Raw genomic sequence first — 72,089 nt, forward strand, 5'->3', positions numbered from 1 at the left:
AAGACCTGGCTCGAAACGCGCAGGTGGACGAGAGACTCTAGTAGACCATCTCACTCCTTCACCATTGCTATCCCCTCCCTCTGGAGCATTGCTAGTGGAAGGTACATCACTAGCCCGCTGAGTTGATTTCACTATATCTAAGGCAACATCCTCAAAAGTGACTCTTCAAATCTCTATTTCCTTGATAGTTTGTTTATGCATCTTCAACTCATTGAAGTTCACATCTGAACTACGGATGACTCGACGAGATTCAAGGTGCCAGAGACGATATCCCATCTCTCCATCTGCACCATATCCAATGAAAATACATTTGTGTTACTTTGGCTCTAACTTCTGTCGAAGTTGTTTAGGCACGTGAGCATAAGCTTCACAACCAAAAACATGTAGATGGTCATAGTGGGGCTTATGTTTAGACCATAACTCTTCTAGAATCTCATAATTCAATGGCGTACTAGGCGAATGATTTATAATGCATACTGCAGTCAAGACAGCTTCTACCCAAAAGCCTTGTGCGAGATTTGCCCTAGAAAGCATGGTTGTGACTCTTTCTTGAATCGTACGAGTTCATGCGCTCAGCAACTCCATTCTGAGCTGGTGTGTATGGTGCAGTAAACTGCCTTTTAATCCCCCTGCACAGAAATTGTCAAACGCCTTGGAGACATACTCTCCACCGTTGTCAGTCCGCAACCTCTTGAGTTTCTTGCTAGACTGATTCTCAACGAGTGCTAAAAATTTCTGGAACACGGGAAGAACTTGATCCTTATGTTTCAAAGAATATGCCCACACCTTTCGAGTAGAGTCATCTATGAATGTCACAAAATAGATGGCCCCCCTTAGAGATTTGGTTGACATAAGACCACAAATATCACTATTCACTAAATCTAGTTCAGCTCGCTTTTGACCCAATGGTAAGTGCACGGACCTAGTCTGTTTGCCATAGATACAATGCTCACAAACATGAAAGTCAACATAAGACAAGACAGGTAAGTAGCCAAAATGAGTCAAAGTTCTCATTCCTTTTTGGCTAATATGACCTAGCCGGCAATGCCACAACTCAGTAGAGACGGCGGCTCGTCTATAGATATGTAATCATGACCAACATATGACACATGCATGGAATACAAGGTACCATGCTTCTGACCTCTAAGTACAAGAAGATTACCTTTGCGTACTATCCACGAACCATTGCCAAATGTGGTGTTGTAGCCCAAATCATCAAGCTGACCAATAGAAATCAAGCTTTTAGTCAACTTGGGCACATGTTTGACATTACATAAAGTAAAGTGTGTGCCATTCCTTAGATGCAATTTGACGTTTTCAACACCCTCAATGTCTAGTTCATAAGCATCACCAAGTCTCACTTTGCCACAAGAGTGAGAATAAGTAGAGAACCACTCTCTATGTGGTGTCACATGGAAACTCGCACCAGAATCTACTATCCAATTCTGTGCATACTGCGCATCTTCTGTAACAAGAGCCTCGACAGGTAGATCTGTTGTGAAGACCAATACGTCAGAGGTAAGTGGCATAACAACCCCTAGAAGAGTCTCTACAATAGGAGCATTTGAGAACTCTAGCACATTGATCTCCTCTAACTTTGCTTTGCCCTTGTTTGAATCATCAGACTTAGAAGTTTCACCGGATTGTTTATCCTTCTTGCTTTGCTGCCATTTCCTGCAATACTTGTTCACATGCCCTTTTTTATGGCAGTGATAGCACTCGACATTACGCATAGAACCCCGAGACTTACTTCGTGAGCCCCCACGTTCCTTGCTTTTGGCACGACTTTGAGTGCGACCCCTCTGTCTATCACTAGCAACATACGCATCACCATCCTTCTTGCCTTCGAGAGATTTCCTACAAATCTCCTCAGTAAACAGACTCCCAAGGACGTCATTGTACACTAGACCGGTACCAGGTGCTGAATTGCTAATCACAGTACAGAACATATCCCAAGATGAGGGTAAACTGCATAGCAAGAATATACATTTGATTTCCTCATCGAAGACCAAACCCTGAGTGGTCAACTGAGTCAAAATGATATTGAACTCATTAATGTGAGTAGAAATAGTGCCCTCTTCCTTCATACGAAGGTCAAACAGCTTCTTCATCAAGAAAACCTTATTAGTGGCACTTTTGTTCTCAGAACTGGAACACAACTTATCCCATACATCTCTAGCAGTTCTTTCTCCAACTATAGTAAAGTACACAGATTTGTCCTTAGCATCAAGTTTCTCCCACTCAACATCTGTATACTCACCCTCTGGGCGCTCCATGATAGGATCCAGCTTGCCTCTTTGTATAAGAACATCTTGAATATGCTCTTTCTAGATAGCAAAATTTGTCCCATCAAATTTCCAGATATTGTAAATATCATTTTCACCGCTAGATGACATGGTTGCAAGCTAAAGATAATATGGCGATAAACACTGGTAATTCTGGAAAAAAATTGGCAGAGTTTCCCCAGAAAAACTGACAAGACCTCAATCCAAAACTATCACAAGAGATCAGTAACGCATAAAAAAGTAATGCTCTCAGAGCATAAGACAGGCGCATCAACCACTAACTGTACTAATTGTGCATTAAAAGTCAAAAAACTGACCCAAGACTGCCAACACGGCGTCAAATGCACCTAGCCCTCTCTATACATGTCCTATGGTGAGGCCACAAAAAAGGGGTACTCCAACAACCTGTATCACCGAAAGGATCTCAACATTCGAGTCCCCCAGCTCAAGAAAACCTCACGCTATCGACCCTCACAAAAGGTTATGCAAACAAGAAACCAGCCCAGTCTCAGAAAGGGCCTCCGAACCGAGTCTCAGAAACGGTCGGGACTACCAGAAACAAGTCAAATCGGCTCCACAAAAGATATATATGGTAGTTTCCGCAACTCAACGTACATCCACTATCAACAATACTGCAAGGTGCAATATACGCGCTCAAACAGACGCCAGACAAAATGTGCAAGCAGTAAACAAATCCCTGCGGGGAGTAAAACCGCTCTCAAAAGAGCTCAAGCACTATCAAAAGTGCCAAAACAATGCATATGTGCATCAAATACTCCCACTGAAATCTGTGTTGATGTTAAACACTGCAACCTGTAAGAAACCTGGATGTCCTGTATGTATGCAAGAACCTGTGAGGAGATGGATGCCTGAAAAACCCGAGACAATGTCGATGCCGAAAAGTGCTTCTAATCAGCCCATAAACACCATCTCAATAGCACATAATAGCCATAAAGCGGCTATATACCATCCCAAAATAGTCTCTGAACAACCTGCACCTATGTCCTGTAAATGTACATGTAGCTGCAGCAAAAGTGGAGTTGAAAAATACAACTCCTGAAGCGTAGCTCGGATAAATCTTTCGAATGCACGAACAGCTTTGAAAGGGGAGTAAAACCCTAGGATGCCTGGTGGAAACGCTCTCGGAACGCTGAATTTTGCGATGCCAAAATCGGAAACCTATTTACACTTTTGAAAGTTCACGCACACGCGGACTCGAAGACGGCAAGCACAAACCCTGCTCTGATACCAATTGAAAGTGCCTTGAGAAGCGTGTGCGAGTGCAAGTGCGAGAGCACAGAGAGAGAGAGAGAGAGAGAGAGAGAGAGAGAGAGAGAGAGAGAGAGAGAGAGAGAGAGAGAGAGAGAGAGAGAGAGAGAGAGAGAGAGAGAGAGAGAGAGAGAGAGAGAGACCTGCTTTGGGTGGAGCGCACAACAACATTATCCTGTTGTTGCAGCTCCTTATTCTGTTGTATTAAAGAATAAGTATATACATGGTTAAGTGAGTAGATGGGTTAGTAGTAAGTGGGATGTCTGGCAAGTTGGCCTGAATCCCAACAGATGCTAAGGCCAAATCTACCCTCCGTTTGCATTTGGCCGAATCTGTACTTTACTATAGTTGGAGAAAGTACTGATGGAGATGTATGGGATAAGTTGTGTTCCAGTTATGAGAACAAAAGTGCCACTAATAAGGTTTTCTTGATGAAGAAGCTGTTTGACCTTTGTATGAAGGAAGAGGGCACTATTTCTACTCACATTAATGAGTTCAATATCATTTTCACTCAGTTGACCACTCAGGGTTTGGTCTTCGATGAGGAAATCAAATGTATCTTCTTGCTATGCAGTTTACCCTCGTCTTGGGATACGTTCTATACTGTGATTAGCAACTCAGCACCTAGTACTGGTCTTGTGTACAATGACGTCCTTGGGAGTCTGTTTACCGAGGAGATTTGTAGGAAATCTCTCGAAGGCAAGAAGGATGGTGATGCGTATGTTGCTAGTGATAGACAGAGAGGTCGCACTCAAAGTCGTGCCAAAAGCAAGGAACGTGGGGGCTCATGCAATAAGTCTCGGGGATCTATGCATATGTCAAGTGCTATCATTGCCATAAAAAAGGGCATGTGAAGAAGGATTGCAGGAAATGGCAGCAAAGCAAGAAGGATAAACAATTCGGTGACACTTCTAAGTTTGATGATTCAAACAAGGGCAAAGCAAAGTTAGAGGAGATCAATGTGCTAGAGTCTTCAAATGCTCCAATTGTAGAGACTCTTCCAGCGGTTGTTATGCCACTTACCTCTGACGTATTGGTCTTCACAGCAAATCTACCTATCGAGGCTCTTGTTACAGAAGATGTGGAGTATGCACAAAATTGGATAGTAGATTCTGGTGCAAGTTTCCATGTGACGCCACATAGAGAATGGTTATGATCTACTTATTCTCACTCTTGTGGCAAAGTGAGACTTGGTGACGCTTATGAACTAGACACTGAGGGTGTCAGAAATTTCAAATTGCATCTAAGGAATGGCACGCCCTTTACTTTATGTAATGTCAGACATGTGCCCAAGTTGACTAAAAGCTTGTTTTTTGTTGGTCAGCTTGATGATTTGGGCTACAACACCACATTTGGCAATGGTTAGTGGATAGTACGCAAAGGTAATCTTGTTGTACTCAAAGGTCAGAAGCATGGTACCTTGTATTCCATGCACGTGTCAGATGTTGGTCATGACTACATATCTATAGGCGAGCTGTCATCTACTAAGTTGTGGCATTGCCGACTAGGTCATATTAGCCAAAAAGGAATGCATTTTGGCAACTTACTTGTCTTGTCTTATGTTGACTTTCCTGTTTGTGAACACTGTATCTATGGCAAATAGACTAGGTCCGTCCACTTACCATTTGGTCAAAAGCGAGTTGAACCTCTAGATTTAGTACATAGTGATGTTTGTGGTCCTATAACCAAATCTCTAGGGGGGGCAGCTATTTTGTGACATTCATAGATGACTCTAGTCGAAAGGTGTGGGCATATCCTTTGAAACATAAGGATCAAGTTCTTCCTGTGTTCCATAAATTCTTGGCAATCGTTGAGAATAGTCTGGCAAGAAACTCAAAAGGTTGCGGACTGACAACGGTGGAGAGTATGTCTCCAAGGAGTTTGACTATTTCTGTGCTAAAAAGGGGGATTAAAAGGCAGTTTACTGCACCATACACACCAGCTCAGAATGGAGTTGTTGAGCGCATGAATCGTACGATTCAGGAAAGAGTCACAGCCATGATTTCTATGGCAAATCTCACACAAGGCTTTTGGGTAGAAGCCGTCTTGACCGCAATGCACATTATACGTCGTTCGTCTAGTACGCCATTGAATTATGAGATTCCAGAAGAGTTATGGTATAAACGTAAGCCCCACTATGACCATCTAAGTGTTTTTGGTTGTGAAGCTTATGCTCACGTGCCTAAACAACTTAGACAGAAGTTAGAGCCAAAGTCACACAAATGTTTTTTCATTGGATATGGTGCAAATGGAGAGATGGGATATCGTCTCTGGCACTCGAAATCTCGTCGAGTCATCCGTAGCTCAGATTGATCTTCAATGAGTCAAAGATGCATATACAACCTATTAAGGAAATAGAGGGTCGAAGAGTCACTTTTGAGGATGTTGCCTCAGAGACAGTGAAATCAACTCAGTGGGCTAGTGATGTACCTTCCACTAGCAATGCTCCAGAGGGAGTGGATAACAATGAAAGATTTGGGAGATGCTACACACTTTCTTGACATGCGAATCAAAGAAATCACAAACGTCGTATTCTTGAGTTATCTCAGGAAACATACATTCAGAAAGTTTTGCAGCGTTTCAATATGCAGGGGGGGAAGCATTGAGTACCCCATTGCAGGCATTCTTGAAACTCAACAAAAGGAAGATGCACCCAAATCTGATGCTGAACGAGTAGAAATGGCTAAGGTACCATATTCTTCGGCAGTGGTTAGTCTCATGTATGATATGGTGGCCACAAGACCAGACATTGCTTTTGCAGTGGGAGTGGTGAGCCGATATATCGCGAATCCTAGCAGCAAGCGTTGGGAAGCAGTGAAGCACATTCTTAGGTACCTCAAAGGTACGGTCGGTAGGTGTTTACGCTTCGGGAATAGTGATGCATCCATCATGGGTTATGCGGATGCAGACTATGCATGTTGTGTCAACAATAGGAGATTGACATCTGGCTATGTCTTCATATTTGTTGGAGCAGCAGTATCTTGGAGGTCATGTCTTCAAGATTTTACATCGTCTTCCACTACAGAAGCAGAGTACGTTGCACTGTCGGATGCAAGTGAAGAGGTTGTATGGTTATCTCTCTTGTTCAAAAATATTGGCATTGATGAGACTCCAGTGATATATTGTGACAGTCAGAGTGCTCTTGCATTGGCAAGGAATCTCGTGTTTCACTCCAAATCGAAACACATTGAAGTCGGGTATCATCTTGTGAGAGATTTCTTGGCCAAAAAAACTCATTGATTTGGTCAAGGTACCCACTGACGACAACCCAGCAGATGCTTTGACTAAAGGCTTAGCTTTGGAGCGGTTTACACATTGCAGTGAGTTGATGGGTATAGATTGAGCCACTAGATTGCTTCACGGTTGGACATACTAGGTCACTTGGGCTGCGTTGGTCTTCAAGTGGGAGTTTGTTGGGATTCAAGCCAACTGGCCAGACATCCCACTTACTACTAACCCATCGACTAACCTTACCATATATACACTTATTCTTTTGTACAAAATAGAATAAGGAGCTACAACAGGATAACATTGTTGTGTGCTCCACCCAACAGCAGGTCTCTCTCTCTTTGCTCTCGTACTTGCACTCGCACACGCTTCCCATGGCACCTTCATTGCTACGAGCATTCTTGCGACCTTGTGACCGATCGCAAGTATGACTATAACCTCGTTGCTTGGGATGACCATCACTAGCCATATATACACTTATTCTTTTGTACGAAATAGAATAAGGAGCTACAACAGGATAACGTTGTTGTGCGCTCCACCCAACAGCAGGTCTCTCTCTCTTTGCTCTCGTACTTGCACTCACACATGCTTCCCATGGCACCTTCATTGCTACGAGCATTCTTGCGACCTTGTGACCAATCGCAAGTATGACTGCAACCTCGTTGCTTGGGATGACCATCACTAGCCATATACACATCACCATGCCCACTAATGTCAAGAGACTAATGTCTAATCCCTTTTCTGAGCAAAACACTAGTAACATCACTAAAAAGGAGCTTTCCATTAGGGACAAAGTTATTAATGGCCGTGTTAAATGATGCAGGCAAAGAACATAGCAAGAAAATAGCTTTCATTTCACGATCAAAGTTGACTCTCTTAGATGTAAGCTACATAAACAAGCTTTTGAAATCATTTAAGTGTGAAGTGGCGCTACCGTCCTCTTCAGTATTGTAATGCATGAGCTTTTTCATAAGAAATACCTTATTTGAGGTACTCTTACCATCCCAAGCTAAGCATAAGGACTCCCATAATTCCTTTGTAGTAGTCTTGTCCATAATTGTAAAGAAAATAGACTCACCAATGTGCAAGCAAATGGTCGCCATAGAATGAGCATCAAGCTCCTCCCACTGATCATCAGTGTAAACACGCTTTTAATTCTCTTTCAATGGCTCTACAAGGCCCTTATTGACCAAGACATCAAGCATATGTTTCTTCCTTATCTTGAACTTTGTATCATCAAACTTTTTGATATAATACTCTTCTTTCTCAGAAGATCCAACCATAACTGACAAGAGCAAACAACCGTAACTGACAAGAGCAAATGCAAGAGAGTGAGACTAAGGATTTGTGGCAAAATTTTTACGTAAATTTTGATAGATTTTTCTTTGAACAGAGATTCAATTCTCAACCAAAACTCAGCAAAAACAATGCATAAACCATAAAAGAGTGTTGACAGGGCATCAACTGGCATATACTATTCAAAAATTACTATCAAAAGACTACCAACTTGGTGTCAAATCACCTATACCCTGCTCAAAAAACACTTGTGAATGCATAAAATCTGCTAGTAAGGGCAAGATATAACTCCACCTATACATGCCTCCCATTACCGATAAGCTCTCTCCCTATCTCACTCTCTAAAATGCTAGAGAGCGTGTTTCTGAGAATCTTGAGTCAATGTCGTTGTCACCGTTGATGTCGATGTCGGGTGTCACTCCTCTCTCAAAGAGGCACCTCACCCGAGCATGTCATTGATGTAACCATCAGTGGGAAATGGTGTCAATGTCGAAAGAGATCCGATGTGCTCTCTCTCTCTCTCTCTCTCTCTCTCTCTCTCTCTCTCTCTCTCTCTCTCTCTCTCTCTCTCTCTCTCTCTCTCTCTCTCTCTCTCTCTCTCTCTCTCTCTCTCTCTCTCTCTCTCTCTCTCTCTCTCTCTCTCTCTCTCTCGCAATATACCAAAGTCGCCGATGCCAGAAGATGACAAAAATTGGCGAGAAATCTGGATGCCAAAGGAGGTGTTTTGCATGTGTGTGTGCACGCACACCAAAAATTTCCATTAAGTAAGGCCAAAAGTGTGTGAAAGTGCATTCAAAGATCTATCAAGGTTGATGTCGATGCCGAAGTAAATCTAGATGCCAGTGATTGCAAAGACACAGAATAGGAGGTGTATGCGTGTATTCAAAAACACACCCTTGCAAAGCTAAGATGCTACCCTACTTTTAATGCACTCCCTCTTCTTATGAGTGTGTGTGTGTGTGTGTGAGTGTTGCATGCCCTCTCTCTTCTCCTTGCTCACTTGAGTTGGCAAATATTTCAACAATGCTACCTCTCATTTTCTACCTTGTGTTACATCTCAGTTGCACTACTTGATATGATCTCAAAATAGCAATTTTTTTCTATGGTACCTTCTGCACTTGCGCTACTTTGAGTTTGCAGCATAATTTTCCCGAAATTGGCATCCTTGGATTATGTGCTCCTCTTCCTTGAGCTCTCTAAACTCCAACCAATGCACTGCTCATTGTGCATGTCTTGCAGAGCTCCCAATCTCTTGCTTTGTCTAAAGTCTTCAACGTTAGCTTTGCTAGAAGCTCCTGCACAAGAGGTCAATGAAGCTGCTCCCTCCTACCGAAGCTCTGAAAGCACTTGTGAAGCACAGTGCCTTGTGATAGTGTGCATGTGGGGAAGGTGGAGAAGAACGAGAGCGCAGATTTGGGTGGAGCACATTGTGAGGATAATACCCTCACGTTCCTTATTGATTTATATAAGAGAAAATAATAAGAGGGTTAGAGGTGGGCTAGTAATGGGCATCCAGCCAGTTGACTGAACCCCAACATTTATAGCCTTGGTTAATGAGCCAACTAGGAGGGGAAGAGACATTGTTGGAGACCAAAGGGGAGTTGGATCCCTTTGATCAGCCCTTGGTGCATCTTTTCTTTGGTTAGGCAATATAAACCATCCACTACAAGAGCAAAGAATAAAGGGGCTAGGGGACATCTTGTTCAATAGAATTGCCAAATTGGAATGCTTATTATGACAATTCCCATTGATGCAAACCTTAGCTCTAGCATTTCCAAATAGGACTTTCATGAATATAACAAGGTTAGGACTGAAGCCTAAACAAATGAAGAGGTATGAGAATGAATTCCCACTCTAATGTGTCATAGGCTTTATCGAAGTCAATTTTGAAGCATATAGAATCCAATTTTGTTTCACAAGCATGATCTATGGCCCCCATATAGAGCAATGACAACTTCTAAAACTCTTATGCCCTTTATGACTCCTTTTTGCTCAATGTTCAACCACTTGGAGAGGATATGGGAGATAAATAGGGCAAATCCTTTGGAAAATCACTTATATGTAGTGGCGAGCATAGTGAGAGGCCTGTGATTAGAGAGGCAAACCTGCATTTTTATGACTATAATTGCCAATTCTTATGGGAGATGTATGCTCATGGCACACATGGAAGAGAAGTGTAAATAGTTCTATGAAAAGAAACTAAATACTTCCCATCGTAATCACTTGAAAGCCTTGCTAACACATTTAGATCATAATAGAATGTGAACATGAATCACATCTAGGTACAAAAAATAAAAAAATTTCATTAAACATACCACAGCCTTACTGTATGCATAAACAACCATCCATAAATCTTGTTCAGTAGTACTTGTAACTTTGACAAGTCTTATGAAGTATCCGACAATTTCTATCCATTGAAAATGTTCCTGATACAGCATGCTTAAAATGGTCGAACAAACAAATTTGACCAACATCAAGGGGCTCTGTCACAACACATAATTGGAAAAACAAGTGCCAATGTTAGTTCTAGAGATTCATATTCTCCACATGTAGAATATGTCTCATACAACGCTGTCAAAAAAATGAAATCCATCAGGTACAAGAGGTACTTATGTGTGGAGGTACTTATGTGTGGAGGTAACTGAAAAACACTCAGTGAGACAGGAGCGAGAGGGACCCTCATAAACCTTGCTCACATTGTCAAACCAAACTCCATGAGTGTACACTACTATCCCAAAATTCTTTGCTCCTACATGACCTTGTCATGTGTCTGAAGAGTGAATCGGATGCAAGCATTCTAGCATATGCATCCCACGTGGAAAACTCAATCAAAGCATATTTAGAAATGAAAACCAAATCATATGCTTACTAGGTGGTGGAAAATATCTTACACTTACCTGAAGGTCAAGTGCACTTTTCAAACTTGAAAGGTACATAACCAAAAGTCCAGCCTCAAAAGGCCCAGTATTCATTTGACATGTTAAACACCAAATTCGAGATTAGTGAAAAATAAACCAATATGTAACTGATGACCATGGGTGTTGCCTTGGTCTGAACCCCTTGGTTAGATTCTGTAGTGAAGGTAGCCAAGACCAGCATAGGCCACCATGTTACCAATAATTATTGTAAACAACTTGCTAAAGTGAATGTAGTCCTACCCTTGGCAGTTGAAAACTTCTTTCCGTGAAAATACAGGTGTGAAGAGGTCAATCAATGGACCATCAACACTTCGGGAGTGATGTTTTCATTAGCTCGGCCATACCCCTGAAAACACCACTCTTATAGAGACAATCAATGCTATAAACTAAACAACATATCCTCTCAAGGTGGAATCTTATTCACCACTTGATCTTGAAACAATCATACCTTCCCAGTAAAAGAAGAGAAGATTTCCAACACCAAAAAGAACGAAGTCATACTATATTTTCTTTGGTTGTTTTAAAACAAGAGAGTACTTGCCTGGAGACTCTCTTTGCAGAATCAGGATATCCCATGAAGTACTTGTTTGGTAGTGAGTCCATGCCTGCTTGCTACTAACAAAAAACATCATCTATAGTGCATGCACCTTGTGCATATAACCAATGATATACAATGCTCGTTGTTGCAATCATATGCAACTAACACAAGAAAATAGGCCAGCCTCAACTATTATTGGGTAGAGGGTTACAACTATGGGTACCTCAACTATTATTGAGTAGAGGGTTACAACTATGGGTAACCCCTACAATAACTTTAATAGGAGAAGCATCAAGAAAAAACATTGGAAACAACAAGGTCGTACCTCGTCTAGGACAGAGTAGCTGGTGTTAGAGTGGAAGCATAGATGATGGGGTGGAATGAATTCCAGCTAACTGGCACACCATGCATGCCAATTTGAAAAATAAATTGATAAGCTATGGGCTACAATGACACCCTCAACAGTTTGAGCCGATACCAAAAATGCCTTGCACAATCTGTACTAGCATGGATACATCATAATTCAATGTTGCCATATGTAAAATGTGAGCTTATATCCGCTTATTGCCAATGGCCCAATCCTATCTACCATGGTCCTTGATCCCAAGTCAATGGTAGTACCTTGGCATGGGGTAGTAGCCTTGCTTCTGATGATGACCTTCAAAGCACTTTGCTTTGCAAAGCGGAAGATCTTTTCCAAAATAAACATTAAAGCACTAAAAGACAAGAATGACTTGAAATTATTAAAGCTTGTTGCCCATCTGTTGCAAGTTGTCTTGAAACCCACAAGTATTAGCTCACTTGATAGTGAATTTCACTATGACTTCACTGTCTTTCTTTGAATCTAGCCCATAGCCATGGATTCTGAGAAACTTAGAGTTATCGTATGTACCCTATAAACCCTCTTTGGCTTGGTTCATGCCAACACCCAATGAAGGACCAACAAGACACATTGTAAAGTCCCCCCAAGTTTGTATGGTGATAGCATATTCCAAACTTGGATGCTTTTATGCAATACGCCTAAAGTTGAAGCCTTGCTTTGCATAAGTACATCAAAATGATTAAAACTTGATGGAGCTTTAGTGCTCATAGCTAACATTTGCTTCACGCCATGGCAAAGGAAAATCAACCTTGTCGATCATTTATAAATAATCGACCTTGTCAAATTGTAGGTCTTATTGAGAATCATAAAAGTGCTTGTAATTGATGTACTCACAAAGCGTACCTTAAATTGTCAATGGTGCCTCATAGTAGCAAGTATCCTCAGTTGACTCCTTTGAGTTGTGACAAAGAATTGGCCATGATAAGCATGTTTCCCTCCTTTGTTAATCATAGACATGAGAAAGAGAGATATGTCTTACCAACAGGAAGCCGGCCATGCCGAGCAGTCGACATGTTTTTTCAAATCTATGCATGAGTTGGATGGGAGTTGAATCTCGTACCCTTGCCATTTCTAGACACGGACCTTCCCTTTGCTTCAAATATTAATGTTTGGAGACCTTTTGGAGACCTCTTGCACTATAAAATCATATATAAAGCTTAAAGACCCATGGAAAACATGAAATTTCAAACCTTATGGTCATACTCAATCTATGTGCTCTGTCTGATGCCATGCATGGGGAGAAGTCGGCGGGCTTCTTTTGCAAGGAAATTTAGGCAGAGGACCGTGTCCTTGTCTAGATTCTTTTCCAAGATTGCTTTGTTGAGATTTTTGGCAAAAGTCTCCTTGCTGGATGGACCCTACACGTGTATACCTTCAACTACTTTCTCTGTTGAAGTTGCCAAAAATATGCAACCTCAATTCCATGAAATGGTCTCAACAAATGGACTTAGACCACTTCAACCTTGTAATTGTTGCATAGGAGAACCTTTGGGATTTCCTATTGAAATTCCATATGTTCTTTCCTATGACACCTTCAAGGTTAACCCTGCTTAGGAGTTGCTTGCCTCTTGTATGCCTTGATTGCTTCCAAAGTAGCTTTCTTACCACATTATGATTCTTTGATATTGCCCAATGTTGAGAGAAGATCACTCACAAAAATTGGCTATCATGTTTTGTCAATTTCTTTAAGGATATCGCTTTCTTCTTGAGAGTTCCTTACGAATACGGTCCTTGCTTAACCGTTTTTGGAGTGGAGTCTCATAGCCCTTGGCGCTTAGCCGCCGCATAAACTCAATTGTCCAACAAGATTTGAGAGGGTGAACATCTTGCTTTATATGCAAATTGTCATGCATGATTCTTTGCTTTCTTGATTTTGCATCCTCATGAACATGATGCTGAGACCTAGCATCATCGAAATCACCATCTTTGAAGCCACCAAGTCGCTTCGACTCACATGGGGCAAGTAGGAGTGGGATGGGATCGAGCCCTTATTGTGGCCTTTTGACCATCCTTAGGCACCCTACCCTAGCTCACAAGAAGTGTGAAAAATAAAACCAACTATGGTGAACTGCAATTGCAGGCAGTGTGATAGATCACAAATTTGCTTGCACCATGAGGTGCAAACTCTAGATGAAGATGCCAAAGAAGCAAAAATTCCTCCTTGCACAACAGGGCGATACATTTTGGTGTGATTTTTTGCATGTATGTGTAGGTCGGCCCGCTCCTTCCCTCCTCGCAAGAGGGATTGCCCATGCAAGAAAAATTTACAATATGCCTTTACCCTCCATGCAAGTGGCTTATCCCGTGTGGCTCACCACTTCGTCACTCTGCACCTCCACTATGCCATAGGTGATTTGCACGTGCATGCACCTTTCCTCACAAAATTGGTTGGCTTTGATACCATTGTAAGAGACTAAGGACTAGCACATCCACTTTTGCACCCAACCATGCCATATATAGTCCCTTTGACCTGCTAAATGTAGGCCCCTTGTATCGCATGTGCATCATGGCCCTTGGCCTGCTCAGTCCTACCTTATGCTTGACATAATGCTACACCACCCAATTCTCTGGCATGATTGCATGGGACTTGGAGATATTGATTAGTGAGCAATAGAGATCTTCCCCATTCAACTTGACCTCCGAAAGAGCTATTGTTGGGGTTTCGGGCCAACTAGGCCGGAGACCCACTAATGCATCACTAACATAATTTACTTATTGGTTTAATAGAACAATAAGGATTGGGTGAGTATTCTTCTCATCCCTTGTGTCCTCCCTATTGACTATCTACCTCCAACAATCATCATACAACATCAACATCACAAGTAGTGTTAGCATTGGAGTTTCAATCGAGATCTCCATTTTAATTGAGGTGTAGATTTTGGCAACAAATTTACAGGTGGAGTTTATTTTCTAGGGACAACTGCTTTGCATACACATGTGTATTGTGCTCTCTATACGTGTTGAGAGTGGTTCATATTTCCATTTATACTTGTTGGCACTGAGGTATACACTTGTGGGTTCTCATTGAGAGATCATAGATCTTGATTTCCTTTGAATTGTTAGCCACTTTGGGCAGAGGGATTACATGCTCACTAGATAGGGGTGCAACGTTTTCACGGGTATTTTTGGGAGTATTTTCACTGCAAGATGTTATGCATTAATATATCCATTTTTTTCTTGAGCACTTAGATTGCCATTGAGCTCTTTTTAAGAGAAAATTTCCCCGTAAGGATTTAGTCTACTACTTGCATCAGTTTTTGGTGCATGTTTGTGCGTGGTTCCTTTTGAGTTGCGGATATTGCCCATTGTATACTATGTGGAGCCATGTCTTGGCATTTTTTGGCAATTCCTTGATCATTTCTGAGACTCGAACTAGAAGAGCCCTTTTTGATACTCGAACTGAAAGAGCCCTTTCTAAGACTATGGCTAGTGTCTTGTGTCCGCTTAACCTTTTGGAGGGTCTTGCATGAGGTTTTATTGAGCTGGGGTATTCTCAAATGTTGAGATATTTTTTGTGATATAGGTTGCTGGAGTTTCCTATTTTGGTGTCATCGCCATAGGCCATGTATAGAGGGGTATAGGTGCTTCGACGCCATGTTGGTAGTCACTTGTCACTGAAATTTACACTTTATGTTTATATTCTTGCTCTTGATATATGCACAGGAGACTCTACTAAAATTTTTGCAAATATTCTGCCATAAATTCAAAGTTTGATTCTCCTATATTTGCAGCTATGGCTCTTCTCCCGAGAAAGATAAATACTATATCAAGAAGTTTGATGGCACAAATTTCACGACTCAAAAACAGCACTTGTTAGACGTCTTTGTTGATAAGGTCCTTGCAGCGCCGTTGAAAGAGTGCAAAGAGAATGCAATACGCTAATTATTAGTGGGAGGAGCTTGATGCTTGTGCTAGAAAGACTATTCACTTACATGATAATGAATCCATATTCTTCACTATTATGGACAAGACCAATGCGAAGGACTTATGGATTCTTTTTGCTCAACATGGGATGGAAAAAGTTCTTCGAACAAGTGTTTCTTATGAAGAAATACATGGGTTTAATCATGAAAGAGGGTAGCAGTGTCAGTTCACATTTGAATCAATTCAATAACTTGTGTACACAAAGGGAATCAATTTTGATGATGAGATGAAATCCACCTTCTTCTTATGCTCTTTGCCATCATCATGGGATACATTTAACACATTCATAAGTAACTCCATACCTAGTGAGAAACTTGCATTCAGTGATGTTACTAACGCTTGCCTCACCAAAGAGATACAATGTCAATCTCTTGATTCTAGTGGGCATGGAGATGTGTACATGGTTAATGGTGCAAAGCGGTTGCAGTCGCAATTGTAGTCGTTCTAAAGAACGCCAGAATGGTCATAGCAAGAGTGGTGGATGTGACATGCATAATGTGGAATGATACCATTGCCACAAGAAGGGACACTTAAATAAATATTTTTGCATTTTGATGCATGAGAAAGGGAAATCCATTGTGAAGTCTAATCCTCCAAAGAGCAATGTGAAGATTGAGGAGCTCACCATAGTTGAGTCTCCACCCCCCGAGGTTGTTCCCGACATTCTGCAGGGTTTACATGTGTTGATTGTCATTGTTGATTTGAATCCAGATGCAATGTTGGCTCTAGATGAGTGTTATTCATAAAACTAGATCATTGACTCATGTGTCAGTTTTCATGTTACTGCATATAGGGAGTGTTTCTCCAGTTATGCTCCCACAATGGTTGCTCAAGCTTGGTGATTCCTATCAGCTTGTGGTTTGTGGCATTCGAGATTTGAAATTATGTATGCATAATGACACTCAGTTTATGCTTTGAGGTATCAGATATGTGCCAAAGTTTGGTGTCAGTCGGTCAATTTGATGACTTGGGCTAAACTACTAGCTTTGAAAATGGATCTTGGATGATTTTCAAAAGAAACTTGGTTATCTTGAAAGGAAAAAAGTTTGGCTCATTGTATTCTTTGTATGTCTCTTTAGCGAAAGAGAATTCCATGTTTTTGGGCTATCTTCTTTTTGTGGCATAGTCAACTCGGTCATATGAGTCAAAAAGGAATGAAACAACTTCAACATTTGGGGTACTTACCTGTGTTAAATTATTTTGATTTTAGTTTGTGTGAGCATTGTAAATATGGCAAGCAAAGTAGGTTTACTTCTTTCCATTGAATAAGTTAGGGAACCCTCTAAACTTGGTACATATTGATCAATGGGGGCCTATGCCTCATAAGTCTTTAGGGAGGCACTATATTTCCTAACGTTCATAGATGAATCTACTAGGAAGGTGTGGGTCTAGCTCTTGAGGAAAGACAAAGTCTTTACTACTTTCGAGAAATGTTGGTTGAGAAACATTCATAGATGAATCTACTAGGAAGGTGTGGGTCTATCTCTAGAGGAAAGACAAAGTCTTTACTACTTTCGAGAAAAATTGGTTGAGAACCAATTAAGGCAAGATGCTTCAGGCTTTGCGCACTGACAATGGGGGAGAATATACCTCCACAGAGTTCAAGGATTTAGCAAACAGGGCATAAGGTGGCAATACACTGCACCAAACACACCTACTCAGAATGGTGTATCAGAGCATACAAATAAAACTATACACAAGAGAGTCACAATAATGCTATCTATGGCAAACTTATCCATATAGTTTTGGGGAGAGATTATCCTTACAACGGTTACATTATCAACAAATCGCCTTGTATGCCATTGAATGAATAGATTTGAGAAGAGATATGGATTGGCAAGAAGCCAAAATATGATAGACTTTGTGTATTTGGGTGTGAGGCATTCTCACATGTACGTAAAGATCTACGTATCAAGCTAGACCCTAAATCACAAAAATGCATCTTCATTGGTTATGGTGTCGATGGAGCAATGGGATATTGTCTCTCACATCTAGAATCTCGACGAGTAATTTGGAGCTAGCAGGTTATCTTTAATGAATCAAAGATGCTGAGGAAACCTGTCAAAGCAGTGGAATATCAAAAAGTTAGATTCAAAGATGTAGCCTCAATCAAGATAAGACCGACAACTCGGGGTGACATTCCTATCATTAGTATAGAGCGGATTCCAGTAGTCAGGCAATGAGGAGATCTAGAGAGTCTCTTGTGCACCTCAACATTTTCAACTAGGGTCAGCCTATCTATTACTCATGGACTACGAAGACCCAACCTACTACCAAGAGGCTATTCTGATGGAAGATGGCGTGAAGTGGGAGCAGGCTATGCATTTTGATTGTGGCCAATGAGACTTAGGAACTAGCAGAATTGCTAGAGGGTAAACAAGACTTGCCTTGCAAATGGGTGTATAAAAAGAAATACACGGCATAAGATTATGTGCCTAAGTAAAAGGCTAGATTGGTTGCTAAAGGGATTCAAGTAGAAGAAAGGCATGGATTTTGATGAGATTTTTTCTCCAATAGTCAAGATGAACATTACATCTTGTGCTTGGACTAGTAGCATTGAGGAATGGAACTTGTCCCAATGGATGTGAATATGGCATTTCTCCACAGGGACCTAGAAGAGGATGATATGCTCTTTGCCAGGAAGTCTAAGGTCAAGATTGCCATCTTGAAGAAATCACTTAGCATGCGGTTTGCTATGAAGGATTTGGGAGATGCATCACTTTCTTGGTATGCGTATCAAGAGAGATAGAAAGTGTGGAATATTGTAATTATCTCAAGAGACATATATCCACAAAGTCTTGCAACATTTTAATGTACAGGAAAGGAGGCTTCATTGAGTAGTCCAATGCAGAAATATGCAAATGTTAGTAAGAGTGATGATTCCAAATCCGATGTTGAAAAGGTGAAAATGGCAAAGGTGCCATACTCTTCAACAGTGGGTAGTCTTAATGTATGCCATGGTACCCACTAGACTAGACATAGTGTTTGTAGTGGGAGTGGTTGATTGATTTATGGCAAATCATGGAAAAACACACTAAAAAACAAGAGATATCTATAAAGCCCATGGAATTTCCGTGTTAAATCCTCCTCCCTACCTCCCAATATATAGGCCCTTCGCTTGGTAGGATTCCCTACCCATATAGCACTCGGCCCTTGGCCCGGGCCGTGGCCCCCCAGGCCCTCGGCATGACATTACTCCCCCCTTAGAGAAGTGTTTTTGTCCTTGAAAACAAAAGTGGTGATAGCATCATAAAGAACACTAAAGTTTTTGGCAGTGGCATCCTTCATGGATCCAACTATCCTTTTGATCGGAGCATGGTTTAGTAGGAGGTTCAATGAAATCAAGAAAAGCATCTTGATTTTTAGCATTGTTGTCCCTTTATCGTCTTGCGTAACCGGCCCATAACCAATATAGCGTATAGACTCCATTTAGCACTCACTTGAATATGCTAAACAAGTTATCACGACTAAGACGTACTCAATACCTCTTTTCACTTTCCATGAAAGTAGCTACCTGACATAACTCATCAGCAAAGTGTAAGTCCTTGACTTGTTATCAATCGTCATCAGTAAACAACCCCACTATAACTAGTTTTCAAGGTTGAGAACCGGACTTAAACATGAAGAGTCTAAACCTAATCGCAAAGATGATTTACCTTATGTAAATCAAACTCCAACTAGAGCGATACATGCTTTTTAATTGGATTACTTGGTGCTAACATAAGCGCTTCGCATATCTGTTAGCACAAGAGTACACTTGTACTATCTATCCCTTTTGGATAAATGTTAGTATTGGGTGTATTTTCCAGCTGTTTACAGACAGTCTTCCAAAATGACTAGTAAACAGGGATCATCATGCCTTACACCATGGTTGAGGAATCAACAACGTTATAAACAACCATCTTGGTTAACTTGAAAGAACCAGAAGCACCCATATCGAGTCATGAACTCTATTGGTGATTGTTAGATCTATGTCATGAATGTGCATGCCGCTCTAGATCAGCCTTTGCTAAGCACTTGGGCCCATACCACCTAGTGTGCATGTCTTTAGCAAAAATAGATCCAAACCGGCATATCCATGATCACACTTGCCAATACTTATGGTGAATATGGTGCTCATAGCACACATGAAAGAGGAGTGTAAATAGTTCTGAAAAGAAACAACATATTTTTTACTACAATCATTTGCAAGCCTTGTTGAAACGTTTGAACCATAATAGAATGTGAAACATAAGTCACTTCTAGATACAAACAATGAAACATTTTCATTAACAACACATAGCCTTGCTATATGCATAAACAACCATCAACTAATGTTGTTTAGTAGCACTTGTAATTTTAACAAGTTATCCTAAGTACCCGACAATTCTTGACCATTGAAATTGTTCATGATACGACATGTTGAAAATGGTTTATAAACGGATTTGAACAGAACCTAGGGTCTTTTTCGCGACACATAATCGAAATAGCGGGTGCCAGTGTCAATCCCAGAGACTCATATTCTCCACATGTGGAATATGTCTCAACAAAGGATGTCTAAGAAAAGAACATCCTTCAAGTATAGATGTACTTGTGTGTGGAGGTAACTGAAAACACTGTGCGATGTGAGTGAGAGGGACCCTCATTAACCTTGCTCCACACTGGCTAAACCAAACTCCTTGAGTTCCTAGAACATGTTGTATGCCATGTGACAACATGTGCCAAAGAAAACCCTATGTATAGGTCCATAACTGCATAATCCAAAAATGTATTTGAGACACTGCAACCCAAAATTATGTGCTCTTACATGACATTGTCATGTCTCTGAAGAGTAAAAGGTATGAAAGCATTAAGCTTATTTGTCCGACTTGAAAAAAGTCAAGCAAATCATATTCAAAAAGGGAAATAAACGGAATCATATGCATACATGGAGGTTGAACATAATGTTCACTTACTGTAGTCAGGTGCACTTTGCAAACCTGAAAGATACCACTGGAAAATGCCTTACCATAAAACCATCCTGAAAGAGGTAATATATTGGCGACCTTTTAAACACTAAATAAAGATTAGTGCAAAATAAGCAGTAGAAATTGGTAACCATGGGTGTTGCCTTTGCAATCCAAACCCCTTGGTTAGCTTCTGCAATGTCAAACTGCTTGGTGAGACTTTGCATGAAAACTGCTCAACCTAGCAGCCAACGGTGATGAACACAGTCTTCTGTGATCAAAAGTGTTTGGAATCAATTGAGCGTCCCTGACTTTATTATAAACGGCTTGGACTTTATCCGCCTCCTCCTGCAAAACAGTTATTTTTGTTTCTGGATTCAGCGGCAGAAAGTTGATCTTTTCCACTACCCCTTGGTAGATTTGCGGACTTCTTTCCTTGAAAGTACACCTGTGTTGAGCTCAAATCGTGGCTCTCAACACTTATGGAGTGATTGTGTATTAGTTGGGTCATACCCCTGAAAATACCACCCCTAGAGACATAATCAATGATGCAATGAAGCAATAGATCTTTTGCAATTGGAATCTTATTCACAACTAAGTCATGAGAGAATCTTCTTCTTCCATGAACAGAGGCAAAAGATGTGAAATACTTCCAAAGAAAATAGTCATACTAGATTTTCTCAGGCGTCTACACAAGAGATTATCTGCATGGAGGCTCTCTTAATCTATTCATGTCTTTCGATGAATTAGTTGCTTGAAAGCTAGGCCATGCCTACTTGCTACCCATAGAAACCGTTATTGGGATTGGTTACACCTTGTGCATAGAGCCAATGATGTAAAGTGCTCACCATTGTATACATATACAATGATTGGAAGCCCATCTACCAATCTCAAATCTTCTTGGACAGAGTAGCTGATGCTATTGTGTAAACGTACACAATGATGAAGTGGTTGTATTGCCATCTTATTCACATGCCATGCATGCATATCAAAAAATGGATTGATAAAGCCCTTCAATGACAGTCTCAACCTTGTGAGCTATTGCTATACGTGCCTTACATGATTATATGGGCATGGATACATCATAGTGCACCGTTGCCAACTCAAACTGTGAGCATATATCCACTTAATGCCAAATATGTCTGCCATTATCCTTGATCTAAAGTCAATTGATAGTACCTTGGCACATAATAGAAGCCTTGCTTTGCATGAAGTCTAGAAAAGCACTTTGCGTTGCATTGTAGAGAAATATTTTTGGAATGGAAGGTTAAATTGCAAAAAAAACAAGCATAATGTGAAATTTACTAATCTTGTTGCCCCTATGAGACGAGTGGTTGTCGCTGGAATCTGGTTCATAGCCATGTATGCCGAGAAATTTAGAGATATTGAATGTACCCTACATGCCATCGTGGCTTGGGTTATACCGACCTCCAAGAGAAAATCAAATAGACATGGTGCCAAGTTTCCCGAAGTTCATATGCTAATAGCATATTCCAAAATTTGGAAACTTCCATGCAAGATGCCGTGAAGTGAAGCCTTGCTTCACATAAATTCATCAAAAAGATGAGACAGAACGCAACATGAGTGCTTCCTTATGGATGACAACCCAGCATATGCTCTTACAAAGATCTTAGCCTCAAAGCGGTTTGTACATTGCATGTAGATGATGGGTGTGGGGTGAAGCCACAATCATTCTTCACAATTGTATAGGTTTGTGCATACATAGGCCACGTGGGCCACATTGGCTTTCAAGTGGGATATTGTTGGGGTTTCATACCAACTAGGCCATACACCCACTAACTCATCACTAACATAATTCACTTATTGGTTTGATAGAACAATAAGGAGTGGATGAGTATTCTTCTCATCCTACGCTCCAATACATGCTCTGCGTGTCTTCTCCTTCTTTCACTCACCGCACGCACACTCTGCACACACTCATAGTTATGACTTCTATAGGGCGATCAAAGATATATTTACTAACCAGGGAAGCCTTGTTAGGGTTAGAGTGCCCTTTTACATTCCATGATGTAAACTTCATTTGATTAGGGGGTACCTTTCTTAGAAGAGTGTTTATTTGGAGTAGTGGGAAGACTCTTTTCCTTCTAGGTATCCATTGGTTTAGGGCCCTCATATGGGTTCCCCGGAGCATGGTTGAGATCCAGGGCGGCCTTGGACTTGGAGATACTACCCATATGATTAACTTGGGCTTAGAGAAGAGAATTAGTTTCTCCCTTTGATGAGAGGGCTTGAGAGCCCTCAATAATGGAGTCTTCCCATTTGTGGAGAGAGGTTAGGACCACGCATTTGTTAGCGGGGGGTTTCAGAGTCGTATTGCTCTCTTGGTTGGTTTGGGGATTTTGGGTTCTTTTGGGGAGGTTTGGGTTCTAGGTGTTCTTATTGGTGCTTGAGGGATGAGTAAGACGAAGAGGGGGAGCATTCTTGGGTTGGTTATTTGCTTGCTGATAAGGAGAGGTTTTCTTGGACTCAAGATTGGCCAGAGACCTTGTGCATTGAGGAGAACAACGTTTAGGCTAAATTGATGGGATAGTCTTTGATGAAGTGTCCCTTTTGGCCACATTGAAAACATGTTGAAGGGAGGTACTTGTATAACAAGACTTTCTCAAATTGCTCACCATCATTAGAGCAGATATCCATAGTTGTGGGGAGCAGTTTAGAGATGTCCATCTCGATAATTTCTTAGGGGTGCCAGGAGGGGAATATAAGGAGGGGATATATTCCCTTAGGCCCTTCAATACTTTCCCTAGTTTGGATCTAATCATTTTTAGATGGTCCATGCATTTTAGAGGCAAGTTTGGGAATCTCACCCACACTAGTGTGGGTAACTTAGCAGGGCCGACTCCTCATGTGCAAAATGCTTGTGTCATTTGTACACTCAGAAGGTAGGGTTGCCTATAAGCCAAGATCCAATCCTTAGAGTGGAAGGCCATGCCAGGGTCTTTAAAGATGAACAAGAAATGGTTTTTAGGGGAACACTAGCGGCATACCTAATGGTTTGGATCCCTAGTGGCATCCAATTCGCCTTAATTCAAGCTTTAAGTGTTCCTACCAGTGGAAGTGGACCTGTTAAAAGACCTATTAAAGCAATAGTTTCCAAAAAATATTGTTGTTTAATTTGCACAGAAGGTAGTACTATGCAGGGCTTACTAAGGACCCCAACTACTTGGTGTGTTCCAATACTGCCAAAGTCCTCCTCTTGAATCAGGTCTTTATGAAGGGTATGGGTCTCTCTAGCCCTCAACTTGCCACTATAAATCTCCTCACCTTGTGCAATAAGTCCACAACATGGAACTTGTGTGCTCCATGGATGATGGCATCCTTGAAGGACTTATAAGCCAATATCTTTTCTATAACAGACGCATGCATCAAGTTTGCCGTAATCCAAGCTTTAAGTGTTCCTATTGGTGGGCGTGGGCTTGCTAAAAGGCCTATCAAAGAAGTAGTTTTCAAAAAATTATTACTGTTTAATTTGCACATATGGTAGTACTGCACGAAGTTTACCAGGGACACCAAGTACTTGGTGTGTTCTTGAAAGGGCGGTGGTAATGCGTGTGCTAGTCTCCACCCAACCGTGCTATCTTATAGCCTCCCCCTAGCGTACACACTGTCCGGCCGTGCCCGTAGGACCCATGTCCTTACATTACCCCCCCCCCCCCCCCCCCCCCCCCCCCCCCCCCCCCCCCCCCTTGGAGATCGTTTTCGTCCTCGAAAATGAACGTAGGAAAACGTTTCTTAAGTGCGGAGACATTCTCCCATGTAGAACCTTCTTCAGGTCTATCTAGCTATTTTACCAACACCTGTCGTCTGACATGATGTCTGGTGCGAAGCTCATGAGAATCCAAAATCTTTTCGAGCTCATGAGGGATGCTTGGCGATTTGATAAGGTCAACTAACACAGTTGCGTCAATGGCATTATCATTCTTTCCTAGCTGTTTTCGTAAACGGCTAACATGAAAAACAGGATGAACTCGTGAGTGCTCTGGAAGAGCTAACTTATGAGCCACTTGACCTATACGTTTGAGAATGGTAAACAGTCCACAATAGCATGGTGAAAGTTTAGCAACTTTTCCCGTCTTCAGACTTTCTGAATGCTCCGGAACTTTGAGGAAAACCTTAGCTCCTTCTTCAAAAGTAGCAAGACGACGATGCTCATCTGCATACTTCTTATATAGATCTTGAGCTTGCTTAACATTCTGTTGAGCAACTCAAAGCATGTCAAAATGGTCTAGGAGAAAATCCTTCGCTTGCTGTATCTTCTCCTTAGCCAACCCCACAGTAACGGATGATCTAGGTTGAAATCCATAAATGGACTAAACCCTATAGTCACATGCTTGGAACTATTATAAGCAAATTCCAATATAGGTAAGTAGTCTTCCCAATTGGTTTACTTCTTGCTAACGTACGCTCGTAGCATATCCTCTAGCACTTGATTAACTCTTTCTGTTTGACCAGAAGCTCTCCAGAAGTGATTATCGAACTTTCGATCTTTGTCACTAATGATACTAGCTGGTAGACCGTAGAGTTTATATATATGCTCTACAAATGGCCGTGCTAATTCCGGTGTCTTAACCGTAGTCTTAGTGAGAATGAATCGACCCATCTTGGTGAGACGGTCTACAATTACCCATATGACATCATGGCCACGATTTGTAGTAGGTAGTCCTACTACAAAATCCATAGAGATACTCTCCCACTTACCTTGTGGAATCTCTAAAGGATGTAAAAGGCCACTTACCTTGAGGCGCTCTGCCTTATTGACTTGGCACTGGCGGCAATTTAGTACGTACTCTTGAACATCATGATGTAAGCCCAGCCATTAAAATTGTCGTCGAACTAAGGCATACGTCTTACGAATACCTGGATGACCAGCACTTGGACTATCGTGACACTCAAATAAGATTTGGCGCCTAGTGTCTAAGTCCTTTGGCACACATATTCTACCTTTGTGGAGTAAGTAGCCATCATCAATGGAAAAATTCTTCCATCGCTTAAGCTCTTCCTAAGTAGGGGTGGAGCTCTGTGTGTTGGAGATTCTATCTGCGCGTGCAGAGACATGTTGGTCTAGCTGTTCAGAGACATGTGAGTGTGAGGGATCCCTTTCTAAAATTGCACTCCACACTTTAGCGTATGATTGATCTTGTGCACACTTGCCACGTAATGACTCTAAAAATCCACTCTTTATTTCCGTGAAAGCAAGTGAATTAATATGAGGTATTTGACTTAGTACATCCGCTACTACATTGTATCGCCCCTTGCCATATCGTAGCTTACAATCATAATCTTGAAGGATTTCGGCCCATCTAGCTTTACGGCCCTTCAAGTCCATTTGAGTAGTAAACCATTTGATACTCTCATGGTCAAAAACTACTTCAAACTTGGCACCATATAAATAGTGTCGCCACTTTCGTAAAGCGTGAATTATGGCATAGAGCTCTCTCTCATAGACATAATAACTCTGTTGAGCTCTATCTAATTTTTTACTTTCAAAGGCTATAGGTCTTCCCTCCTGGAGAAGTACCGCACCAATTGCTTTATCACTAGCATCAGTCTCTACCACAAACGGCTTAAGTGGATCGATGATTGCTAGGATGGGAGTAGTGGCTACCCGGGGCGGTCACTTTTTAGAATGTGTATGCTATCACGTGAGTTAACCGGAGAGGATTATTAAAAGATCAAAATGTATACATACAGAGGGGGGTGGGGGTTTTTTAAATAGGCACGTAATGTAAATATAGTATGTATATTGAGGTATTATTAATAACCTCTTGAACGCACGTGATATAGGAAGCTTTTGATAAGTGACCGCCCCGGGAGTGGCTATAGCTACCTTGAGCTGTTTGAAACTGCGTTTTTGGGCTTCTTCCCAAGAAAAGTTCTTACCTTTTGCTTTAAGTTGATCCGTCATAGGAACAACATTTTGGCCTAATCATCGATATACTGTCGATAAAATCCAGCCATGCTTAAAAATATTTGAAGCTCCTCAACCGTGTTGAAATGTGGCCAGCGAAGAATGGAAGCGACCTTGTCACTGTCCATTTTGATGCCAGAATAAGAGATCACATGACCGAGGTAATGTATCTCTGTTTTAAAGAAATCGCACTTGCTTTGCTTAGCATATAGCACGTGAGCTCATAGCTGTTCGAACACTAATCGTAAGTGTTCTGTGTGTTCATCTTCAATCTTACTATAAATGAGAATGTCATCAAGGAAAACCACGACAATTTTTCCAAAATAGGGACGTAAGAAACTATCCATGAGTGTCATAAATGTACTTGGAGCATTGGTTAGACCAAAAGGCATAACCAAAAATTCAAAATGCTCGAACGGTGTTCTAAAGGCATTTTTGGAGATATCTTGTAGTAGGATACGCACCTGGTGGTATCCTAAACGAAGATCTATTTTTGTATAGTATCTTGCTCCGCGGAGTTGATCAAACAACTCATCCACTCGAGGCAGAGGATACTTGTTCTTGATGGTTATCGCATTTAATCTGTGATAATCTACGCACATTCACATAGTACCATCTTTCTTTTTTACCAATAGAATTGGTGATGCCCAAGGCGAAGTGCTAGGTCTAATGAAACCACGAGCGAGGTAGTCAGCCAACAACTGACTCTCAACCTCCTTGGCTTCTTTAGCACTCATACGGTAAGGTGGTTTACTCACCGGTTTAGTGCCTGGCAAGACATCTATGCCATGCTGCACATCAGGTGTAGAATCACTTGAGAACACATCACTATACTCCGTGAGTAAGTGAGTTAGCTTTTGCCGTGCAAAAGGAGAAAGTAAACTAGAGTTATGCTGGGATGGAGAATCTTGTAATTCCTGTAATGTTTGTTTTACAACAGTAAGCACGTTTCTCTATAGAATTAAAATTGAGAACAATTTGCTCGTTAGATTTGTTAACACTTTGTTTATCAGTAGAATTCATTGCACTTTGCATATCATTAGAATTCATCGCACTTTGCATACCATTACTAGAATTCACCGCACTTTGCTCTTGAGAATTCACAAGACTTGGAGACAAGCAGTAACACAAAAAGACTTCATCTATTAAATCTTCTTTCTGCAAAATAGAAAGCTCGGCTATACATATAAGAGGTGCAAATGGTATATTTTTCTCACCAAGCAAAAGCACATGTTTACCATTGGCCATAAAGGATAAGGAGTTGTGTTCATAACTAGTATACAATGTGTTTCCTAAACCATGTAGCCACTCCCATCCTAAAACTACATCAGCACGGTCCATGTTTAGAACTTGGAAGTCAAGGGTCATCGTATGATCTTGAACAATAAACTCAACCCCTTGAACTACCGTGTTCCATACTTCTTTATCATTCCCAGACATCTGCTCCACCACATACTTGTGAGAGCAAGGAGTCTATGTAAGCTTCAATTTTTTGACTAGCTTATAGTTCAAGAAGTTATGAGTTGCACCATCATCCACTAAAATATGAACACATTGTCCGTTAATAGTGCCATGCATGCGAATCAAATCATGGGGGCCAAAGGTGGGCTGCCACATTGAAGCAGGCACACAACACTTGTGCTTTTTTTCCAAATGAAGAACCTCTACAACACAGTATTAGGAGATGAATCTAATGTGAGGCGTTGCACCGTGTGTATGGCCTTTTCTTTGACTTGCAATAGAGGACAATCTTTCTTGTTATGTTGGTCCAAAAGACATCTAAAACACAAATTGTTTTTCTTTGCACGCTCAAAATTAGTAGTGCTGAGAAACCCACGTGGAGTATCTCGTGATTGCTTAGGCTTCTTAGCCTCTTGTGGGCGTGGAGAGGTAGATTGTCTCTTATTCCTCTTGGAACGTTTGGAAGATCTACCCGCCATTGGCTCTTAGCCACATTGCTCTTAGCAAAAGTATTCTTAAAGTAGGGAACATTTTCTTTCCTCTCTTGGTCATCATCATATCTTTGGGCATGATTGATGGATTCTTCCAAAGTTTTTGGATGTTGGGTCTTGACATGAAGACAATAGTCTTTGTCAAGACCCCTATTAAAACCCCGTATCTTTTGGAATTCATCTAGACCTTCTAGTTTTAATATGATTTTCCAACACTTCGAAAGGTACTGTGTGAGAGAGAGGCCACACATGCGGCATGCATCCCATGCTAACCAATTCTTATCTTCTTCATTGGAGTCCAAAAACTCTTTGGAGAAAGAAGCTTGAAACATAGCCCAAGACAGAGGACGAGCATCTATTGCAAATGTCATCCACCACTTATAGGCCTTGCCTTTAAGAGATAGATTTGTTTCCACAGCCATCTTTATATATGGGGTGTGTCTCAATCTATGAATATCACTCCATTTGTGTAAGAACGTATTGACCGCATCCTTGTTGCGATCACGCTCTTCCCTGTGAAACTCAGGAATGGTGATATTTTTAAGTAATGCATTGCTACCTTCTGCATCTTCTGCAGCACTTGTCTCTTGGACTCCTTGAGTCATGCGAGCTTGGTTCCCTTGAACTGTGCCACTTGTGGCTCCTTGAGTCGTCTGTGAATTCATAAATGTCACAAGTAACTCCGTAAGATTGATAACATTTGCATTGAGTGCAGAGAGGTTGCTTTCAAGTACGCTTTGGCGATATTCCAAAGTCTTGAAAGAAGCCATATCTACAAGCCCATGATCTCCCAGACGTCAACTTGTACCTTGCGAAATTGAAGTCTTTGTGTTTTGTAAGCTCCACGATTTGCGTTGCATGCGAACCTTGCCTTGCGAGAATTGTAGCGCTTCATGTGTCGTTCGTCGTAAGAACACCTTTGTTGCCTCTTTACAAAAACTTGTCGTTTTTGTGAAGGCTTTTGCTCACTTTGAAGCTACCTCCTTGATGATTTTTTTTTTTGGGATGAAAACTTGCCTTCCTCCAAGAAGTGAAAAGGAAAGGTGAAACTACTTCCTTGAAGTTTGAAGCTTTCCCTTTCCTTCTAGCTTTCCTTTAAACACAAGTATGCTATCTTTCCTTGTTATACACAACAAGGGTCGATAGCTTGATCATAAAGTGTTGGCCTCTTACCCCCATGGGGTGGGTTCAACCTTCGTTCATGCAAGGGTTGAGCGGGCCTTCCTACGCGCATAGCCAACGGAAGCTCCAAAACGGCACCAACGCAAGCCTTCGGAGCCTCGATGTCGTTGAGTTGCCGGTCGAGTTTCCTCGGTGCCGTTGAGTTGCCGATCAAGTTTGCCCTGGTCGTCTGCCTTAAGTCGTGTCGTGCGTTATGGAGGGCGTAGGTGGGGTGTCCGCTGTTAGTTGTCACTGTCTGTCCGCATGCGCTTTGCTCAGGAAACTGTGCATGTCTTCTTTTTGTTGCATAGCGGAGCCGTCTCTGTTTGAGAAGTAGTGCGTCGCACGCACATGCAACCCGCTTTTCGCCTCCTCCCAAAAAATAGCTCGGGCACCAGTGAAAGGGCGGTGGTAATGTGTGTGCTATCTTATAGCCTCCCCCTAGCGTACACATTGTCCGGCCGTGCCGGTGGCCACTGTCTGTCCATGCGCGCTTCGCACAGGAAACTGTGCATGTCTTCTTTTTGCTGCACAACGAAGACGTCGCTGTCTGTGGAACGTCAGAGAGAAGCAGCGCGTCGCACGCACATGCAACCCGCTTTTCGCCTCCTCCCAAAAATAGCTAGGATACCATTGAAAGGGCCGTGGTAATGCGTGTGCTAGTCTCCACCCAACCGTGCTATCTTATAGCCTCCCCCTGACGTATACACTGTCCGGCCGTGCCGGTGGCCTTGCCTGTAGGACCCATGTCCTTACCGTCCCAATATTGCTAAAGTCCTCCTCCTCGAGCAGGTCTTTGGAAGGGTATGGGTGGGTCTCTCCAACATGGGGCTACAACTATAGATCTCCTCACCTTTTGCAACAAAGTGGGTCCGTAGCATGGAATTTGTGTGCTCCATGGATGATGGTATCCTTGAAGGACTTGCACTACAATATCTTATCTGTAACAGACTTAAGGGGAATCTTTAGAGCTTCAACATCAACTAGAGAAGTATGAGAGTTGAGTGGTAGATTAATGTCCTTGGGGCAAGTGGGAAAGGGGCTTGGAGCTTGACAAGCAAAGGAGTTGATAGGGGGACCAAGACAAGGGAGCTCCATGCATCTGGCCTCCTTGCATGGCTTGTGATGAGGGTGTGGGGACGGCCTCCTCGAGGGCGTAGAAGGGACGTTTGAGGGGGCCTTAGCAGTCTGCCATGGCTAGGGCTAAAGAGCTAGGGCACTTCACTCTACCCCCCAATGCACACTGGGCTTTTTAATTTTTATTTTCCGTAAGTGCAAAGGAATTAAACCAGCAAGAAGCAAAAATTACAGGGGGTGGCTCAATGGACGGAGCCATCACTACCACAGTGCGAGATACATGGTGGCAATCAGAGAAAGAGGGGGTGGTACATATTAGCATACCAAGCAAACAAGATACATGGGGTACTTCATGCAACAAGGAAAAGAGCATTGGTTTCTTCCTTGATCTTTTCAAGACACTAGGTTATGGCCTGGCATCTCTAACGAGCATTATATTACACTTTTTGGATTTCCGACTACACTAGGTTATGGCCTGGCATCTCTAACGAGCATTATATTACACTTTTTGAATAGTTATTTCACCACATCATTGAACCAATGGACAAAAGACACGTCACCTCTCACGACCAATGAGCATTTACAAACGTCGGAACGGAGTACTAGTAGTGTACAAGAGACAGAATTCTTAACGAAGAGGGGCTGCTGGTTTTGCGTGGCTCCGCCATAGCCATTTCTTCTTTCCTGTATATCTCTTCTAAGCAATTTTTGTTTCAGAACCCTATTGTCCGGGTTCTTCTTAGGCAGACAGGACAGGCTTGCGTAGCAGAGATCAAGGTCTTCATAGCTCGATCTGCATCCAGTTCGGTATGGTGAAGCTTACCATGATTGCTCGCGTCAATGATGGGTTGCCTCTGGCAGAGGGGCTCGACGATGGGAGGGGAGAGAAAGATCTGGAATATTACAAACAGCAAGCCAAAACTCTTTTCAAAAAGCTCTCTCAGAGTCAGCATGAACCATCACGCATGTCCATAGAAACGGGTCCAAATATATTCCAGTATCCTTTTGATCTTTTGGATCAGTAGAATTTGAGTGAAGGTACTATGTGTTCCATGTGTTTAGTGTACTCTTGCTTTTATTGGAGCATCCATTTGTTTCTGCTGCCATCAGTTGTTCTCCTTGATAGTGGCCATAGCTACATTATTGAGGGCGGTGTTTGCTACCTAACAATGTGTGACCGATCATACCCCAAAAAATTAGTCTTTCAGTATTTAGAGGACCTACAGAGGGAATTTGAGAAGGTCAATCGATCGCAGATTGAGACAGTTGCCCGACCGTATGCTTTTATCAAATTCGGTATGAGCAAGTTACCATATATCAGTTTTTCAAGGCTATTTATGCAACATTAGATGCCACTCACTAACCTCTTGTATTTTGTGGATTACTGTAGATACATTCATTCAGAAGACCCGGAAGCTGTACTTGGACACACGTACTCAAAGGAATCTGTCAAAGTTAAATGATGATTTGTATGAAGTTCAGCAGATAATGACACGGAATATTCAGGAAGTTTTGGGTGTCGGCGAGAAGTTGGATCGTAAGTGTTATGTATTTTAGAATTGTTGTGATATTTTAAAGGTCTGTCACTGATTGTGAATGTTGTAGATATTTTCCGATCTTTTTCACAAAATGATTGCATCGCAGCTCGGCTATAAGCATTGAGAACAAGTTTGAGCTAATTGGACTTTAGCTAGCTACTCTTGGATTATTTTGGCGAATTATCTGACCAGTACTCACACGGAATTGAAATCTGCCCTTAACATAGAAAGGAGAAGAGAGCACTTTACTGAGTCAGAATTTAAATTGTAGCACTGGTTAAGCTAAAAGGAGGATGATTTTTATACTTGATATATATGAGAGAGTGATTAGGTTTTCGTGCTTTGTAGAGAGCACAAAACACATAAGTTCAGAATTGAGGTTGTGAGGATCAAATAGGTTTTAATTCTTCTCTACTTTGTAGTATACACAGCACATATGTTGAGAATTCTTTCACTAGAGGTTGTTGTGCATTGTAATAGGGAACGGGCGGAACGGCCCCTTGCCATACCGAAGCGGTGCGGCCAGAGCCATCGAAATGGGGACGGGAACGGCCGAACGTTCCGGATGCGGAATGTGACAAGGGAACGGCTTGCCAAAACGGGCGGAATGGGCTGAAACGGTTGGGGGGACGGGCGACTGTTTTGAATGTTGAATTTTAAAAAATGTCCCCGTACAACTAAGAGTGCTTAATGCTTAAAGAACTTGAAAAAATATTAATCACAACACTTCAAAGAGACAAGAGGTAGAATGAGGGTTAATACCCCCCTCGAAGGAAATAGATTTTTACTCATCCCAAGTACCTTAGGATTGAGCTCAGTTACAATCAACCCGAGAGTGAGTTTAAGTAGACTCACACTCGTAGATCATGCTAGTTGCCATGTGCACATGCATAAAAGTAAACATGAACCATATTTACAAAGATAAAATTTTGTTGCTGCGTATGCTAGAGAAGAGATCTAGTGTCTTGGTTGCTTGTAGGATGAATAGAAGAGCGCAAAATTGACGGGAAATAGCACTTCAATAACAACTGGAGAGAGAGAGAGAGAGAGAGAGAGAGAGAGAGAGAGAGAGAGAGAGAGAGAGAGAGAGAGTGGCGGGATTCCACCCCAGAGAGTATTGGCCCCAAACCTTGGCGTCCCTTTTGGTATTTCTTTATATTACTTGAACTCGATACAATGCCGGTACTCGCGCTCTGCACCTTCTCACTAAAGCGTGCTAGAGACTGAGCCCTTTGCACTTATTTAAAAGCCCTTCGCCTATGAAAAGCAGTTTACATGAAAAGCCTTCAAACTCAAAAGCGTCTAGTCCAAATCAGATGTCCAAATGCTGCTAGCGTGATTTATGAAAATCTATACAATTGTCACGTCAGCAATGCAAATTGCGCAAATCTGTATCGGCTGCCACGTCAGTATGCCAACGCAATCTGCGGATCGTCCGTATTGCTGCCACGTCATCGGTTGCTTTGTCTTTGGGTTACTTGGGCCCCATCGGACGGGGTCCCATAAGTTGGCGGTAACTTCTCATAAAAAATAGTCAACTCGGCAAGACTTTGCAAGTTGGTAAACTTCTTTTGTTGCTTTTGCTTCTTCACTTAGGATTTAGGCCCCTCGGCCGTTCTTCAGTGGCTTGACACGTTAGCAATTTGTGACATTATTTCGTTTGGAGCCTTCCCTGTAGAGGAGTGTCGGGTGTTGTTGTAGCCAATGTCACATACTGGTGACGTGGCGTGCCACAACACACACATACACTCTCTGTTGGCCGATGATGACGTGGTTGTCCAACACACAATGGTGACGTGACTGGCTGCAGTACGGACGTCCGCGAATTGCTGAGGACGTGACGTGGCCAGGCTGTCCGGATCCCGCGAATTAGGAAAATGCAGGTGCTGACGTGGCTGAGCGTACGGCTTTTTGGCTACAGTTTTTGGGCATTGCTTTTGTCCACGCAATTGCAAAGAGAGAAGGAGAGCCTTTTTGCTTTATTCCCTACGCAAGAAAGAATTAGAGAGAGGGAGAGCTTTTATTTAAAAAGCTTTTGCTTTATTGCCAAGAATGGCTTGAGAGATTAAAAGAGAGAACCTGCTTTACTTTAATGCTTTTGATTTTCAGGTTTTGGGCTTTGCTTTTAGCATCCCTTTGTAACCTTTAAATACGCGGGCTGGCCTCTCACAACTGAGAGCATCTGGACACAGAGTGAGTGTGAGCGCCCGCCCGCACTCTTGTACTTTGAACACAGATTAATACAAAAAGAAATACCGAAAGGGACGCCAGTCTTTGGGGCCAATATCTCTAGGCACGGAACTCCGTCGGGCCAGTGTCGAATCAATTGTCAACTGTGAACTGTTTGAAGTGATTATTTGTGGTTTCGTGGTAGATTCTCGACTTGCTGTGTCCAAGTCTGTTACAGTGGTATCAGAGCACGGCCGATTTCTCTCCTACGAGAAATTCGATCCTTTTTTTTGCGACACCTATGGCTTCAAGCAAAGATCAGTCGACTCCCTCTGCATCCGAAGATGCGGGAAGGGATCACAATGAAGATTCAAGCAAGGATTATGGCTCGCCTCAGCCTACTGAGGCGGAGCGTCAAGAGGTGGAGCGTCGACAATTGATCGGCGATGCAACAAAGATGATGCTTAATTTTGCGCAGGACCCGAAATTGGCAAAATATATGAGCCAGACTTCTTTTGAGGAGGTGCACACGCCATGGCCGAAGATCACAAAACCACCCTCCAAACTCGCTCTCAAGAAACCTCCTACTCCCAAGAAGTATATAGAGAAAGAATTAGTTGATGCACGAATTGCTCAGCTTTTTGACGCGCAGAACAAAGTTAAAAAGCACGACAAAATGCAGAAGAAAAGCACTGACTTCTCGGTTTATTTGGGTCATCAGTCTACTTTTGAAAAGGCAAGAAAGCAGAAGAAGCTTGTTCGATTTGAAGGAGTACTCAGTTCTTCTTCTTCTTCGTCTTCTGACAGTTCTTCTAGCTCATCTGACTCGAGCGAAGAAGAACAGAAAGGGCAAAAAGTGAAGCAAAAAGCAATGCTTCAGAAAGGGCAAGAAAAAGGCAAAGAAGTCTAAATCTCGCCCTGTGGTTGACAGTTCTATAGAGGACTCGTCTAGTTCGGACTCGGATGCCAGCAGCTTTTATGCAAAGAAGAAGAATTTTTACAAAGCCAACCAGTATGACTTTCTGGAAGACAAAAACAAGAAAGTCCAAGAGTTTAAGGAAGGTGGACAGTCAATTAAATTTGACACGTTTTCTGGTTATAGAGATGCTTCGAAGGCTTTGTCTTTTGTACAACAGTTTGACATTGCTTTCGTGGGAGGGCGTTACTCAGAGCATTCTAAGATTCAGAGAGCTGCCTCTTACTTTAAGGGGAATGCTTGAACTTGGTGGTCCACGCTTCTATTAAACAAGAGTGGGCCAGTTCAATGGCTGAAATTCAAGAGGCTTTTTATTTCTTCATGATTGACTCGAGAGTATGAACGCGACATACGAACTGGTTGGAACCATCTTCGGATGACCAAGAAGGATATAGTGGACGCTTATTGCGAGAGATTCTCTCTTTGCTACCCGCCTCTTCATTTAAGAAGATCTCGTTAAAGGAATAGATTGAGCGGTTCACCTTGGGTCTTCCTACAGAGATCCGAGATCACTGCTTGGAATAAAAGTCAGCTTCCATTCAGGAGGTGATGAGTCATGCGAAACGGGGTTTTGCCATTCACGCAGGCAGTTTGACCTACCTCACCGCTGAGATCATGACACAAGGAGCCAAACAGACTTCGATAAATAAAAGTAGAAAGAGGAAGAGCAACCGAGAAAAGAAGGATGCACGACCCAAGCTCACTTCTCAGGAGAGAGCTCGCTTCATCAAGGAAGGGAAGTGCTTTGGATGCGGGGAAACTGGACATATCTCCGCGAAGTGTCCTAAAAAGGCACAGAAAGAACAGAACGACAAGGACAACAAGAGGCCTGAGAGTTTGAGAGCAGCTGAGGAACGTGGAAAAAAAGGCAAGATGAAAACAGGATTGGTTCCAGATTGCGTGGGTACTGATCCCAGCACGTTGGACGAAAGTACAGAACTTTGCCGAGCTTGGGGCAAAGTGAAAGACCAAGAAGCCCTGATCTTCTTTGATGGAGGAGCCAAGGCCAACTTCATTTCACCAGAATTGGCGGCGCGGCTCAAGATCACTCCTGATCGGATGGGACCACTTGCGAGGCAGTTCTAGCGGCATCCGGTAGGGATGAGTTGAGTGATGAGGATAGGACTAATATGTTTGAACTTGATAAAGAACGCCAAGATTTTCTCCACTCTCATACCGATTGCTTCTCAAAGGGCTTGCCAGGCAAGTTCCCACCCGCTCGTCATGAAGATCATACCATTGATCTGATACTTGGAAGCACACCACCAAACCGGCCACCTTACCGTGTGAGCCGAGCCCAGAACGAAGAGATTATGAACCAAGTGAAAGATCTCTTGGAAAAGGATTTTGTCCAGCCTAGTACTTCACGGTATTGCTCTCCAGTGTTGTTGGTTTTGAAGAAAGACGGATCTTGGAGAATGTGCATCGATTATAGGGCTCTGAACAAAATCACCATCAAGAACAGATTTCCGATTCCTAGATCGATGATATACTCGACAGATTACAGGGATCCTCGTGTTTTAGCAGGATTGATTTGAAGAGTGGATATCATCAAATCCGAATCGTGCTAGGAGACGTCTACAAGACAGCCTTTCGGACGACTTTTGGGTTATTTGAGTTTTTGGTGATGCCTTTTGGCCTAACCAATGCTCGTGCGACATTTAACCGGATGATGGATAGGATTTTTTGAGAGTACAGGCTAGTTGTTGGCACTTTCTTTGACGATATCATTGTTTTCTCCAGGGATGAGGCAAAACATAGAGATCATCTGCTTCAAGTCTTTCAGGCATTACGAGATCACAAGTTAGTGATTAATGCGAAGAAAAGTGAACCTACTAGTGATACACTTTTTGGGACACATTGTGTTAGCAGCAGGAGTGCAGATGAATCCGGCCAAGATAGAGACTATCCGTGATTGGCCCGATTTGAAGAATGTCCATGAAGTTAGAAGCTTCTTGGGATTGTGTTCGTACTACAGGCGGTTTATTCGAAAGTTTGCAGAGGTTGCTTCCCCTTTGCATATCTTGACACAGAAAGGAATCCCTTTCTCGTGGGGACCCACAGAGGTGACTACCTTTTAAACATTGAAAGAGAAATTGACTATGGGACCAGTTTTGACTTTGCTGGACTTGCAGAAGTCATTTGAAGTATATTGTGATGCTTGTGGTCGTAGTTTGGGTGCTGTCTTAATGCAAGAAGGCCATGTCATTGCTTACGAGAGCTGATTGTTCTCAAGGTTGGAATTGACAGCACAGATTTATGAGAAAGAGCTTTTGGCGGTTATCCATGTTCTTACTCAGTGCCGGACTTGCAGAAGTCATTTGAAGTATATTGTGATGCTTGTAGTCGTAGTTTGGGTGCGGTCTTAATGCAAGAAGGCCATGTCATTGCTTACGAGAGCTGATTGTTCTCAAGGTCGGAATTGACAACACAGATCTATGAGAAAGAGTTTTGGCGGTTATCCATGTTCTTACTCAGTGGCGGCATTACCTACTCGGAGCGGATTTTACTGTCTTTATAGACCATTAGAGTTTACGCTACTTCTTGTCATAGAAGTAGCTATCGGAAAAGCAGATGCGGTGGGCGAACATCTTGTCACAGTTTCACTTCCAGATTGTCCATGTGCAGAGACAGAAGAATTTGGTGGCAGATGCTTTGTCTCGGAAGCCGTTGGTTCTGGCTATTTCCGTGATTCACCATAGGAGTTTCGAGGATATGGTCGATCAATATGCCACGGATACAGATTTTGCAGACGTCTTCACACGGATATGGGATGGGGAGACAGTAGCGGGATATTCCATTCGAGATGGCTACTTAATGAGGAAAACCATGTTGTGCGTTACACAGTCGTTGAGGGAAAAGGTTATGATTGAATGCCACTGTCTGCCTTTTACTGGTCACCGTGGCATTGTTACCACGAGAAAGGGGTAGAGAGATATTTCTTTTGGCCGAGACTCAAGAAGAATGTGGACGAGTTTGTGCGCAGGTGCTTAGTATGCCACAAGGTCAAGTTTGACAGGCATAAAGCACAGGGATTGTTACAGCCTTTGCCCATACCCACCCGCCCGTGGGAAAGTATTGCAATGGATTTCATTTTTGATCTCCCGAGAACACAGAGTGGTTACGATGGTATCTGGACTGTTATTGACAGATTTAGCAAGCATGCTCATTTCATTCCAGTAAAGAAACAGTCAAGCCGGATTAGTTAGGGAGACTGTTTGTGCCCCAGATTTTCAGATTACATGGCATGCTTGAGACGATGGTCTCCGATAGGGACCCCAAATTCACGAGTTTGTTTTGGAAGGCAATTTGGGAGAACATTGGCGTGCGGTTGCAATTCTTGTCATCTTTCCACCTGCAGACTGATGGGCAATCTGAGATTGCCAATTCAGTGGTTTTAGATTTATTGAAGTCTTATATCTCGGATTAGAAGACTCAATGGGAAAAGTATCTACCTTTGGTGGAATTTGCCACAAACGCAAGATATGATGAAGAGGGGGCGATCTCCCGCATCTTGCAGGTAAATCCTCCAAGAGAGTCCAAAGCACTAAAGTCCCACTACAGTTTGTAGACCCAACCAATGAACCTGTCCAAGAAGAGATCCAAGATCCTCTCCCTAAGTCCATGTAGATGCTCTTATGTAAGCAAGTGATCTGACCATATGGTGAAGAGGGGGCGATCTCCCGTATCTTGCAGGTAAACTCTCCAAGAGAGTCCAAAGCACTAAAGTCCCACTCCAGTTTGTAGATCCAACCAATGAACCTGTCCAAGAAGAGATCCAAGATCCTCTCCCTAAGTCCATGTAGATGCTCTTATGTAAGCAAGTGATGTGACCATAGTTACCGGGGAACGCTGGTTTAGAGGGTTGGAACGTCGGAACGGCGTTCCGGGGCATGGCCATGTTAGGGAACATCAATCTTCTAATCTCTACCCTCTCTCTCTCTCTCTCTCTCTCTCTCTCTCTCTCTCTCTTCCTCCCTCTTGAGTCTTGACTTTTCCTACCTCTATCATAGTAACAGGGAACGGGCGGAACGGGGCCCTCCCGTTCCCGGAACGCGTTCCCAAGCCCGACGTCTCCTCGAAACGGGAACGGGACCGAAACGGCGTTCCCTTCCCAGGCATAACCGGAACGGCAGCCGGAACAGGGCCTAGAACGGCCAGAACGGCATCCGGAACGCGGAACGGCAAATGCGGAACACCAAAGTTTAAAAAAATGACAGTTTGGGGCAGGTTTTTTGAACTTTTGGGGGGGTGTTATTTCCATCCTCTCCTATATAAAGAAGGGCTTTAAACCCTCTCTCTCTCAAGCTCTCTACCTCACCCTCTCCCTCAAGGCTCTCTCTCCCTCTCCCTTCCCCTCAAGGCTACCGTTCCGGCCTCCGTTCCCGTTCCGCCACCCCAAGGGCCCCCGTTCCGGAAACGTCCCGGAGCCCCCCATTCCCATTCCCCGTTCCTGTTCCGTGTAACTATGACCTCTATCTCTCTCGAGTCTCGAGCTCTCAAGGCTCAAGCCTGCATGATACGCATTTGCCATTGAAGATTCAAGAAGCTCTCATTGCTACAAGGCTCACCTCTCTCTCTCTCTCTCTCTCTCTCTCTCTCTCTCTCTCTCGCACGCATCATCCATGGCCTTTCTTCTCGTTCAGCCCCCTCCGTTCAAGCGGGCAACACTCTAAAGGCGAAGGAATGGTCGTGGTGGGATGAAGTGACCTTGGAGGGCACCTTGTCGACGGCAGGAGGTTCTCGTGCATGGGATGCAAAAGTTATGCTCTTACACGTGGAAAGGCGGGCATGACAAAGTGAGGGAACACTTTCTTCGAGTGCCGGGGCATGAGGTAAAATTTTGCACCAACGTAAGCGTCGAGAAGAGGAAGGAGCTTGAGGAAAAGGATCGGCAATTCAATCATAAATCCAAGCCCGCACGTAAAGATATCGACTCGAAGACCCTCATTTTTCCTCCTCCTTCTCTACCCGGTGTCAGTGCCGGTGCCGGGGGATCTTCATCGGGTCCGATTCGTCGCCAAAGGACCCTTGCCACCTCTGCGGACCCAAAGAAGAAGGAAGAGGTGGATGCCGCCGTGGCCCGATTCTTCTATCACTACCATATCCCATTTCTCACGGCAAGGTATGTTTTATCGATCTTCTCTCTCATTTCTTCCATTATCGTCGTCTCCGCCACTATGATCTCTAAAGTTTAGAGAGATGTACTTTGTGCACTCTCATGATGCCACCTAGAGTGGCAAGTCCGCTGATGTCCTCTTTGCAGAGTGGACAGTGGTCATAGAAACGATTGGTGAGCAACACGTCATGGCCTTTGTCTTAGATGGGGAGGCCTCCAAAAAGGCAGCAACAGCTATTGTAGAGGGCCACTATCCGCATGTGAGAATGTGCTTTTGCATGGCACAGTGCTTGAATAACCTTCTAAAAGACATCGGCAAGCTAGAATGGATCGCTCCAGTCATTGGTGATGCAGTGAAGATTGTTACTTTCATCAACAATCATACCTTGGTTCGTAGCGAGTACCTCAAGAGGTCCGGCAGCAAAGTGCTTCTAAAATATTCAAACACCCCCTTCACATTCAACTTTCTTCTTGTGCCCAAGCTGTCTGAATGTCAAAATGCGGTTCGACAGGTCTTCATCACTGATGAGTTCACCACCTCCCCCTATGCAAAGACAGTTGCAGGGATTTTGTGCAAGGAGAAGGCAAAGGATCTTGAATTTTAGAAGGAGCTCAACAGTCTAGACACACAGATAAAACCGGTGTTTCATTTGCTTTGAGTTCTGGATGACTTGGACCCTTGCATTGGCAAGGTTTATGAGGCAATGGACCGCACGATCGAGCAGCTTGCACAGCTTGAGCCGAAAGCAGAGCGATATGAGGAGATCCATGCGCTTTGTAGCTCGAGGTGGAATTTATATGCCTCTCCTTTACACGGGTCAGCGTACATGGTGGATCCAGAGTTCCAAGGTGCAGGGCAAGAGACAAATAGAGAAGTCATGAACCAATTTACAGAGATCTTAAACAAGATGGTTCTAAACAGAGATGGGCGACGCATTGTCAGAGACAGTTAAGACATACAGAGAGATGCGGGGGTCATTTGGCAGTCTAGATGCTCAGATTGATCGCAGGAAGATAGGTTCAGTGCTACGGTGGGAGGACTATGGCTATGATGGCCCTGAGCTTCAGAGATTGGCGATCCGTATTCTCAGCCAGTCAGTTAGTACCTTTAGCCACATTGCTTCCAAGAAGAGGAATCGGCTTGGAGTGGAAAAGGCAAATGATCTTGTCTTTGTCAGCGCAAATTTGAAAATGCTTTGCAAGAGTGCAAGTAAACAGACAGATCCTTTTACACAGTGGGAGATGGAGCAAGAGGCTCCTCAGACAGGTGGAGATACAGAGACACCGACACCAGGTACTTCATCCATGGTTGAGGTCGAGCCGGGCCTAGAGCTCGATGATGAGGAATGGGAGGATGTGCATGGCGTACAGCCGGCTACTACGAATTGGGAGGCTTCTCAGGCTAGTGACTCTTGAGACTCGAGAGTTGACTTTAGGACTTTGATTATCCTTACCTTTTTGTATTGTTGCTTGCCCTCTTTGTAGCATCTTTATGGTTATTTGTCACCTTTGGTCTTTTGGTATTGTGGTTTGCAACTCTGCCCCCCTTGTAGTCTCATTATGGTATATGTCACCTTGGTTTTTTTGTAGCGCCTTGGCGGGCCTTGTCAACCAAAATTAAGCGAAAAGTGTATTTTGCTCAATGTTATGGCTCAACTTTCAAAGTTTCAAGTCTTATCTCTGACTTCTACTCTTGCAATTATTTGAGATCTCTAATCTGTAATTGCATGTGTTATTGTGTATGGGCATCGTGTCTGTTGTGTATGTACCATGATCGTGGCGCCGCACATCCCAATCAAGTCATAATAAGGTTCAAACATATAACGCTAAAAATTGCATTATTTGGGTGTTTTTTAAGCCTCCCGTTCCGGATCCATTCCCATTCCCCCGTTTTGCAGGGAGGCCCGTCGCCATTCCCGTTCCGCGTTTCGGGTAACTATGGATTTGACGTGTTGAGGTCAAGGTAAGTATCTGTCCACCCAAGATGGTGGTGTTCTCTCTGAGAATGTCGGAATTCCATATGCCATGAACATAGCCATATCTCGTGTGAACTCCTCTCATGAGTGCATAGGTGTGTCCATAGCAAATCACAAGTCACCACCCCCTCTGGAGTGCGCAACCGCCGAATGATGGCTAAAATGAATGGATCTCCCAAGGATCGTACGCCCGCAGATGATCAAGCCGATGTCAAAGATATCGTGTACTGCAGTAGTCATTGAGAGACCGCACGGACCACCATCGGATGGTGTCCTGGCAATAGGTAACTTCATCCTCTGTGAAAAGCACAAGCCAAGAGTCTGCTGTCCACCTAAAAACACAATTGCGAGGTGATCTGAAGTATCAATTTAAAAGCACTGTACCCCAAAAGCTGGTGATGACCATGCATTGAGGTCTTGGGTTCTTGGGTACTTCGGGTTCTTGGCTTGCAATCTGTGTTTAAGAAGGCTTTTCTCTTACCCAAGCTCAACTCTTGCCTGCGGGTGCACCCCTTGGCGGCTTTGTGCTCACACCAAGGTTGCTTTTTCCCACCTCACGTCGATTGGCCTGTCGCTAAGTGCAAGGTCTGCTCTCAATGAGTGGAAAAGAGGAACAAGGGGAGGTTGGACAAGCCCTTCTTTCTTGGGTTACCTGCCACTCTTCAAAAACACAGATTAGGGATCGACACGCCCAAGTGGTCTTGGGTTACGTGCGATCACAACAAGCAAAAAAGAATTCCTGTGGTTCTTTGTGATTCTTTCCTTGAATGATGATACCAAACACTGCCAAAGAGCTATGATACCAATGTAATGTGCAGCAGAAGTGAATGATGGTGTAAGCTTAGGATGAGTGATCATAGAGTGCTCAAGCTTCCTTTTACTTGGTGGAAGAGAGAGCTTTCCTTAGAGAGAGTGTGCAATGACCAAAACAAAGAGTTGAAAAGTGTGAATGATAGTGTTGAGAGAGAGAGAGAGAGAGAGAGAGAGAGAGAGAGAGAGAGAGAGAGAGGACACTAGATGGGGCCCCAAACCCCCTTCCAAGGGCCCCCCTCTCTATTGCTAGAGAGGTATTTGCTTTAGATTGCACAAAGTCTGGTACAATGGTTCTATGATGCTGAGATGCTTGGGATGCCTCGAGGTACTATGCCGATGAGATCGCTAGGGCTAGGGCTGAATCTAGAACTGTGCCGACGGCGACGGCGACGGCGACGATGATGCTATGCAAAAACGTTGGTGGCTGAAATCTGAAAATCGTTGGCTGATTTGACAGCGATGGGCTGATTTCCGGTGAGGATCTAGTGCGGGGAATGGTATTGCGCTGCGAGTCTAAGGGCTGATTAGTGATGGGGATCTGGCGTTTTTCCCTAGGGCTGAAAAACGTTGGTGCTGCTGCTAGCAAGAATGATAGAGTGCTGGGTACTGCCGAGAGGCTATCTGCTCTGCTCCTCTGCCTTCAATTGCTGGCGCTAGGTATTCTTTTATAGAAACTTACTGCTGGGTCAGGCAATCTTCCCAACAAACCCCACAATTTGGAAAATAGGCTAAACATCCACTTATAAAATAAGAGGTGGTTCACGTGCGCAACAAGAGGTGGTTCCCACGTGGCAAAATGCTTATGACGGGTACTAATGGGTTGTGCAATTAGAGGGTATGCAGCTACTCTAAGTGCCTGGACATGCACTTCCTGCGTACAGGCTCACAAGGTGGTAGAACACTTCCTAGGCTACCTAAACCCGAGAAGTAGGTACAGCTTGTCCACATGTACATAGGGTTAGATGTGCACGTGACAGTTTGCAAAAGGCAAAGCAAATATGCCAATTCATCTCCTCAAAGAAAACACAGCAATAGAAACTTGCTCCAGACTCCAAAAGTGATGAAGAAGATCTTACTGTTGTTTGAACACTTCTCTTTGAAGAAGAAGCTGGAAATCAATAGCTCCGCCTTTGAATCCAACAAACGCATGCTTGCTCCCCCGTTGCTACATGTTGACATAGAAGTTGTCGGATTCCCATGATTAACGCTAGGCTGCTTTTGGGAGGCCTGATGCTTTTAGTGTTTGATGCTTTTCATGTAGCTGCTTTTAAGAGGCCAAGGGCCTTTAAATATTAGCCAAGGGGTCATTCTCTGGCATGCTTCCGCGTGAAGGTGTAGAGGATGGAGTACTAGCAATGTACCGAGTTCAAGCAATATAAAGAAATACCGAAAGGGGGGCCAAGGTTTGAGTACTTGCTCTGACAACAGAGCAAGTGGGGGCCCTTGAGGGTGGTTGGGACCAGACATCCCGTGTCGTCACTCTCTCTCTCTCTCTCTCTCTCTCTCTCTCTCTCTCTCTCTCTCTCTCTTTGCGTCTCTCTCATTCATTGTGTTCAGTTCAATCTCTCCTTCAAGTGAAGTGAAGTAACCTTGTGTTTGTGCGGAGTACTAGATCCGAGCTAAATCCTTAAACTCTTCCGTTGCACCCGACACTGATGGGCCTCTTAACTCTTTACAGGCTCTATGCCTTGGGGCAGCCTTGTACTTTGCCTTCAGGTGGTTGTATCAGTTTTAACTTCCCTGTAGGTAGGCACCTTTTGGGCGCTTCCAAGGGATCCAAGTAATAGATTATCAGCAATGTGCTTTCTTAGTTTTTTAGTCTTTCTTTAAACACACAGACACTGAGAGAGAGAGAGATGAAATGAAATGATCTATGAACGTCTACAAAAGGCCAGAATGACCTATGAAACCAACAAGTTACAAACTGGTGAGTCTGATACAATGTCTGTGTGCTTAAAGAAAGACTAAAAAACTAAGCTGAGTGTTGTAGTGAAAGTGGGACGGAAAAAAAATGGGGGATAGACTCTAGCCAGTACAAAGATACAGAAAGAGGGGTGGTAACCTGGAAGATACAATGAGGGGATACAATCTCATGAAATACGAGAGAGAGAGAGAGAGAGAGAGAGAGAGAGAGAGAGAGAGAGAGAGAGAGAGATTCTTGAATGTAATTTCAGAGGTCAGCCAAATGTCAAGTCGTTTGACATCTGAATCTCGAATCTATGCAGACAAGGCAAAAGATCTCAGCAGACAGGTATGGTACTACATTTGGCTTTGTCAGTTGAGACTGCATAAGCCTTCTTTGCATCAGCTCAGCTGGATGTGAGTTAAGCTGTCAGGATGGATTGCAATTTAAGTGTGTCCTGTTCTTTGTGAGGGCTAATCAATTTAGGACATTCTTTCATTGCACAAATGCAGATAAGAAAGTTTGAAAGTTAAAGGAATGGTGTCATTGAATGATGGGAAGGGAGTTAATCACAAAATCATGATTGTCTACCGTTGAAAGTTTGCTTTCTTGTTCAGTATTGTACATGTGCAGTGTGTGTATGTGCACTTGAGTTTGTGCATTTTTGCAGTTTGTCATTTTTCAAAGTTGTGAGATTTTCCTGGTCTGTGAAAGTACGTCTTTGTGTGTTGCTCGCATGTCCAGTAAAAGAGCTTCTAGGAGCACTACAGTAGCTACTATTGCCAAGCTTTAATGACTTTAAGAGAGTCCGCCAAATGCAGGGTAGGGTCGGTCGAACATTGACTCCAACAGTTGTACAAAATGACCCATCTATTTCTAGTACAGCTGGTTTACAAGAGTTTGTCTCTGTAGATGTCCAATATTTCTTCGATCTGTGGTGCTCCAAATTTTCCCTGCCTGCAGAGATGTTCATGATCACAAATTTAATGTGATCAGAACATGTTTATTGGTAGCAGACAGTACAGAAAAATCATTTTTGCAAGGTGTGAGCTGAAGCATGATAACGCAAATCTGTCTCACAAGACTTCGAAGAGAGCCTAGGTTTAGTGCTGTTCTGAACTTGAGCTGTTACGGCAAGAGGTGAGGAACCCATAGGTTCGAGAAAAACAATTCTATTACTAAGGCTTAGTTAATTTTTTACTAAGTTCTGAGACTTTTGAGCAGTCATTCTTCCTGAGCATAGTGACATAAAAACGCGTTTCGTCACTCTGAAACCCTGAAACCTCGAAATGGGCAAAATTTTTCGATGAAACAGCATGAACTCTTAAAAAAAAAAGGTTTTGATAACTATTGAACGTTGAAATGCATACGGCACGAAACATCAAGAAACGTCGAGCACTCTTTTTGAAAAAATTAAAAAGGTTTTGCTGACTATAGAACGTTGAAACCCATACGTGAGGCTTTGCTTGGTTGGTTGCAGTTTTCACAGCTACTGGTAAAGTAGTGGGAAGTGTTACAATGGTGTATGTACGCATAGTGTCACAGGTTGTGACAGATACATGCTATTTTTTTTCCGCTGTAGGTTTTGTGCAGATTTCTAGTTTTTTGCAAACATGTCTAACAATGATAGATTTGAGTGCTTGGAGGGAACATTATGAGTAGGAGCTGGGGGGTTGGTTTCAAGACCATCTTCTGTCATAAGCTTGCTGTGCTCTAGAGCCGGTTGTTGCCATTGTTTACAAGCCTGAAAATTGCTAGGCTAATGAAAGTTCTATCACAAGATAAGGGTTTGTTCTGCCAGATTATATTGAGCATTGGCTTTAAATCCATCTCTTGTGATTGGTTTCTAATGTAATAGAGTTGGTTGTTACCATCGTTTTTACAAGCCTGAAAATTGCTATTCTAATGAGAGATGAAAGTTCTATCACAAAGTAAGGATTTGTTCTGTCAGATCATATCAAGCATGAGTTCTTAGGAGAAGGTTTTTGTCCAGCCAAAGCTAGATGCTGGCTTTCAATTACCAGAATTTGTGTGTGTTATATTTAGGTTGTCCCTAGACTAAAAGCTTACTTATGTGGACTGTTGTAGGCACTGATCCGGAAGTGGGCGCCGGTTGCTATTGTAATTGGCATTGTGCTGCTGCTGTTATGGGCGCGAAGGTCTTTTTATCGGTGACTTCATCTCAGTGTATGAAGAGTTTAAGGCATCCTAATTACGAAGGACTGGAACCAGAGTTTTCAATTTTGCGGTGCACCATTCTTGTAGACACCTCAGAATATCACCATCAGGCAAAGATAAAATCAATATCCCAAATCAATAGTAGGTGTTCTGTGTGTATCATTTTCAGGATCATACACATGAGACTCGAGCACCTGCGCCAAATTTTTGTAATGTGGCTCAATTTGTTACCAAAGTAATATTTTCAAGTAAGCCATTTGTTTACTATCTGACATATTCTAGCATCTTTTCCACTGACACTGACAGACCCTCTATGACGAAATGGCAGGAAAGACTTTCTAGTGTGTATTTCTTTCTCATTTTTGGATCTAAGTTGGTGGAGACCGAGCAAGTAATTATGGTAAAAACCTGTTGTGGTTTTATGGGTTCTGCCTGTCATTTTTGGAAAGATGGAAAGCAATGGTGGAGACCAAGCATGTAGTTATGGTTAAAAGCTGTTGTGGTTTTGTGGGTTCCGCATTAAGGGTAATGCTTGTTTATGGATTGTTCTGATTGATGATGATGATGTCTTTGCCTATGGACATATTCCTAAAAAGAGGTGTGAGTAGAAAACAACTTAAATCTAATCAGTGTTATCATTGTCAACAGATTTATTTGTAAGACTTCTCTGAGGTGTTCAATATTAGAATTGTTCATTAATTACTGTGGGATGTAATTACTCAAAATACTCGAGAATGTGATAAAAATGTACTTCTAAATGCTTTGGCACTTGCGAGCAAGTTGACGGTGCCAGAGTATGTTGACATTTTGTGCTCAAATATAGATGCACAATTCAAAGGATGTATTTACCCTTCTTTTTCGGGTGCAATAGATGTGAGCCATTGGTTTAATCTTGGATTGGATGGGGGAAATTCAATCATATAATTGTCAATTCATTGGGAGCCAACAGAGAGTGTGGGTCTCATTTGGCAATGATGTGAAGCTAGAAACTGTTGGAAAGGTCTTTAAAACAGGTTAACCCATGCGAGGGTGAGCCATTCACACCAAATTAAAACCAAAGCCCCCCCCCCCCCCCCCCCCCCCCTCTTTTGTTTCCTGTAATAGGTGGTCTTTTAGAACAAATAGTTTGTTGTCTTCCAAAGAAGAAGATTTATTGATTTTTCATATCACATAATATGGCAATCCCTTTTCTAAATGTACAATAATATTATATGAATTATTACTCTTCTACATACCTTTAACCAGACGTGTTTAAATCTTAGTGAGAAGGTTGTATGATGTATCATGATGGCCTATTTTAATAAAGCCCCTTAATGATAAGCTAGGTTGCCTCATTTAAAAAAACACCAACCAAACTCTAGGCATGTATCTTGATGCCCTAGTTTAATAGAGCCCCTTAATTATTAACAACACTAACCAAGCACGACCTCTCATGTATTACTATTTCCATGGTAGCCATGTTAAACTTTGCCACACTTAAATGACCCCATGCGTGCGTATGCTTGCATGTGTGTGTCTGTGTGTATGTGTGTACGTGCCCACACACACTATTCGTATTATGTGTACTTGAATTGATGAGGTGTGTTCATTTGAGAGCAGAGCGAGAGAAATGAGTATAGAGGACAATCAACATAAGGGAGATACCATAGAGGAACCTAACACTTCGTATAAAGGTCGCACTAATTGGCAATTGTAGGGATGAAAGAAAATAAATTTGAATAATAAATCATATCATGAGTATTACCAAGCTTACTATGATTAGTTGTGATTGGGATAAAAAAGAAGGATCACAAAACCAACGACGCAGATAAGAAAAGAGTTATCTACGGGAGTACCTTGAGATGGAGTTAGTGCTCACAAAGAGTACACAATGGTTTACAGTCGCAAAGGGAGCGAGAGAAATGAGTATAGAGGACAATCACGATAAGAAGAAAAACCCAACACTTTGTATAAAAGGTGCACTAATTAGCAATAGTAGGATGAAAGAAAATAACTTTGAATAATAAAACAAATATTGAGTGTCACCACGCTTACTATGATTAGTTGTGATTGGGATAAAAAAGAACAAACGATGACACAAATAACAAAAGAGTTATCCATAGGCATACCCTAAGATGTGATTAGTGCTTACAAGGAGTACACAACGGTTTATAGTCACAAAGTTTTGTTTTATCAAGGGACCTTCATTCTGTGATGGATAATTGCTACTTTCATGAAATCCTATTATACTACATTGATCTACATTAATAAGACGGGGCATTTGGAGCTTCTAGTTTGTACTTTATTATTTGTTCTAAGCAAGTGTGAACCTCATGAACTACGTATACAGGTCGATTTCACTCATTATTCTACACCTTATTTTAATGAAAGTGATTCAACAATATGTGTAAGGCTCAAGGCATACATAATCTCTAAATTTAGTTCGTGATAATGGGGCTAAAAGCCTTTACCTTTGATCGAGGTAGTGAATTAGGTATTTACAATACAAGGGGCAAGATTACATACAATATCATTATTTTATTGTCTGTGTTTGTTTCTGTTTAAGATAAGTGCTTGACCATGCTATATTTGTTTGATCCCAATGTTATACGATCATAGTATATTGCATTAGCTTGTAAATTGTATACAACTAGCAAAAGGATGCTCAATAGGTCATCGATATTATGCTAAGCTAGCAAAAAGATTTTATGGCCCATTTAAAAGCACACATGTTCTTCAACCTAAGCAATTGACGCTCTGCTCCAACTCCAATCCTTGTAGTAGTGGCTTCTTTCATCATGTGCTTAAATCTAAAAATGGAGTTACTATGTTACTATCCAATTGTATGCACATTGACTCTCCTTTTACAGGAATTGAAAGATTACCTTTGTGTATGGATCAATGGTCTCATCTCTTCCAAGATCCAAAGAACTGCATTGCTATTTAACTGTTCTTTATTTTCATGAAGCAACTGCTCCCATTACCATTTCTTTTTGCAAGATTCAGTTGCAAATGTCTAGGGCTAGTCGTAGGTATGACCACATGTTAAACAAGCTCTCTCGTCCTGTTGGATTGTAGATTGCAACACATGATGGTTGTGACTTTCAAGATGCATGAACAAACCGGTCCAGTTGTTCTCAGCGAGCAAGTAATACACGGTGCAAGGGCATTCCCGAAGTAGAACTTGAATCTACCCACAATAAAAGTGATTTAGATTTTCGTTTTTCAAGCTTCACATACCCACAAACACAGACAGAATGTTTTATTTGGACGTCCGTTTATTGCTCTAATGGGGCATGTACTGTTATTGCAAATGAAGTGTCCACCACATTTACTTCACCAGATGATAGTCGGATACTTCATTCTTGATTGTATAGGTTTTACCCAACAATGTCTATCATACATTTTCTCCATTCCACCCATTTTGGAAACTCCATGTGGAACATGATTCAGCTCGTAGACGCAATTAGCGTTATATTCTTGTGGCACTTCAACCACCTTTTTCCTAATTGACCACCTTGAAATCATTTTGCTTAACTTCGGGTATTGGTGGCTATTGAGCACTATGTGCTCTAGAGTACTCTGTATTTTCCGACTCTCGTGTGAACTTGCATAAATGCTGTGATCTTAGTTTCCTTCTTTGTTTCAAACTTCCTCCATAGAAGTTTGAAACATAGAGATAGAATCTATTTGTTTTTTTTTGTTAAAAAGACCAACAAAACCACTTTTTCCATCATAAGAGTTGTCAGATTGCTCCACCATGTCTACGTTGGGAGTTGTGGAGATAAAATTCCCCACACTGCTAGTTGACCCCTTATTTAAAGCCAAGAGGAATCTTGCATGCAGGGACGAGCACACCATGTTTCACCTCTCCTTACATATCCCTCCCACTCTCTCCTTCCTTCTCTCCAAATTTATCTCTCTCAGCCTCTCTCCCTCTCCTCTCCCCTCCCCCCTCTCTCTCTCTCTGTCTCTCTTTTTATCTCTCTCTATCTCTGCCCATGAATGCAAGTCGGAGAGAGAGAGAGAGAGAGAGAGAGAGAGATATGGAGTGAGGGAGAGGGAGAGAGAAAGAGAAAGATAGATAGATTTTATTATCGTCCTCGGAGGTCAAATATGACCTATGGGACCAAAGTTACACGTGATGTAGTATGTGTGTGGCTGATATGTGAATCTCGATGCTCCAAATTTGTGGTAACAAGAGTCGCAATGGAGAGCCCACATTGTGGTTGGGATAGGAAAGTGTGTAGTTCTAAGTCATGGCTAAAAATGTGAGGGAAACAAGTTCAGATGTAACCAAAAGTTGAGCACTCTAGTAGTGTGTGGTACTCAGACTCTTGAACTTGCAATGAGCATAATGTGAACAATCAATTTGACTCTTCTCTATTGCCCCAATGCCCTGTCTCACATCGAAGAGAGTGGTAGCTAAGCCGAATGGCTGCGATAGCGCATATCGCTAACAAGGGGATAGACTCAAGCATGTAAGTGTGAGTACCGTTTTCCCTTTCAGCGAAGAACATGGTTTTGTAGTTGGGAGCAATATGGGTGGTGTAATGTATGAAGCGTGACCCATTGGATTCCTCCCAATTCGTAATACATTGGCGCTGTAGAAAAGCTTCATTCACTTGTGAGTCAATTGAGGCATCATGTAACAAGTGTAATGCGTCCCATCTCCCAAACCACTTCTTCATGTTTTGGATACATCCCGTGCTCAAGATCTTGCTTTTATGCGTCTTTTGAACTTTTTTTGCTTGCTTCCCATGCAATCGTAGGAAATCAATGTGAGGGGTTTTGATGCATCTGTACTCCACAACCCTTTGCATGCCCATTGTAAGAGATCCTGACTGAAGAAGTAGGAGTATATATGGTGTTTTGTCTTAACTTGGAGAAAGCTTGTAAGAAAACACTTTTGGACATTCTCAAACTCTTTCCAAGTAGATTTTGAGATGCTCCCACCCCACACTTCAACTCCATAAAGAGGAACCGGTGTCATCAATGTGTCAAAAAGGTACTTCTTGAGAACCCAACACTTAATGTTTCCTGCATTACACATGTTCTCAAATGCATAGTATGCTCTCTTTCCCGCTTCCAAACAACACATAGCACATTCATGCCACTTGTAATTGGCCAAAACCTCAAGGCCAAGGTACTTAAAGCTCTCAACAACTTCAAGTGTCTCATTGTTGTACACAATGCACGACTTCTCCTTATGGTTGGTTTTCACAAGCATAACCTTTGTTTTGGATTCATTCACAATCATCCCACTATGTAAGAAAAAGCTCTCAAGGACAACCATAAGCTTTTGTGCATCTTCTAAAGTGTGTGAAAGAAGCACTACATCACCCACATACAACAAAAGCATGATTACGGCATTGCAAATAGTGACCTCTTCAATGTAGTGCTAGAAGCACTACATCATCCATATACAACAAAAGCATGATTACCGCATTGAAAATAGTGACCTCTTCAATACCTTCTTCTTGCATAAAGTCAAGTATCATTTGTTCCGGTTGATCGATGCATAGACCAAAGAGAGTTGGTGACAACGGACATCCTTTTTTAACCCCAATAGTGCTTCCATTTTTTTTTGAAATTCCTCTTCTCACATGCAATTTAATTCACATCACCTTCTCATAGATTCGAGAAATCGCAAGCATAAACTCACTTGGCACTTAAGGTTCTTCCATCCTTCTCCACAAATTGTTACGTGGAATCATATCAAAGGCTTTCTTAAAGTCCACAAAACAACAATACAAGGGGGGAGAGAGAGAGAGAGAGAGAGAGAGAGAGAGAGAGAGAGAGAGAGAGAGGTAAAACTTGAAATTGAATTTGTTTTCTCTTCCCCTCCCTCCCTCTCTATCTATCTCTCACCCTCTCTCCCTCTCTCACCCTATTTAGTTTCCAATGGTGCATCATATTGAAGCTTTGTCATCCATAGCTTTTGCTCAATCATTTCAATGTACATTGGTGCCTATTTGAAATCCATACGTAGTGATATCTTCTCCTCCCTTTGGCTAAGATGATCATGCTTAGTTGCTTCTCCACATGCAAGTTCAATACATAAGGTCCGATGGTCTAATTTCGAGGTCCATTGGCCAAACATGAAACTCTTTACGCGATACATGATGGCTTCGGAGAGTAGCATATATTCAATCACACTATCCCCATTATGTTTTCTACATATAAATCCATTGGTTCCAATCCACAAAAATGCACCATTGGCAATGAGCATACCCGTGTTATTACACGTGTAAAAGTAAATTTTTATAGTTATCCGGCTCTTTCTCATCCATTGAATTACGATCATACAAGTGGATTTCCTCCAACTCCCTTGAAATGTATGGCATATCAAATTGTTGAGTATCGTGTTGCAATGTTTTTGTGCGAGCATTCATATCCCCAAATACAATACCATCACCTTTGCCTTTGAAATAAGCAAATTTAAATCCAAAAATGGATGATATCTATCCATGCAAGCATAAAAGGGAGAATCATGATGAGGAATGTAGCAATCGGCTACAAAAATGGGTGCTCTTTTTGGTGTCATAATTTTCAGCCATACATAATGTTTGTATTTTTCATCTTTCACAATGATACAAAATCTTCCAATCCTTTCTTAACCATACATGCTACCTCTCCTTGCCCTCTTCATTGCTTGAGATTCTTTGACCACATCAATGAATGTACATTGTAATTCTCCAAGCTGTTAATCCTTTGTGTATTATGCTCCCAAGTTTCAACAAGAAGTACAACATCGTCTTTGCTTGTTAGTTCATCAATGCCAATCCCTGCATTCCATGGATATCCGTTACAATTTCAAAAGCATATTTTCAATTGTAACTCGGTCTCATAAGTCGCGCATCCCTATTTTTTTGAGGAACTTGCCTCCTCCTTGGGTACATTTTCTTCATGAGAGATCTCCTTGTTTTTATTATTCTTTTCTTCATATGCCTTGCGACACATATTTTGTTGCTTGATAGTGCGATCTTCACATACAAAGCATTTTGTATCCCTCAAACAGATCCAACTATTATCAAGAATAATCTTTCTTTTGGTTTCATTCGGCATGGTGCATACAATGGTCGTTCTCCCAAGCGAGGAGCTCCTTGCTTACCCACGCTATGTGCTCCATAGCCTATAACTCCGGACATGCCAAAGGGGGTTTTGAAGAAATATTTGATAACAATGGCAAGAGAAGGAGGTGTCTCTAGCTTCTCTTCGGGAATTCCACGAATAACAATGTTCTTGGAATGTCTATCTCATTCCTTCAACTCCTCCACATCCACATTTTCAACATTCTTTGTTTGAGCCATAGCTTGCATGAGAGAGGAATTACGAACAACATGCTACCACATACATCAACTCAAGACTTGTTTGTGCATACATTTTTCATGTCGCATACATTCCGACTCTTGGTGTCAAATTTCTCCTCTTTCAATAAATGGTCATGCTCTACTTTGCTCATGCGCTCCTTTAAAGTAATCAAGTCCACAAGGGAGCGTTTACATTCCTTGACTTCCTCTTTAAGTTACATCAAACATGTTGTTTGCATCTCAAGTGTCCTCTTGAGATTCTCATTCTCAACGACAAGAATTCTTACCGTGCCATTATCCATTGCAAGTGCCCGTAAGTCTTCACCTTGTTTGTTTACGGTCTCTTGCAATGATACCAAGTACGTCATGATCATGGTTTTCGATGTCATTGGTTGAGTGGTTGTGTTGCTATCTCCACACTTAGGAGATCATTTTCTTCAACGATTGTGGATCTTGTTGAACAAGAAGAACCCTTGCGTGTTCCGAAAGACAATGTATATAAAATAAGAGATGAGAGTCAACTTTCATGAACCTGTTCACTTTGGAAATGCTGCTACAAAAATGCCTTCCATAACTCTGAAAGTTTATGTCTTTACATCAATACGTAGAGGGCGTCATGCTCTTTGATTGAGGCTATAGGTCACCCAAATCGGAGCAGAGGAAGAATTTATGATCAAAAGAGAGAATTGTTGTCTACTAGATAAAAAATCGGCTACACTGGGAGAGAGAGAGAGAGAGAGAGAGAGAGAGAGAGAGAGAGAGAGAGAGAGAGAGAGAGAGATTGAGAAGGGATAGGTAGAAAGAAAGTTGGATGGAGAGCAAGAAAGGGAGATTAAGAGACAAATTGTGTGAGAGAGAGGAAGGAGAAATAGAGAGGAGAGAGGATGAGAGAAATATAAGGAGAGATAGAGGGAGAGAGAAAGAGGAATATATATACATATTTTTGTTATTGACAAACCCTCATCCCATCTCCCTCTTTCTCTCCATCCAACTCTCTCTCTTGCTCTTTACAATGGTGAAGCAGTTGGACAAGAAAAAATTGAGAAGACATCAAACTTATCCCATCTTCAAGGTAGGGGTTGCCATCTGCTTGCTATTCTGTTGGCTGTTATCAAAGTATACGATGGCGAAGATGCTCCCATTTCCCATGTCCAGCCGATGGACATGGAAATAATCACCTTTAAAAAGGCAAAAAAAGCCTCATTGCATGGCCGAAAGACGACTTGGTAAGAGTTTTCAATCTTCCTCTTTGATATATTTTAATTTAATTTGGCACAGAACCGCTCGCGATGAGAAAATTTGATCAATGATTTGCGACAAATTTCAAAGTCGTGAAGAAGAGAAGAAAAACACTCACATGTGTCTTGAACATCTATTGTTCTAGTTCCCCAAAACACGCATGTCTGAAGCATGCCGTCTCCACCCATTGCTGTAATCGAAGTATACAATGGCAAAGACACTCCCCTTTCCCATGTCCAATTTGGTTGGACATGGAAATAGACACCTTAAAAAAGGTAGACAAAAGCCTCATTGCATGGCCAAAAGTGACTTGTTAAGAGTTTTCAATCTTCTCTTTGATATATTTTAAGTTAATTTGGCACAGAACCGCTCAAGTTCAAATTTCAAAGTCGACAAGAAGAGAAGAAAGTACTCACATGTGTCGAACATCAAGTGTTTCAGTTCCCCCGACACGCATGTCTATAGCATGCTGTCTCCACCCATTGCACCTATTTTTGCGCTAAAAAAGGTTGCAAAGGGAAAGGCAAAGTGCACGAGGAAACCTCCCCTAACTTTATCACAAACATGGAAGATTTTAAAGAGGAAATTGACGACAGAGAGATGGAAGCATACGTCAGTTGGAGCTACTTGTGGTGGTGACTTTCCAATAAATGAGGATGTTACGCTACGTAGGATATGTTAATAAAACATCTAAAATATCTAAATGTTGAGGTTGAAGCCAAGAGGCTGGGTGCCCATCGTTACTAGCCACATCTCTTATTTTTTGGATATATGGAAGAATAAGGAGTGGCGAGTATTAATTTCACCAAGAGCTCCATCAAACATTGTCTCTTGCTCTAATGCACAACATTGCAATCGCACGCACACGCTCCCATGCAACACTTACAAGTGGTTTCAGAGCCACGACGCTCTCTTGACCCGCTCCCAACCGGAAGGTTTAAAGCTTTAGGAGAAACTGAACTTCACTAAGTACTGTAGCTTTGTATAGCGTCATAGATAACATTTTTTGCAACAATGCAACAAATCAAAGTGAGTTTTGGAAGCCATGCAGTGGCAAAGCAGTAACACTATTGTACAACCTTGCATAGCATTGAAAAAAATTCCCAATAGTAGTGCTACCTAAAGATCAATACAACATAGCATTGGCATTTCTTGGCTACTAGGTAGCACTACAGAGAAGGAAAAGCAGGAGCGCTAGAGAGAGAAGGAGTCGTAGTGAGGAGGAGAAGAAGTGCATGTGTTGCCCACACACACAATAGTAGTGCTACCCAAAGATCAATACAACATAGCATTGGCATTTCTTGGCTACTAGGTAGCACTACAGAGAAGGAAAAGCAGGAGCGCTAGAGAGAGAAGGAGTCGTAGTGAGGAGGAGAAGAAGTGCATGTGTTGCCCACACACACCCACTCTCAGATTCGATGAGTATGTGTGTCGCCCACACACACACACACACCATTCAACATTGGCAAGCAAAGGAGACTCTGCCGAATTTTTCTTGTGAGTCCGTTTTATGTGTTCTTGGCACTTCTAGTTGTTTTTACACAGTGATTTTACTACATTTTGGTTTGAGTTTTTGCTCTTGTTCTAAGGGAAACTCTATCGAAATTATCCCAGGCAATTCACCATAAAGTTTTTGGCTACATTCTCTTAATCATGGTTGCAAGTAGTGCTTCCAAAAGAGAAGAGTACTACATCAAAAAGTTTGATGGCTCAAAGTTTGCCATTTGGTGGCAACGTATGCAAGTAGAAAGAGAAAGCTCTTGACCGATTTTTCTCTCAGTATCAACATGGAAAAGAGAGAAGAGGGGCTGGTTCTGACACATATAGATCAGCCCGACATTTCTCTTCTCACACACATAATTTCTTGGCACTCTCGGGATCAATTTTCACGGCATAGGCCCTTTGAATTTCAGCTTTTTACACTTCCAGCTTCGGCATTGACTTTGATGTTTTTGACATCGGCATTGTTCTCGACATGGGCCTCGACTTTGGCGTTTTCGACATCACATCGGCATAGACATCCGACAAGAAGTTTTTTGATGCACACACAAGAGTGCTCATTGATGTATGCCATATGTGGTTCAGAGATCGTGTTTTTCCATAGTCGCGTTGGCTTACAGGTACATGTGGAGACAAGTTCACACATCTAATTTGCTACAGGATTTGCCCTTTTCTCCGTATTTTTCAAAGGTTTGCTTCTGCCATACCAATCTTAGCACATGGATGGCCACTGTGAGTGCATGCTTGGTCTAGTTGGCTATTTTTTGACAGATTCATGTTGCAATGGGAGTCTTATGCGCTATCTTATGCGTCATTAGCACTTGTGGTGCTACTGTGCATTGTTGAGAGCGGTTTTCACTACCCGTCGAGAGAGACATCAGTACAGATTTGCTTGCATCTCTTTTGGTGCCTGTTTGTGTGCAATCTTGCTACACTAGCAGAGACCTTTGTCACATGTACATTGAGTTGCTGATACTGCCATTTGGTACGACATTGTGGAGCCATTTTTGGCTTATTCTTGGCAATTACCCGGCCATTTTTGAGACTCGGTCCGAAAGCGCCTACCCTTTTTGAGACTGTGGCTAGTCTTTGAGTCTACATAGCCTTTTGTGAGGGTCATTGCATGAGCTTTTTTGGAAGCCGAGCATCGGGGGCTGGGTTACCCAATGCGAGGTGGATAGGTTGCTGGAGATCCCTCTCGTGGCCTTGCCATAGATTATGTATAGACGGGTATAGGTGCTTTTGATGCCAAGTTGGCAGTCATCCGCCGACAATTTATTTGAGCAGCTCATGCCAGTCTATGCCTAGTGATTATACTTTTTTGGTCTATGTGTTATTTTAGGTCCAATTTTCCTTGAGATTTTGATCTCTAGATTGAGGAGACTTGCCAGATTTTTCCCAGGAGTCCCTCAAATGCATTCTTGGCATATTTGGTTGTTCTCATAGTAATTTTGCTCTATATTGTCTTGAGGTTTTACTCCTGGACACTCTGTGAAAATTCTCCAAAAATTTCTCCGTAACTTTTTGGTCACATTCTCTTGAATTATGGCTACTAATAGTGCTTCGAACAAGGAAGAGTACTACATCAAAAAGTTTAATGGCACAAACTTTGCAATTTGGAAGCTCGGTTATACCACTAGCACTTCCACTTCTTGGCAAAAATAAAAAAAGTGCTATTCACTCATATCTGGATATGTGTATCAAATTTTGAGTGAAGAAGCATAATCTAGGACTCTTGCACACTCACATTTATCTACAATTCAGCCGAATATCGATTGGATACATCATCCCATGATGTGTTCAATGATCAAGATAAGGAGCAACCAGCTACCCGCCATGCTATCACCCATTGCCCTAGCTATTATCTCCACTACACAAAATGTGAGCCAATCACAATCTAAAAGGTAGGATACCACTCATGATGTGACAAAGGCTATGGGCATAGGCGGCTTCTTGGACAATCACTTGATTTGGAATTGTTAGATGATGTGTTTTGAAACAAAGTTTCTCTCCTCCATCAATCCCTTTGTGTAGATTGATTCCTAATAAAGAAATCTACATAGACTCTAGCCATGTTGAGAATTTTGTACTTACTTTGATAGCCAAAGTTATGTTGATGTATCTTCCCTTTCTTGGTCTCCCTCACTCACCTTGGAAGCTCTATTTACTTTGACGTGACACAGCTATATTTTCAAGAGTTTGGACCAAACTGGGTTCTTCAACATGAGAGCTTTGAGACAGAAATCAATGGAACATAGTGGGATGATCTCAAAGGTGAAAAATTTCTAGTTTGGGATGGTAATCATCGTGTGAAAGCATGGATGTCACGTGTGCACGAAGGTGAGATTATTTTTAAAATACTTGGAGTTTTTTGATGTATTACAAAGAGAGAAATATCCTAAATTTTTTTTATGTTCCTTTATTGATAGCTTGGTTACGGGTCCCCTCTTGCCATGTGCGTGTAAGGTGTCAATTTTTTGGTGATTGACAAGAAGCAAGAAGGAGAGTTGCTATTGGCTTTGAAGTCTCATAATAAGGAAGTACACCGCATTTTAGAATTAGGAGGGACATTTAGTTTCCTTTTTAAATAATTAAATGCTAATTTCATTTTATAAATTGGTGCACACAAGTGTAATTGTAGGTGGAAAGATTGGCACTAACTATGTTCTTTTGAGAATATTGTAATCTTCCTCTATTTGATTGTGAGACAAGTAAGAGGTCATACAAATTTTATTCAATGCTTAAATAAACTTCATTAAAAGAATAGTTTGAGGTGGTCCAGAAAGGTCTCCTATGTTTTTTATGTGAGATAGAAACTCATCATATTTACTCGTTGTGGTTTCAAAAAACTCTTATGGTGAAAGAGATATTACTAAGATTCTTTTTTGCCACGGATGGTTAGTGTGGACTTTCATGGATGAAGGAGATGCCACTTTGGATATTTTTGCTGGATGTGGAGCCCTAGGGCATGCATGCCAAGAGCTGAAGAGACATTATCTAGGGATAGAAGATGATGTTGAAGCTTGAGCTAGCTAAATCATGCCTTGTAGATTTTGCATGACATATGAGAAGACAAAGATATGATTTCTTTTGCTTGTGTGTGTATTTAGCCATTTCTATATCTTAAAGTTATATATATATATATGATAGTGATTATTGTGCTACTAAATATGGAGTGTGGATAAAGAAGTTTTGCTTTACAAGAGATTTGCTTTTGCCTTAGTGCCTATGTTTGTGAAGGATAATTAACATCTTTTTGGTTATACTTTTTATCTATGTTGGGGCATTTCTTAATCTTATTTTCTTGCACATAGTAGGATGGTATCTTAGTCTGCCTAACAATCCCAAATCAAGTGTTTGTCCAAGAAGCCATCTACGCCTAGCCTCCACATCATTAGTGGTATCCTTCCTCTCAGATTGTGATTGGCTAACATTTTGTATAGTGGAGATAATAGCTGGGGAGCTGGGTGATAGCATGGCAGTAGTTAGTTGCTCCATATCTTGATCATAGCCCACATCATGGGATGATGTATCCAATCTATCTTTCTGTCGAGCTATAGATAAATGTGAGTATGCAGGAGTCCTAGATTGCACTTCTTCAATCAAAGTTCAATACACATATCCAGATTTGAGTGAATAACCTTTTTTTGCTACCGGACATATTCAAATCAAATGTTTTGGTCAATGTATGCATTGAAGTTCTAGACATAAAATATATATATATATGCTAAGAACCAACCTTTATTTATATTCGATGCCTTTTGCCCTCATTTCTTGGGAACCATACCTGTTCACAAAGCCTGCAAAACTAAGAAGTTTGTCAAAAATGAAAAATCTAGATTATAAAACTTGAGTAGTTTGTGCATCCTGTGAATGAGTATCTTATTGATCCCAAAAAGTCAGTTGAGCATTATTTCCTAAACCATATAAAAGTAACAACTCTAGTTTTGTTGGCAGATGAACAGAAGTAAGTCAATTTCTTTTGTTATTTTCTACCTATGGTTGTTTGTTGCCCAATGTTTTCTTTTGTAAGTTGTTTATGAAATGGCATAGCTAAATAATCAAGCCTTCACATAGTTATGGAAATAAAAAAAATGGTGTGCTTCTATACTAATTAGAATATGACAGAGCTCAATAGGATTAGTACATTGTATGGCAAAGCATGCATGGCATGTGAGCTTACGGGGAGGCTAGATGTTCTTATATCATTCTAACTAGCTTTGGACAGGGACGTTTCACATTGATACCTACAATGGTTGGCCATGAAAGGGGAGGTTTACCTACAGAGGTTCCCAAAGGAATACTTAGTTGGAAATGGGGGTTCCTCTTCACTAAAGTAGATGACCCCTTGCCCAAATAATCTCACCCAATCTTGGCCAATCATAATGTAATTTTCTGCAACGTTTGAACTCAAACAACCTCTCCCATTTTTGGCCAAGCATATGGATAATTCACTAAGCTTGCAATTGGGGGTCCTCTGTGCTAACGTAGATGACCCCTTGCCTGAATACATCATGGCCATTCTTGGTCAAACATATAAAATTACAACGTTTTTTTTACATGCTCTAGGCACCAAGTTGGAAAGGGGGGATCCTCTGTGTTAACGTGGATGATCCCTTTGCTGAGTTGACTACAATCAAGTCTCATAATTTTTTTTGCCAAAATCCCTATTCTCTGTTGGATTTCTACAAGTTCCAAGGCCTTAAGTTTGGATGAGTGGATCATTTATGTTAACGCGGATAACCCTTTGCACCAATAACCTGCTTAATTGATGTTCTTCGCTCGTCAAATTGATTGTGTCCATCCCTTTGTAGAAAAAGAGCGGAACTACCGACTGGCTTGTCTACACTCGGAGCAATGATCTTCATGTCGATTTAGTACATCCCTTATTGACTGGACTCTCAACCCACCTAATATAGGTCAAACGTTTGGATGAGTTCTCACATGGATGACCAACTTGCAAGAACAAAGCGTCTAATTTGCTGAGATTTACATTTTTGGTGTTTTCATGAGAATCATTTTCATCCTCGTTGAGAGAGAGAGAGAGAGAGAGAGAGAGAGAGAGAGAGAGAGAGAGAGAGAGAGAGAGAGAGAGAGAGAGAGAGAGAGAGAGAGAGAGAGAGAGAGAGAGAGAGAGAGAGAGAGATCAAAGGCCAACTGGCTAGTCAGTCTCAACCCAGCTAAAGAAGCCAAAAGCTCAGTGAGTGGGTCATCCGTGTTAATGCGGATGACCTCCTTGCCCAAACAAAGTGTGTAATTTGTGGAGATTTGTGTGCAACTCATCCATGCTAATCTGAAGCATTTTTAATCGAGAGAGAGCCCACACTGTGGCTAGGAGAGGAAAGTGTGTAGATCTAAGTTACGGCTGAAAACGTAAGAGAAGCAAGTTCGGATGTGACCAAAAGCTGAGCACTCGAGTAGTGTGTGGTACTCAAACTCTTGAACTTGTAGTGAGCATAATGTGCATAGTCAATTTGACTCTTCTCCATTGCCCCAACGCCCTATCTCGCATCAAAGGAAACGGGAGCTAAGCCGAATGGTTGCGATAGTGCGTATCGCCGACAAGGGGATAGGCTCAAGCATGTAAGTGTGAGTACGGTTTCCTTGTTCATAAAAGAACATGGTTTTGTAGTTGGGGGCAATATGGGTGGTGTAATGTATGAAGCGTGACTCACCGGATTTCTCCCAAGCCATAATACATTGGCGTTGTAGAAAAGCTTCATTCACTTGGGAGTCAATTGAAGCATCATGTAGCAAGTGTAATGCATCCCATCTCCCAAACCACTTGTTATGTCTTGCATCCATCCCGTGCTCAAGTTCTTGCTTTTATGCGTCTTTTGAACTTTTTTAGTTGCTTCCCATGCAATTGTAGGAAGTTGATGTGAGGGGTTTTGACGCATCTTTATCATGTACTCCACAACCCTTTCCATGCCCATAACCTCAATTGCAAGAGATCCCGACTCAAGAAGTAGGAGCATATATGGTGTTTGTGTCTTAACTTGGAGAAAGTTTGTAAGAAAACGCTTTTGGACATTCCCAAACTCATTCCAAGTAGACTTTGAAATGCTCCCGCCCCACACTTCAACTCCATAAAGAAGAACCGGTGTCACCAATGCATCAAAAGGATAATTCTTGAGAATCCAACACTTGATTTTTCTCGCATTACACATGTTCTCAAATGCATAATATGATCTCTTTCCCGCTTCCAAACGACGCATAGCCATTCATGCCACTTCTGATTGGGGGGGGGGGGGGGGAGAGAGAGAGAGAGAGACAGAGAGAGAACTTGCACCATTATTGACCTGTGTAATGTATGTGTGTGTGTGTGTGTGTGTGTGTGTGTGAGAGAGAGAGAGAGAGAGAGAGAGGACCTGCACAATGCTTCAGAAGATGGACAGGCTGCTTGTTGCTATGCCAAATCTTGACCAATAAATTCATTGGATTATGGATCGTTCAACAACTGTTCGAGTTTTGTGAGCTAGTTTTACAACTCAAATAGAGGACCTGGGCCTCAGAACCTTTCATTTTTGTTTTCATCATCGTTCTGAGAGTGAGAGAAAGAAATGAAATGAAGTGTTATTTTAAACGTCTTCAAAAGACCAAAACTGATACAATCTTGGTGGATCTAAAACAATGTCTGGGTATAAAATAAAAATGAAGTAAAGTGAAAAACTAAAACCATCATCATCATCATCAATGCCTGAGGATGCCCGACATTGGGCGTTGTCCGAGAAGTATTGCATCGGTCATTGAAGGGCATCGTGAATGTCCACTTCTGTAAATAGGCGTATTGGATGTCTCCCATGTCGTGCTAGAATAGTCCTAATCCTTTCCTTGTAGACATGGGCGCCTAGCTCTCCCAAGATCAATAGCTCTCTCACCTAATACACCTCTGGTATAGGTGGGCTCTGAAGCTTGCTATGAAGCCCCTCCTCTAGGGAAGTCAGTGATCCCCCTCTATGAATGTCTCCCATTGCCTGATCTCCTGAAGAAACTCTCTCTTTGTCTGTACAACTCTAACAAAAACAACCCGAGGCATCTTTGATCCCTCTCAATAAACAATGAAAAAGGCCTCGTATGATCTCATAGTATACCGAAAACTTATAAATGTGATTTAACTTTGCCTTTGGCTCTATATGGCACAACTGTCAAATCCAACCTCTGCGAGTACTCTCCTAAATCTGCGAGTCTCAATCTCTAAATGATGCAACGATGTGCACATCTGACCAATAACACATTGTATCCCATGTGATAAAATGAGTGTCTATATAGGCCACTCTGATCACATATCCATCATTTGTTAGTTGCAAAAGACGCTCTCTATAGAAATCCATCTTTTGTGCCCAGTTCCTATATCAGCTATATCCATGTGCTCCTAGTGTCGAGCTGAATCAAATCCCGACATATGAGTCTATTGATCTTTGTACGTGTGAGAGATTGGGAGGGTGCATCCAAGGAGTACTGAAATGGAGGGAGTCTATCCATGTTGAAACAATGTGACTGAAACAATGATGCCATATGCCCATACCACCATGCTGCATCTCCCAGTAGCGCTATCTGTCGGGATGACTCAAGGGCTAATTGAGCATATCTGTCTCTAGGGAGGTCCCATAAACTATGCATGAAGGATATTGATATAGTAAGTGCCTCGACTACGAGAGGGAGGCAGCTAGCTTGGTCTAAATAATCTCATGTGGCACTGAGGACTTAGCCCAAATCAATGGAGAGATCATAGAGACTAAAGGCCTCTCCATCCATCCATCCATACAAGAGATCATAGACCACAAGAGGGGAGGCAACTAGCTCGGCTTGAATAATCTCATGTGGCACTGAGGCCTTAGCCCAAATCGTCTGAGAGATCAGAGAGACTAAGGGCCTCTCCATCCATCCATCTGAGAGATCAGAGAGACTAAGGGCCTCTCCATCCATCCATCTGAGAGATCAGAGAGACTAAAGGCCTCTCTATCCATCGGTGCTACCAGATATGCCATGTTGGTCCACTAAGGGTCCCCAAATCTGCACTCCATAAAGAATAGCTGATGCTACTATATTGTCAAAAAGCCAGAGCTTTGTTTGCAATTCTTTGCAATGGGGGGGGGGGGGGAGAGAGAGAGAGAGAGAGAGAGAGAGAGAGAGAGAGAGAGAGAGAGAGAGAGAGAGAGAGAGAGAGAGAGAGAGAGAGAGAGAGAGTATTCTTGCATTTTCATTTGCAATTGCTTTGGCAAAGTAAGATAGTCCTCAAGAAGCGTGTAAAGATGTAAAATAATGTAATATAGAAGAAAGGGAATTTCCACACACACACACACACACACACACACACACACACACACACACACACACACACACACACACACACACACACACACACACACACACACACACAGAGAGAGAGAGAGAGAGAGAGAGAGAGAGAGAGAGAGAGAGAGAGAGAGAGAGAGAGAGCAGACCTACAAGTGGGTTAGTCCAACGTGGCAAATTAAAGGTGTAGAGTCCACATAGAGATCTGAAATGATTTTTACGTGTAAGAGCCGAGCCGTGTTGGTCTTAGACTTTTACCTTGTAATAGTATGCATTGAAGGAAAATTGCCCTTTTCCTAAATGACATTGACAAATTTCAATGTGTTAAGTGAGAAAATAGCATTCCCTACCTACGGAAGACATATCCGGCAAGCAAACAATTTCATACGGAATCTCTTAACCGAAAACGTACCAGTAATACGTTAGCATATATAGGGAGTTGGCTCTCATAAAGGCCAATCTGTTATAAACTTGGCAAATCCGTTATAAACTCTTGAATCGTATACCAACAAAAAAGAGATACTAAGAGCTAAGTCACACCTGGCGCATAAGGGACTTACAACACTTAACATTGAAGCACTCCTAAAATTTCATGAGCTACAATCCCACACAAAGTAGACGGAGTCAAAAAGATGATGTGGAGCTTAAAACTGGTGAATGGCAGTGCATTGAAGTGTTGCATGCATTGTAAGCACTAATTGGGATGCAACTCTAAAATGAATTTAGAAGTGGTACTATCCAGCTAGAACTGTGTGGGATAGGAGTATAGGGGCATAGGGGATTCTAGCCATCCTTATATCGGCATGCCATTATATCCTCTAGCCATCCGATAAGTCCTTATATCCGTCTAGATATGTACACATTTTTTGTCTCAAGGGTCCTCTTTAGCATGTCTTGATATGAAAATGCTTGATTTCTAACAATAACAAGAACATGCAATACCTTCCTAGACCAATCTCATGAAATAACTCATACAATTAGCTTATCTTCATTGATAGAGGACTTTAGAAACTTGGGAATTGCCCAACCATACTTTTAATGGGTTTGTATAAACTATCACTTATAACTTTGCCTTCATGATTTGTAGAAGTCTTGATAGTGGTATGCTTTTCATAAAAATTTCCTCAATAGTGGAGAAGCTCGCAAAAAAGTTCATTTCTCAAAAAATCTCGCCAAAGGAAGCTCGCAAAAAGATCAAATCCTTGCTCAATGAGGAGATTAGATGCCAATATCTTGATGCGAGTGGGCATGGTGATGCATATATGGCTAATGGCAACCGTGACAAGCCAAGGTACTGTGGTCGTAGTTGAGATCGTTTTAAAGATCACAAGAAAAGTTGTAGCAAGAGTCATGGAAGAGACATGAAGAATGTTGAATGAAATCACTACCAAAAAAAAGAACAGGTGAAGAACAATTTCCATGCATTAAAGCATGAAACATGCAAAGAAAAAGAGAAGTCTGACACACCTAAGAGCACTGTGAAGATAGAAGAACTTAAATGTTGTTGAGTCTCCAGTTGTTGATGTATGGAAGCCATCAAATGTGTTGATCTTCACCTTAGATTTGAGTTTTGATGCATTGTTAGCTCTTAATGAGTGTTATATCTAAAATTGGATAGTGGACTTAGGTGCTAGCTTTTATGCGACTCCTCATAAGGAGTGGTTTTCTACATATACTGCTACATATGGTACAATGAGGTTGGGGAATTCTTATTAGCTTGATATATGTGATATTGGGGCCATAAAAGTTTGTATGTGTAATGACACCGAGTTTATGTTGCAGAATGTTAGACATGTACCCAAATTGACAAAAAGTTTGATGTCTATCGGGCCATTAGACGATTTGGGTTACACTACCTTTTTTGCACATGGAACTTGGATCATCAAGAAGGGAAACCTGGTCATGCTTAAAGCCCAAAATTCTAGTTCATTGTATTCGCTCTATGTCTCTTTAATGAAAGAGAATTATATTTGTGTACCCAAGCTGCCATCTAGGGAGTTGTGGCATAATTGGCTAGGACATATGAGTCAGAAAGGAATGAAGGTACTACAACATTGTGGTTATATCCCTATGTTAGATTACTCCAACTTTTCTATATGTAAACACCACATTTATGGAAAAAAAACTAGGTTGACCTCAGTGCCTTTCAACAAGGAGCTCGGAAGTCCTCTAGATCTTGATCATTGCGACTTATGCGGACCTATGCATGTTAAGTCTCTAGGGGGGGCACTCCCTAACTTTCATAGATGAATCTACTAGGAAGGTGGTTTTATCTCTTGAAACAAAGGAGCGAAACCTTTAGAAGTTCTTAGCAATGGTAGAAAACCAGTTAGGTAGAAAGCTTAAAGATTTGCTAACTGACAATGGAGGCGAGTACATCTCCTTTGAGTTCAAAGAATTTTGCAATAAAAAAGGCATTAGAAGAGACTTCACCACACCTTACACACCTACCCAGAATGGTGTGGCAGAGAGGATGAATATAACTATTTAGGAATGGGTCACCTCTATGTTGTCTACGACCACTTTACCTCAGGAGTTTTGAGGGAAGTTGTTATGAGACCTGTTTACTTGATAAACCGGCCACCTTGTACACCATTGAAGTATAAGATTCCATAGGAGATATGGACGGGCAAACAACCTAACTACTATCGATTGTGTGTATTTTGGGTGTGAGGCATTCTCACATGTGCCAAAAGAGCTTAGACAAAAGCTGGATCCCAAATCACACAAGTGCATCTTTATTGAATATGGCGTGGATGGAGAAATTGGATATGGCCTCTGACGCCCAAAATCTAAGAATATTATACACAGCTATATGTGATATTCAACAAGTCTAAGATGCATAGAAATCCAATGAAAGAGATTGAATATCACAAAGTAAGGTTTGAGGATGTTTCCTCACCACCAATTACACAGAATGCTGGACGTGCTAGTATGCACCTTCCACTAGTAAACAAACAAATGTTGCTCCAGAGAGAGAAAAATCCAACAGTCAGGCCCTTAGAAGATCTAATTGTGTATCTCAAGCACCTGAACGTTTTTATTTAGGTTTGGACTATTTGTTAGTCTCAGACTATGGTGAGCTCACTTGTTACAAAGAAGCTACTAAGATGGAAGATAGCATGAAGTGGGAGCGGACAATGTAATTTGAGTATAACTTGATTTCAACCAATGAGACTAGGTAATTGATAGAATTACCAGAGGGTAAACAAGAATTGCCTTGCAAATGCGTGTACAAGAAAAAGTATACGACAGAATATCTCGAGCCTAAGTATAAAGCTAAATTGGTTGCTAAAGGATTGAAGCAAAAGAAAGGTGTAGATTTTGATGAGATATTTTCTAGTAGCCATTTATTTTGATGAGATAATTTCTCCATTGATGAGATGCCTTAAGCAAGCAGTTTCCATGAAAGATTTGGGCGATGCACATCACTTTCTTGGTATACGTATGAAGAGAGATCATAGGGGTGGAATACTTAAACTATTAATAGGAAGAGTATTTTTACAAGGTCTTACAACATTTTAACATGCAAGGGGTGAAAATATTGAGTACCCCAATGGCTACATCTGTAAAACTTAGCAAGACTTATTGTCCCAAATAGAATGCTAAAAAGACAGAGATTCAAAATGTGCCATATTCTTTGGCAGTTGGTAGTCTCATGTACTCCATGGTTAACAGGCAACCAAACATTGCATTTGCAATGGGAGTGTTCAGCTAGTATATGGAAAATCCGGGCAGTTGGCAGTCTCATGTACACCATGGTTAGCACGGGACCAGACATTGCATTTGACATGGGAGTGGACAGTCGATATATGGAAAATTAGGGCAAAAGGCATTGGGAAGCAGTGACATATCTTGAGATACATCAAGGGTTCAGCCAACAAGTGCTTATGCTTGGTAACAGTGATGCATCCATAGTTGGATACATTGATTTGGATTATGCGGCTTGTGTGGACACTTGAAGATCCACATCTGGCTATGTTTTCTTGTTTGTTGGAGCAGCACAGATCATGTCTTCAACATTGCACTTCGTCTTCCACCACTGAGGCTAAGTATATTGCAGTTTCCAGTGCTAGCAAGGAAGCTGTGTGGTTATCTCGTCTAGTGGGAGCCTTGGTACACACCAAACTCCAATGTTACATTGTGACAACCAGAGCGCGATTTCATTAGCAAAGAACCCCGCATTTCATTCCAAATCAAAACACATTGAGGTCAGGTATCATGTGATATGGGATATTTTGGCTAGCAAACTCATTGAGTTAGCCACATGGATGAGAACCCAACCGATGCTATGACAAAGAGCCTATCCTCAGAGCAGTTTGCACATTGCTTACAGATGATGGGCGTAGGGTGAAGCCATGGTCATGCTTCACACTTGTAAAGTTATACAGACTAACTCTTACACTTTAGCCACTTGGGCCGTCCGTCCATCATTACTAACCACATCTCTTGTTCTTTGGATTATGGAAGAATAAGGAGTGGTGAGTATTAATCTCACCGGGAGCTCCACCAAACATCGTCTCTTGCTCCTCATCACAATCGCATGCATGCGCTCCTATGCATCACGTACACTAAAGGTATTTATTATTTTGATTACATTGAAGTGAGATTTATAGCGAATTATGGTTTATGATGTTATTAAAAACATATCAGAGGAGCGCAAGGCTCCGTTGCCATCTCGTTGCGACAGACTTCGTTATATTGACTAACAAAGCTAGAGAAAGCAAGGCAGGTGAGTTCGAACCCCAACTCATTGAAAATCTTGGCCAATACTTTCTTGCTTAAAGGGTATTATGAACCAAAGGGATCTTTTATTTGTTCATTGGATGCACCGGGATACCCATCTATAGGCGTCGATGTGACAAAACCATACAAAAATGGGATCCTTTGTGGCAAGAATTGAATGATGAGTTTGAAACAAAGATTAAGGATATTTATTGGGCTGGATTTTTTGGGGAAATGCTATACACGCAGGATGTACACAATTGCACGCTCGCACAAATGAAAATAGTAGGTTATGGTACCTGTTTTATTTTGTGTATGCTCAAAGGAAATGATACATGACTTCTCAAGATGTATCATTGCTTTTATTTAGCTTCTATATTAGGGAAAAAGATGTTCAAATTGACTTCCAAGGACATGATTGACTTCGCAACAAGTCTTGAAACAAAAATACTTGATGTTGCATGTAAGGGCCTCCTCCTAACCCTTACTTTTGACTAGCACATCTAAGCCATTGACTTTAAAAAGAAAAAAAAAAAGGAAAAGAAATTCGAGTAAATTTGGGTTCAATTCAAGCACCAAAGTATACTCACGAGACGCTTTCGGTTTACACCATGGGAAGATGGGCATAACCAATGCATGAGAAATTAGCTTTTCATCTCAAGGAAAATAACAAAAAGAAAAAGATAAGAAAAAAGGAAAAAGAGAAGATAAGTTGAATAAGTAGCTTGTTGAAGAAGTTTTGAAAATGATGATAAGTTATCAAGATAAGTAAAAAAAAATTATCGATAAAGAAGATAAGCTATCAAGATAAATGAAGACGCTTATCAAAAATGTGCAAAAAAAGAGGGCTTCTGTTCTCATTTTACACTTCTCTCCTTCATTTCCTCAAGGTGCAAACTTGAGAGTAGGTTTGAGAAAGCCATAGCTAAGCCTCTTTCACATACACACTTGCTACACGCATACCCCCGTTCAAGAGAATCCATGGACAAAACCCTAATCAAGTTTGTCAAACTAAATCTTCTTCTTCACATTACCCTTTCCCTCTCCTTTCCCATAATTCTCAAGCTTTCCATAGCTTGAATTCTCTTAGCCTCTTGCCATCCTCTCATTCCAAGTAGCCAAATTGATGGTCTTTAAGTGAAATGAAGAGGAAAATAGCCGACTATATCAACACACTTCTTCAATACTCTATCAAGTGAGGAGAAGACTCTACCATACACACACACACACACACACACACACATGTAACGTTTTCTTGTTTTCTTTATGCTATTGCACTTTCTTGAAAGTGATTTACTTTTATGCGTACTTAAATTCATGTGTAAGCTTTCACATTTCCATAAGCAAGCCTTTTTACTTGGAAAGAAGAAATAACTTCTTAAGATGTTTCTAATTTCTAATTATGGTTCTTTTCTAATATTAACTAGTAACATTGCTAACCACTAACATGATGTTATTTCAAGTTCCATTATTTCAAGT

The 72,089-nt window shown here is 41.8% G+C and overlaps 1 protein-coding gene across 1 annotated transcript; it reads left to right on the forward strand.

The window, feature by feature from the left end:
- The first annotated feature begins 31,490 nt into the window (after positions 1-31,490).
- Positions 31,491-47,976, forward strand: SEC22 (Synaptobrevin family protein). The gene is made up of 5 exons (XM_086486939.1): positions 31,491-31,881; positions 32,020-32,180; positions 32,275-32,421; positions 45,650-45,726; positions 47,467-47,976. The coding sequence occupies exons 1-5, from the start codon at positions 31,694-31,696 to the stop codon at positions 47,551-47,553; spliced, it is 660 nt and encodes a 219-aa protein (XP_086343065.1). The 5' UTR covers positions 31,491-31,693; the 3' UTR covers positions 47,554-47,976.
- Positions 47,977-72,089: the final 24,113 nt, after the last annotated feature.

The sequence above is a fragment of the Adiantum capillus-veneris genome, chromosome 17, assembly GCF_014529385.1.
Source record: "Adiantum capillus-veneris isolate H3 chromosome 17, ASM1452938v2, whole genome shotgun sequence".
In the NCBI taxonomy this organism is placed as follows: Eukaryota; Viridiplantae; Streptophyta; class Polypodiopsida; order Polypodiales; family Pteridaceae; genus Adiantum; species Adiantum capillus-veneris.

Coding starts and splice junctions, on each gene's coding strand:
- SEC22 (XM_086486939.1), top strand. CDS start 31,694: ATGGTGAAGCTTACCATGATTGCTCGCGTCAATGATGGGTTGCCTCTG. Junction 31,882..32,019: donor ACGGGTCCAAATATATTCCA/GTATCCTTTTGA, acceptor TAGTGGCCATAG/CTACATTATTGAGGGCGGTG. Junction 45,727..47,466: donor CAAAAGATCTCAGCAGACAG/GTATGGTACTAC, acceptor GGACTGTTGTAG/GCACTGATCCGGAAGTGGGC.